Raw genomic sequence first — 71588 nt, 5'->3', positions numbered from 1 at the left:
CAGTGACACCTGCACACAGGCTGTGGTTGACCCCGGCATGGGGGTGAGGTTGGGCCAGACCTAAAGAAGCCTGCTTGTTGAAATGCACCCACTTAACACGACGCGAGCACACTAGCTAAGGCTACACTGTAACGAACTGTTTTGTGAATTTACAGCACTCCTACCGTAATCAATTTTCTAGTATTATACTGTAATAACCATCCAATGAATAAATAAGGAATGAATGATAATGAATAAATTCCTGTGATTTTTTTGATTTTACAGTACACTACTGGCAGCAGGAATGCCAGTTAATTACAGTTTTGTAGTTTGGCATAGGTCTATGCTTTGCAGAAAATTGCTAACATACTTTTGCCATTTACTATTACTTTAGCACCTTTACAATGACATTTGTCTTGTTTTTCTTCCCCTTTTCCTCCACCCACTATTGCAATTTCCCCGTTGCGGGACTAATAAAGGTTTTCTCAATTCTCAATTCAATCAATTTATATTAAATGATTTAGGTTACTACAACACAGACAGATAAGATACTTACAATTACCAACATTTATTTAAGATAAATAACATCATAATTTTTGTTTACAGTTGATTTTTGCTTACAGCCTACAATCTTTCTTACAGACACATTAAAAGGCACAATTGATCATAGAAGAACACGTTTCCTCAAAAATTGGAAACGTGTTCCTTTGTTGTTTACATAATATAGTTTTTATCTGCAGCATTCTACAAGAAAAAAATTGTAAATGGAATATAACAAGAGAACAACAATATGATGATAGGACAAAGTTTTAACAGAAAAATGATAAATGTGGCTGTACTGATGATCTCACTGACCTATGAAATGCCATTTAAAGTCGGTAAGTTTCCAAAAAAGAGGAGATATGGGAATTGACAGTCCAGGACTTCTTCTAAAAAAGTTTCCTTATATTTTTTTTGAGATAATCTTGCCCTGACCGGCCTTAGAACCTTTCTCTGGATTGATCCCCAAGAAGTGCATGAAAAGCACAACTTAGAGGACTGACATAAATTAAGTTTGTTACTTTGTGATGTGGTCATGATTGCTGATGACAACAACACAACCCATACCTTTGAATGAACCTCCTCTTGGTACTGTAGGTTAAAGATGCAGTACACTAAAACAGAGCAGTGTGTCACAAAGGTAGATGTGATTCCTTCACATATTACGGCCCTCTGTGTTGATCATCCAGTGACCAATGTCCACATTCTCTGTTCAATTTCAGAAATATATATTTTCTTGTGTATAGATCTCTTGTTGGAAGAGCTTGTCTCCAATACATATAACTTTAAAAGTTGGCCTGATATTCCAAATACAGTAAATAAATAAATAAATAAATAAAAAGATGATAATAGGAAGATATGTCACCAAAAAAGGTGTCAAAACTTATCATCTAATTGTCTCGTAAAGTGTAGGATCCTAATGGATGATCACTGATAAAGAGTTGGGTTGTGGTTTGACACGTTTTCTCATGAAATACGGTAGAATTCCGGGTTTGCAAGGCCTCTTTTGTGTTGATTCTGACTTCATTCCCACAATGCAATACAATTTACAGTATAATACAGTATTTTGTAGGAAACAGTTTTACAGTATCTTACTGTCGGAATTAGTTTTTTGTTTTTTTGTTGTGGTTTGTTACAGTGTACCAATCGAGGCATAAAGCTATTTGTTATCATTCAGCAAACACAATGGTTACTCTGTTCCCTAGTTGTATCTCTTCACGTACAATTAGTGCATTTAAACACAAGCCCTAGCGTAATTTGATTTAGTGGTCCAGCGCAACCTGTCCATGCGCCCGTGTGTCTGTGTACAACTACATGCGTGTGTGTACGTGTAGCCTGAGAGGGACAGCAGGAGTAGGGGATGACTGACGGAGATGAGAGATGGTGATTAATTACATGACCACCTTTAAGGTCTAATGAAATTAAAATGTTACATTTCACATTTTCATATTTTTCCATCCACTTACATTCTCAGCTGCTGTGCCAATGTGAGGACAGAGATAACTACTGCATAATAAAAAAAAAAGCAATAAAAACAAAACAAAACAAAAAAAACAGATTACAAGTGCTCAGAGCTGCTGAAGAACCGCTTTGTCAACGTGGGCCCAGTGCACTGCAGGTGAGATGCCATTCCTTTAAGGTGTAAACCACCAGTGCTGCACCTTAATTAGATGAAATTGAGAGACCATTCTTACTTAATATCTCCTTTGAAAATATGTCTTGCAGATGCATTGGAACTGTAAGCAGTGCCTCTTTTCCACAGAGAAAAGAGGACAGTTGTTAAAACACTGTCACCTACAACATGGCAACAACCAATGCCATGTCTTCACATGGATTGCTTGTGCGTTTTCAAATCTTTGATTGCACTCAAAGTTCATGTATCTGTTTGGCATTCTCAATCAGACATTGGGCAAGCAAGTAAACCCACAGTTGCGTTTCATTGCCAGTTATGTGAATTCATGGAGCCCTACACTGAAGATGAGTTTTTCAAACATTTACGCAGCCATTTAAAACTTAAACAAAGAGTTCATATGAAGGCTGCAATTTTCAGAGCAGTGTATATATGCATTTAATGCACATAACAGTAGTCAACAGTAATAATGTCAAACATTGGAGGTCAAAATCAGCTGACTGAGGTAGAGGAAGAAAACCCTTTTTTTGAAAATGCAAGCAATCTGGCACATATCTGTGCTGCACAAGAAGTAATTCAGCAGATCAACTAGATTAATTTTCTTTCACAGCCATTACTACAAAGCGCAGTCCAGAGGATTATCGGTCAACGTTTGAGTGATGTGGATAATTCCATAGTGAGCAGGATTTTTTTTAAGTGTAGTTTCACAAAGTAATGTCCTGCTGAAGTACACCAATAAAGGAGGATCCCTATCAAAAGCAGCCAGGAGAGCATCTCATATACTGTGAGAATTTCTAGTTGTAATGCCAGTTGAGTTTCTTCTTGACAGATGGTAGTCAGTCTGTTATATATGTCCCCATACTGAAAATGCTACAGGCTTTGTTAAACAATAAGGATGTTTTGGACAAGGTGCTGTGTGGAGAGATGAATCCATCAGAAGGATACCACTCATTCAGAGATGGCTCTCTTTTTGAAGAAAATGTTCTTTTGAATGTAGAATCATTTAGGATTGCTCTTGGGCTGTATATTGATGATTTTGAAGTGGTTAATCCACTGGGAACTTCCAAGAAAAAACACAAACTACGTGCCGTATACTGGGTACTTGCTAATCTTGACTCCAAGTATCAATCAGCTCTTCACTCCATTCAACTACAATACTTTGTGTAAGGTCAGCACTGTGACAGAACATGACTATGCAGAGGTTCTTCATCCACTCCTTCATGATCTTGCAACTCTTGAGGAACATGGTGTTTATATAGAACAACTAGCCAAAAGTGTCAGAGGCACTGTATTGTATGTAGCAGCAGACAACTCATTCTCTGGCAGGATTGCTGTTACATTATATTGTTGTTTATGAATCCTCACAATAAATATTAGTAATGATTTACAAGGTAGAAACCTAATTATTTAAACATGCAACATTTTTCATTATTTTTGTTCCTATAATTCAGTTTCAACATTTGAGCTATGTCTCTCCGACTTATCTATCTTTCTTGACTGCTCTGTATGAATGAGCACATTTGCAGCACTTCGTTTAAAGTCACCTGTTTTATTTTTGTTCAAATTAACACCTTTATGACATTTTTGAACAAATCATGAACTTTGTCCCATGTCTGTACAAACTACCAGTAATGTAATATTAAAAAAACACATTCTTTCACATATTTAAATGAATCATATCACATTTGTACAAATCTGTAGCATTTTAACAAAAAAATGACATCTGCTAGACTTTTAGAACAAATCATTTTTCACATTTTAGTTCAATATTTTAGTTTGGGACGTACCACAAAATGGTACATTTTCTTTCGCTTTTCTTCCATGTTTTTCTGTTGTTACGACCCTCAGCTAGCTCCTCAACATAGCCGCGGCCACTTCCATACATCGGTAAAAACAAAGATGGCAGTTTGTGATATTGAACTTTGACACCAGACGAGGTCAGAGTTCATATATATATATATACATAAAACATAACATATATATAATTTTATATTAAATGTTCAACTCTATGTATAAAATGTTCAACTCTACAGTAATGCAAGTGTTATTGATATAAAAAGAACAGCGACACAATTAAATACAATTTTTAGAGGCGCTCGATGGCGACAAGTGCTATTTATACAACACCCCCTGCAGGCGACTCACATGGTCTCTCTAACCGGCACCGTGTTGGCGACCCCTGCTTTAGACTCTAGTCTAGCAGTTTCCTTATACATTTTCTGATACAATTGACCAACCACAGATCCTTCCAAAGACCTTCATCTCCAAGGGAACTACTGGGGGAAATGGCGATGAAAATTGGCCCCTTCTGAGGCTGCTTCCATTGATGATAGGCCATGAAATTCCTGAGGGGGACCAAGCGTGGGAGATTCTGATGCTTCTTAAAGATATCCTGGAGTTGGTTATGTCATCACACTTTACAGATGTTTACAGATGAGTTAATCCACTTCCTGGATTGCAAAATCTCAGAACATAGAGGGTTGCTGCAGGAAACCTTTCCAAACTACAAACTTCATCCAAAACATAATTTCACTGAACACTGCCCTTAGCAAAAAGTAGCTTATAAAGTGTACCACGAGTATACTTATTTCATATTAAAAATGAGGCAGTACACTTGAAGTTTACTTTTCATATACTATATTTTCATATACTTAAAAATAGTATAGTTAAAGGTGCAGTAGGCAGGATTGCGAAGATCCAGGACTTAGCCAAAAAATTTGAACATCGACAACTTCTCAGTCCCTCCCCACTTTCCGCTAAAGGAATACTGTGCACGAGCAGAGAACCGAGCGAGAGCGAGTAAACAAACTAGCATGGAACACACCGACGTAACAACAACAAAATAGTTTTTATAATACCCTTCGTTATTGCTAAATAATTTTAGGTCAAAATATTTAGCAATAGTCAACTTTAGGACAAAACCAAGGTTAGGATGTTTCTGAAAGTAGCCTACATCGGTGATGTTTGCTATCAATAACAGTTAGAAGCATTCATTGTGGCGTTTTATTCCACAGTTTAGATTTATCAATTTGCTATGTGGTAGATATATGACCGCTACCTGTTGATGTGGTTAGACGTTTGAGAGTGAAGCTGAGGCACAGGCCTCAGACGAGGATTACGTCCCGGCTCCTTCTACACGCCCACGGACAAGTGGTGCGAGGTGGTGGAGGGAGGGGAGGGCGCTATGAAATGCGTGTCCATGAGCAGTGATTGACACTCTGTTAGATACACCCCTGGACTTGATTGGTGCATCTGAATGTGGAGCGGTGGATGTCTTGCAAATCGCGCTACAGGCTCTAGGTGGGGCCAGAGGAGCCGAATTTTTTTTTAAATGACCTGCTTTATGCAATTATACCTGAACATAGGGTCAGTTTCAGCAAATATGACAGAAAGTTAGTTTTATAAAAGTTACCTACTGCACCTTTAAGTATACTTGGTTTATACTGAAAAGTATAAAGAAAAGTCTAAGACTAAGTACATTAATACTAAGACTTACACTTATAGTGTTATAATTATAGTCCACAAATAAACCAGTTCACAACATAAATATGCAACTGGAAACGGCCATTAAGCTAGACACATGAAAATCTTGGAACGCTAGCTGTCTGTGGAAAGTAATGGAATGGAATATTCTGCCAACTGTACTGAATATAAAGCTCTGCTGCACTGTAAGCTGCAAGCTATCTGCTATGTTCTGATCTTAGACATCATGAAATCAGTCTTAGTTCATTATCTGTTACTTACTTTTACTTTCCGTCTGTACTTGGTAGTCCTTGGAGTCTCTGCTGTGTAATCCTCCTCTTGTACAAGGTCTACGACGTTTCGCGATGTTAACTCTAATGAGCTAATTCAGACGGCTTCTTCAGCTCTCGCTGTCACAGTGTCGCGCACATGGTATAGTCGTGCATTACACTTCCGGTCCATGTTCCTGCCTCCCTACCTGGCTGCCAATGGGAGCCTAATTTCAACGATCTTCTTCTCCAAAGAAAAACAAATGGTGCTGTCCTCAACAAGGAAAGAAGGAGAAAACGACATGGAGGTGAAGTGGGACATTAAAGGCAGAGAAAAGTCAGACGGTCCAGCCTTTTTCCCAGCAAAGGTTTTAATGTTTGGTGGTAAGTTCTGGCACTTTATTTCTTCCCAGTTACCCTGATAGCATTGATTTAAACTGTCACTTTGTCATAGCCCAGTTGTTTGCACTTGACGTCACCGTTGACCCATTGTTTTGCCATCAGTTAACACTGTCATATTCAGTCCAGCTGATTGGGGTGTGATGTATGTGCAGTCCTTCTATAGCAGTTTTTTTCTGATTGCATTTAATTTCAGAAATGTACAAATGTAATAAACCATCCTTCATGCCTCTTTGACAAGTGTATTAATTGTGGATGGTGAATAAAAATAACATTGAAGTAATGTTTTGTATGTGTGTTTTTTCACTCACAGTCCATGCCCAGGCCAAGTTCCCTGACACCACCATGCAAGATGTGAGACGAATCAGAAGAAAGAAATGCAACAATATAATCTATGCCAAGCAAGTAGCTGAAAAGAAGTTATAAAAGTATAACATTTTTGTTTCTGTCAAGGTATTTATTTTTGGTTCCAAAGATGTGCACTTCTCTTTTACCTAAGAACTTCAGTTCTCAATTGGAGACACTGTTTTGTTTACATGTTTGTTTACATATATATATATACGGGTAGATCATTTTGACTTGGTCATTGTAAAAGTAGCTTGCAAGCCAAAAAAGTGTGAGCACCCCTGGCGTAAGCTGTTGTTCCAGGAACTTCCAAACGTTAATTGGAAGTTCCTGGAGCTACTGCAGCAAGAACAGGCAGAGCAGTATGGCGGCGCTCAACTGTGGTAGGAAGCTATGGCCTCCACACTTTATATAATGCTTGCAAAGGCAGCATCATCATGTGGCAAATGGACAAAGTTCATTGCACACGGTCCCTGCACACACTCTTCCATTTCACAGTTCTTACCAAAACCGCACAATTTCCACTGCCATTCTGTGACCATCTGTGGCTTGAGAACTTACCAGCTGTGGAGAGAGCTTTAGAGGTATGGCCTTCAGTGACCATGTACGTGGATACAGTCAGGCCTAAGAGGCTACCAAATCCAGGAACCTCATCTTTTGACACCCTTGAAACGGCACAGAAATGGCAAAACTTTACTTCTACATGCCTGTCATCAGGACCTTCAGCCCCTTCCTGAGCACATATCAGACAGATGCACCAATGATGCCATTCCTTGTGAACAATTTCGCAGAACTGATGGAGGTAATTTTATTCTACGACTGAACTTTGTGTTTATTTCTGATTTTATACATATATATATACATATATATATATATATATATATGGAATGACAGTTATATCTTGTTGACAAAATGTGAATGAAGAAAGCAAATAAATAAAGCAGTGTTGACATATTGTCTAGTCAATATGGTTGTATTGGATGGGTTATATTTTTAGCTTTTCTGTTCACAGTGTATTTTGAGGTGTTTCATCAAGAGGGAGGTCCTTCAGGACATCAGTCCTCTCCAGTTAGCCAGACTGGATGTTGGTGACAAAAAGAATTGGATCCGTCCTAAGGAAGTGAACATCGGCTTGGGTGTAGAATCAGCCCTGAAGGAAGTGTATCAGGTTATTGTTTTAAAATATTACCAGGATCCAGAAAATGGACTTACTAGTTGTTATATAGGTCACCCTTATTATCCGCGTCAGGAACTCCAAAGACAGAAAAAGATAGGAGAATTCACCATCCTAGAGTTTAAGAGGGACTGCATCAAGGTTATTTTTTTTTAATTGAAGCTTTATTTGTCATTGCATAAAATACAGAGTATCAACACAACAAAATTCAAGTTGCCACTCTTGGTCAGTGCTTTTTTAAAAAGTGCAATAAATAATTCATAAATAAATAAGTAAACATACAGAAAAACATCCCCTAAAAGTTCCACACTCACTCTTCCTCTCACACCCCCTCTCATCCGCCCAGCCCCCAACGCAGCACAACATTTACACACAGAAATACCCTCCAAACCCTCCCAGACAAAACACCCTCCAGCACACATGAGTAACATAGCCGCAGCCTAGTAGCAGTGCCTAGTGCAAAGGCGCCGAGCAACCCGCATACCAAGCTGTGATGCCGAAGGTGAGTATGCTTTCAATGATGGACCGGTAGAAGGACACCAGCAGCTTCGGTTCAAGATGTTTTTTCCTGAGAATTCTCAGGAAGTGTAGTCGCTGTTGGGCCTTCTTAGTCATTGCTTTGGTGTTGATGGACCAGGTGAGATCTTCGGAGATGTGTACTCCTAGGAATTTAAATGAAGACACCCTTTCCACGCAGTCGCCGTTCAGGTGGAGTGGGGCTAGTGTATTGCGTATTGTATTGTCTATGATGATCTCCTTAGTTTTTGAAGTGTTGAGAAGTAGCTTGTTGGATGAGCACCAAGCTGAGAGTTTCTTGACCTCAGCTCTGTACGCAGACTCATCGCCGCCTGAAATGAGACCGACCACAGTGGTGTCGTCGGCAAATTTTATGATAAGGTTGGAGGGGTGGGAAGGAGAGCAGTCTGATGTGTATAGTGTATACAGGAGTGGGCTCAACACACAGCCTTGGGGGGAGCCAGTGCTGAGTGTGAGTGGGGGGGAAAGATGGTGGCCGAGTCTCACTTGTTGTGGTCTGTTGGAGAGGAAGTCTTTAGTGCAGGTGGAGGGAGGGAGGTGAAGGTCCAGGAGTATATTAATCAGAATTTCCGGGATTATTGTGTTGAAGGCTGAGCTGAAATCTATGAAGAGCAGTCTTGCATAGTTTCCAGGGCGATCGAGGTGGCTCAGCGTTGAGTGGAGGGTGATGGCAATGGCATCCTCAGTGGAGCGGTTAGCCCTATAGGCAAACTGGTGGGAGTCAAATGATGGAGGGAGGAAGGCCTTGATGTGCTGGGCAACCAGCCTTTCCAGGCACTTCATCGCCACAGATGTTAGTGCAATGGGCCTAAAGTTGTTCAGGCTTTTGCAGGCAGATGTTTTTGGAACTGGGATGATAGTGGCAAACTTCCAGCAGGATGGGACGATGGCTAGGGACAGGGAGATGTTGAAGATCTTAGTGAGAATCCCAGAGAGTTGGTCTGCACAGTCTATGTCAACTATCCTGCAGAAAGTGTAAGACAAGAGGCCCTTAAATACCCCACTGTGAGGCAGCTGGCCTGTTTGGACCCTAGAAAGATGTTCTCTGATCCAGAATGGTGCAGTTAAAGAGTGATGTAAATAGCATCTAAAGAAGTGTTAGGTAGCCAGAAAGCGTATATTATTACTATGAATTTGCCTTATTCTTATCTAGTACCTAGTGTGACTATAAAATAAAGTCTTTGCATTTTTTCATTGAATTTGCAGATGACTTGATTACACAGCAGTTCTGTGATTTCTTATCCGTTGCGGCTAGAAATTACACCTTCCCCTCCTACCAACCCACTGAGACAAGGGTGGATGTCTTCCTCCATCAAGCTTTCCAGAGCAAATGCTACTCTGAGCTATGAAAATTTTGTGAGAAGCTTCTTCTCCTCTCACATGGCCAGGCAACAGTCGAGAGAGGCTTCTCAATAAACAAAGAAATTGAAACTTGCATCATGCAAGAAGAAACAATGGTCACCCACCGAATGATCTGTGGAGCTGCTGTTCTTATTTGCATCTGCAAGGTCAAGGTACAGGATGTACCTAGATGAGGAAAAGCAAAAAAAAAAAAAAAAAAAGACTGAAATTGCAAGACAGAAGCAAAGGTGCGGAACACATCGAGGAACATAAGAAGAAGAAAAAAATCTCTGTCTGACATGGCAAAGGTTCTGCTGGATGATGCCGATCAGCTGGCCACACAAGCTGAGGGAAAGGCTGGCATCCTGATGGCACAGCTCATCACCAAATCAAACACGTTAAGGAAGTGGTACGAAGAAAAAATGGCAGAATTGCAACAGGTGGAGGAGGAACTGAAGAAAGCCTGCAGCTCCATGCCATAGATGGAAAGTGTTATGTTTTTCAAAATGGAACTTTTTTAACTGGACAAAAAAGTCATGTTTTTATGTTAAAACAAATTTTTCCATTTGTGTTGATTGTGTTGTTGGTCTTAAATTTCATTTCAAGTGGCATTAAAAAAGTCTTAAAAAGTCTTAAATTTAACTTGCATTAAGCTGTAGGAACCCTGGCGCTTGTGTGAACAAATGAGTGAATCACCTCAAAATGTGAAGACCTATGCTGGGCATACACAAACTGTTGGCACTCGCAAGTGTATTTAATCTGGTCTGCTTTGAATAACAAAAATGATTACTACCATACAAGCAATAGCAAATTAAAAAGTAAAATCTTGCATTCTCAAAAATATCAGTACTGAAGGTAACACATTTGGTCTTTAAAGGAATCGGTGGAATCAGTGATGAAGTTATAATTCTACGTGTGAAGGTGTTAGCATTTATTTGTTTTTTTTTATTTATTTATCTGACCTTGCATATAGTATACTTTTTTTTAAATTATCAGGTTTATGATGTTTAATGTTAATCCCTCTGTGAACCTGATTCTAATTCTGATTCTGATTCCGAACCGTTCCTTTCATTTGCTTCTCAGATACACTTGAATTTCTTCACTTTTTCTGAAGCTGCACTAGTATTTTTAATCAACTTTCCAACTTCAGGTTTAGAGTTACTGTTTTCATTTTTTTTTTATATATACCAAGGTGTCTTTCTGTTCTACCTCCTTTGCTCCACTACATTATCTTTCACTGTTTCTCAACCCGTTTTTAAACTTGCTCTAGTTGTTGCACTGTGTAGGGACAGCTAATTTGTCTTCATCTAAGTTTGCTTCTCATGAGATATGAATTGTTCCTGATAGGGTTAGATGTATGCAATGCTTGTTGAGGGTCTGTCTGCAATTGAAGTTGATCAGATGGCATCTGTAGTTCATGGTGGAACCAGATAATGCAGTTTAATGCTAAAACTCTCAAAATTCTGGGCGCAGCAAAACAAAATATTGTCATTTCAAGAGTCAGGCCATAATTCTCTTCGTGCTATGGTGGCCGAGAGAACCACCAGTGTGCCAGTGCATTGCATTGAGAAAACGTGCAAATACAGAAATGCTCTGCAAACACAAAAATGTGCTGCAAATACAAAAATATGCTGCAAACTCACACAACGGACATGTTTTCAGAGGACCCTAAAAAGCGATGGACCTTGTTTGTACAAAACCCTGATCCTCACCTGAGTAAATCAAGACTCAGACCCAGAACCTTATTGTTGTGAGGCATCAGTCCTAACCACCACACCACTGTGCTGCAATTTTGATCATTTTAAATGCAAATAATACCTAGCTGCTTTTTCTGCAACTCCTAACAGGACATCCCAGAAAAGTGGATTTCGAGGATTTCTTATATTCTGAGAGTCTTCCAGAAGAGAAGGTAGAACAGGTGAGTGAATGTGTGTGTGCTTGTGTGAGCGTATGGGGAGATGCGTCTGTGACTGTAAGGCTGTGAATACTTATGTACATGTGATTTCTATAGTTTTTTTATATTTAATAAATTTCCAAAAATCTACAAAAAAATAAGTTTTCACGTTATCATTGTATGTAGGGTGTTGTATGTAGAATTCTGAGGGAGAAAATTTTTAATCCATTTTGGAATAAGTCTGTAACATAACAAAATGTGGAAAAAGTGAAGCGCTGTGAATACTTTCTGAAGGTACTGTAAAAAGCAACCATCAAATGTAACATGTAACAATGCTTATTAAGAACCACTTAATAATCAAGTATAGTATAATCAAGTGGGCCAAATAAACTACTCAACTAAAGTAAAAATCAAAATTTAGTTTCACTATTTTGATTAACTAATGTATTTTTAGACATGTAATAAATGGTCTGCTGCTGTAGAGAACTCTAGCCAAAGCTCTGCAACGGCTAGCAAAATATACACTTTGAATTTAACAAAGTTATGACAATGCTGCTTTTTAATCAATGAATCAATTTATAGACCAAAATGTATTCTAAACTTTTGACTCATCAAAGTAGCCACCTTTGGCAGATATAACAGCTGAACACACTCGTGGCATTCTTTCTACAATAGAAATCAAATATTCTTCAGAAAGTTCTTCCCAAGTCTGTTGCGGAAGTTCCCATAAATGTGTGGCACTTGTAGGTTGCTTGGCTTTCACTCTTCTGTCCAGTTCATCCCAAACCAGCTCGATGGGGTTTAAGTCTGGAGACTGTGCTGGCCACTCCATGTTTTCAAACTTACCATCTTGTTCTTTTTTCCTGAGGTAGTTCTGGCATAGCTTGGACTTGTGTTTTGGGTCATTATCTTGCTGTAGGATGAACCTCTGACCAACTAGGTGCATACCAGAGGGTATTGCATGGCGCTGCAGAATGCTGTGGTAGTCGTTTTGGTTCAGGGTGCCTCTCACTCTGTACAAGTCACCGACCCTGGATCTAGCAAAACAGCCCCAGACCATGACACTTCCTCCTCCATGTTTGACAGTTGATGTCACACACTGTGGAACCATCCTCTCGCCTACCCGACGGCGTACAAAGATCCTGCGTGATGAACCAAAGATTTGAAATTTTGATTCATCAGTCCATAACACCTTCTTCCAGTCTTCAGTAGTCCAATGGCGGTGCTTCATGGCCCAGACGAGCTTCTTTGTTTTAGTCTGACATCTTAGCAATGGCTTTCTTGCTGCAACTCGTCCTGTCAAACCTGCAGCTCGAAGTCTTCTCTTCACAGTTCAAACTAAGACTTGCCTACTACAACCACTATTAAGCTGTGCTTGAAGCTGTTGTCCTGTGAGCCACCTATCATGCAAGCTGTTAACTCTCAGAAACTTGTCCTCTGATTCAGTTGTGGCTTTGGGTCTGCCAGACCTCTTCCTGTCAGAGTTTCCCCCAGTTTCTGAGTGCCTTTTGATGGTGAAGAAAACTGTACTCACTGACACCTTGACTTTCTTTACAATTTCCCTGTAGGAAAGACCTACATTTTAAGTGTTATGATGGTCTGTCTCTCTTCCTTTGTTAATTGCCTTTTTCTTTTTGTAGCAACACACTACTTTCTGCAGTACAATACTATTCACAGCTTTAAATTGCTAGCCCACTTCGTGTTCCCTGAAAGAGGCCTTTTTGTGTAATTCTGAAATGTATATTATTTTTCAATTTTGGGTAACCAAACCTTTTTTTTTTTAACCTCTGGCTGTTCAGTACTTACCTTTGTACCATTTCAAGCTATTCACTGGACTTGCATGACTTGAATTGCAATAAATAACTGGAAAAATTAGGGTGTTCTAAAACTTTTGACCAGTAGTGTACATTATATGTATCAGGGGTCACGTTAACCGAATATTTTCCGCCATTGACCATTTTTTAAAAACTTCTTTGGATTTCCAACTTCACAGACTTTCCATCAGCACACCGCAACACTAAATGGGTTCTCAAAAAGGCACCTCACCTTTTAGTCAACTTAGAATTCTCAATTCAATGGCGTGTCTTGCCATCCGGGTCATGGCACCATATTGTTGAAGAAAAAACAATCCAAGTCTTAGTTCCTTAGCACAGATATACCCTGTCCCCAGGTGTGGTTGCAAACAGTTCCTGAATAGATCGTATAGTGAATGTATATTGATCAGTCGAGGGCAACTTTACAACAAGGGTGAACTCAGTAGGGGGGCAGAGGTGCCTCCCAGACATGGTCAGAACAAAAGGACAAACGGACAAAGGTGTGACACTCAGGTAGTATGATCAATGCTCTGATCGGCAGGGGAGCAGTGACAGGAGAGATCAACATATGGCTGGAATTGCCCCAGACGTATCAATTCCAATGTCCCTTCAAAGTTTACTTCTTCACAAGTAAATGGTTCTTTTGTTTCTTTTATTTCAATTATCTTGATATGTAGCAATAAAGTATTGAATATTGAACTGACTTCCTCCTGTTATGGTGTAAAAATAATCTTAGAAAATTTGTAATGATTTAAGCCCTGTGATAGACTGGCAACCTGTCCAGAATGTACATTGCCTCTTGCCTAATGTCACTTGGGATAAACCCTGGCTCCCTGTGGTAAGACAAGTACTAATAGAATGTGATTTTGCAAGAGAAATGATTCCTTTGCTTATAGCTAGGGCTGTACTGAACCATGCCTTAGTTATGCTGCAACAGGCCTGGGCTGCTGGGGGATGATGCACTGAGCACATGTTCTCTACTCTTTCATTTCTTGCACCAAGCTCCTATCCTCTAATTTCTTATTTTTGGCATCAAGTTCCTGTTATCTAATTTCTGAAATTTTGGTACTACTGTATAGCGTGTTGGTTGAACACAGATTACGAGAAAGAGGGACCAAGCACTAAAAGATCCGCTGAACTACACACTATTCATTCATTTTCTGTAAATGAGCTTCCTCTGGAGGGTTGCGTGGGAGCAGACCAAGAGGAGATGTACACCCTGGACAGGTCGCCAGTCTGTCACAGGGCTAACACAGAGAGACAGACAACCATTCACATTTACACCTATGGCCAATTTAGAATCACTAATTAAATATTCATTCCTTCATTTTCTGTGACCACTTGTCCTGTGAAGGGTCGCAGGGGGCTGGAGGCTATCCCAGCTGTCATCGGGCGAGAGGCGGGGTACACCCTGGACAGGTCGCCAGTCTGTCACAGGGCTAACACAGAGGCACAGACAACTATTCACACTCACTGGGAGGAAGCCGGAGTACCCGCAGTAAACCCACGCAGACACAGGGAGAACATGTAAACTCCACATGTAAACTCCTGTCGGCCCATGGATTCGAACCCGGAACCTTCTTGCTGTGAGGCATCAGCCACCACGCCACTGTGCCTCCCATAATCCTACATTAAAATGTGAATTTTTAATACTATGTCCAGAATCGCGTGATGACTGCATGCTGTCTTGAACTTATGGACATCATCAAAAAATGGGCTTCCTCCTTTTGTCTTGCTTTGCCAAGCACTACAGCTGTCTTCAGTTGTTTGTTCATAAGACTCCTTAAGTTTTGTTTTCAGCAAGTGAAATACATGAACAGGGATCTGAACATGGCCATAGACGTCTAGGTTGCTCTAACAGTATGTTTTGGTCATTGCCCAGCTGTACCGTGAAACACCATCCAATCAAATTTGCTTCATTTGGCTGCAAGTAAACAGTATACTGTATTTTTATATACTTCAGAAAAACTCCTCCTCCTCCTCCTGAAGCCATGCATGCTCATTCATCACATGTTTTATATGATGCTGTTTGCTTCAGATGATAAGTTGTTCCAAACCTTTACCACACTTTCATTGCCATGCCATTCTGGGACAGGTTGAACTTAGTTTCATCTATCCAAAGAATGCTGTATATATCCAAATATATATGGACATTCTGTATGTACTTATTGAAAAATGTAATTATGAGTAATAAGGAGATTATACCTTTGCATACCATTAGCTAATGGTTCGTCATGGTTTGGCTGAAAGCAAAACCAGTTTGGTCTCTCTTGGTCATAATAACTGTATGGAATAGATTTTTAAATAACACGTCAGTTTAAATTGTATCAAGGCTTAAAGTTATACATAATTAAGGTTTTGAGGTTGCTTGCAACTTGGCCATTCATTATCCTCTATCTTTCATGGGAATGTTTGTAGACTACTTACATTCATTCATTCATTTTCTGTAACCCTTATCCTCTGGAGGGTCATGGGTATAATGAGGAACTGGTTAGAGGAGGACTCAAACGCACAACTCTGAACCCAGGTGGTAGAATGAAAGTCTTTACTTCCAAAAAGTAAGCAAATAAGAAGTCCAAAAAAGTAACAAGGAAAAAGTTATTAAGCGCACAAGGAAAATGCTTGACCTTGCAATGGAGGAAGGAAACACTGAGACTAAATACGGGAATAATAAGGGAATAATGAGACACAGGTTCAGAGGCAGCAACCACACAGGGGAAGTGAAGGCATCTGAAATAATGGAGAGTTAGTGACTATAAAAATAAAACAAGAAATGAACAAACCCAAAAACAGTGAAACATTTGATTCCACAGAGCAAGATGTGACAGTACCCCTCCCTCTAGGGCTAGCACCTGAAGGCCCAGGTAGGTGAGGATGATTGTGGTGGAAGTCAGAGATGAGATGAGGATCTAAGATGTCCCGGGCTGACACCCAAGACTTCTCTTCAGGACCGTACCCCTCCTAGTCAACACGACATTGACTGCCATGAACCCGGCGCAGGACTGCCAAAAGCCATCTGACAGTGAACACAGGGACACCATCAATGAAGCGGGGTGGTGGAGGAGGTTTTGAAGGGGGAACAGAGGACCCTCCTTAAAAGGGTTCAGGCAGCTCACATGGAAAGTTGAATTCTCATCAACCAGAGGAGTGTGAGTTGGATTAACCACCTTAGAGATGGGGAATGGACCAATAAAGCGGGGAGCCAATTTACGGGAGTCCGCGCATAGAGGAAGATCCTTGGTAGATAGCCAGAATCTCTGATCAATTTGATAGGTGGGAGCAGGTGGGAGCAGGTGGGAGCAGGAGTTCGCGGGCGGTCAGCAGTTGCCTTATGCTGCACTCTTGAGAAGCACTTGACGAGCCCGTCTCCAGATGCGGCAGCACTGGCAAACCAAAGCCAGGGCAGAGGGTACACCCACGTCTCTTTCCACGTCTGGGAATAGAGGAGGTTGGTAGCCATAGACACAGTGAAAGGTGGAAAAACCAATAGCAGAGCACGTCAGTGTATTGTGAGAATACTCTACCCATGTAAATTGTTTGCTCCAAGAAGTTGAGTTCTGAGATGCTAGGCAACGCAGACTGGTCTACAGCTCCTGATTCATACATTCCGTCTGACCATTGGACTGAGGATGATAACCTAAAGAGAGGCTGACAGATGCACCGAGAAGTGAGCAGAATGCCTTCCAACACTGGGAAATGAACTGGGGACCATGGTCTGACACCACTTTACTAGGAAAACCATGTAGACAAAAGACATGGGACAGGACAACCACTGCAGTTTCCTTTGCAGAATCCTGTTTTGGCAGAGGAACAAAGTGCACCATTTTAGAAAATCTGTCCACAACAGTGAGACTTTACTTTGGGCGCAAACTGGACAGGCTGCAACTTATTCTGCCACATAACTTTCCATGGAAGGCCACCAAAACCGTTGTCTGATTAAGAACAGAGTCCGATTCACTCCAGGGTGGCAGAAAATCTTGGAAGTATGTGGCCAATGAATTACCTGAAGACAGAGAGAGGGAGGAACAAACAACCGGTTTTGGGGACAACCATCAGGGACCAGAATATTAGCAGCAAACAAGTTGCTACCCCCACCATACAGGAAAGGGGAAGGGTATGCGAACAACACTCTGGTGCAGAATCAAGGGCAAACAGGCAGGAGAGGGCTTGATATTTATAGAACTGGGACGATAGGACAAAGTAAATTTGAAAAGGTTGAAAAAAGGGCCTACCGGGCTTGCCGCGGTCTTTGCTGACCTGAGGTATTCCAGATTTTACCAAGAAAGGATGTTCTGCACCCTCCAACCAGTAGCGCCATTCCTCCAGTGCCACCTCAATGGCCAACAATGCCCTATCACCCACATCATAGTTTCTTATCGAATATTTCCTTGAGATCAAAGTAACTTTAGCCAAGTCTGGGAAGTCTGAGTCAGTGGAACAGTTCTCTACAGAGAGAGGTGGTGAGAGATGCATTTGGAGATGCATGTTGATACCAGGTCTGAACACATATACCTAGTCACTTGCAATCGGACAGCCCAGATCAGATCTTAATGCAAAATCCAACTACGTTGTAGTGTCAACTCTGCCTAACAGACATGATTCTGAAATCTGAGGATTATGCCAAATGTTGAACTGTCTACAGTAACTGGATAATTTTGGTATCATTGTAAGAGCTAATCTGAAAAACACTTTCAGGGCTGATAGCATTTTTTAGAAATATTAGTAGTACTGTCAAATCTCATAAAGACATTACTGGCATTCATAATTCTTAAGTTTCTACTTAATTTAAACACAAACAGAACAAATGTAAATTTTAAATTACTCAACTTGTGTAGGTTTATTTTCAGGTTACTTTTGAATTTATAGCCTTTTTTGTCTTTAGACTTGACATGAGGCTGAGTCTGAGGCTTAAACCTATGTTTATATTAGTCTTTCAGGTTGTACAGCGGCTGGTTGCTTAGACTTGAGACTTGAGGACTTGAGTTGTTGAATAATATCTGATATGTTTTTTCTTTAACTGCTGTCATGAGCTTGTCTTTTACATTTCTTTCTTTCTTTCTTTCTTTCTTTCTTTCTTTCAGTGTTCATAGCTTTCCATAGTACTGTGGATTTAGACTTGGTCAGCTCATCTATCTGTTGCCCAACTTAAATGAAAAAAAATATGATGTATACCCCAAAACAAAAACAAAAAACAAACAAAACTTTTAGTATGATCCAAAAGTAAATTCAAATGAAGTCTCTCTGAATTTAGGGTTCAAGAATCAACACCTAAAATGCTCTTTATTTGGTTTTAGGTATGCTGGAATATGTTGAAGAGAAAGGGAAAAGGCAGAATACAGACAGTTGAGATAGAACAGTCAGCAGAGACCAGGTTATTTAGTAGAAATCAGAAATCTGAAAATGCTGCTTTCACTTTTAGCTCATCTAAATAAAATCCTCCAATTCTATCTGCATTCACTTTATTTTAAAAAGTAAAATTTGACCTACTAGTTTACTCTAAGGTTATGTTTGTTCAGACATTCACATGCAATGTGTTATCAGAATAACAACAAAAAAGGGTGAATAAATGCAATTCAGTGGGATTTTGCTCTTACAGTTTCTATGGCAAAGTGGCAGTGTTGTGCCTTCATAACACAACGACTTACAACATGGCTAAATAAATAAATAATATGAAAGGTTCAGTGAACAAAACAAATCCCCAAATGCACATTTTCCCCTTACCTTTGTGGTATTTAGACATTTTGGCAGTACAGACAAAGGTAGGAAGTATGTCTGAAACAACTGTTTCCAAAGTAGTTTTGAAAGCTTTAAAACAAGTCTTGACATATGTGACCACAAGTTGTACTTACATGATAAAATACAAAAATGTAGCATAACAAAAGTACAAGCACTTGTAAGTCTGTAAGTAAAACAGAAATATCTATTTGATGAATACCTACCATAAACTATTGGTCATACCAGGCCAAATAAGACTGTAGCTGTGAAGGATTTAATGACTCCCTAAATCATTTTCAATAATGATAATAAATCTCAAGATTAACACTGAAAAAAATATGGCAAACTATATGGCAAAAATCTGTCAGTTATAGCTTGGTCTCTGTTTCCAGCTGCATCTTATCTGCATTCAGTCTATTACTTACAAACCTTTTCCTTTTGGCCGAAGACCAGGATCTCACAGTAATTTAAAGCTTTAGGTTTGCAATTGGCTACAATACACCAGTGAGAAGTGAAGCACTTAGAATCATTAAAGCATTGTTTCTCATTGGTATTAGCGTCCGTTTTCTACTTTCCTACTTTTTTTCTTTTCCTTCTAGCAGCTGGGTCTTAGGGTCAGAATATGAGTTTGGCTTTAAAATCTTTTCAGCTTTAAAATGTAAAACTCACACTACTAGCTCAAAGACCATCAAAAGTAATCCTAATAAATATTTTTACATCATTCTTACCCAAACAAGGAAAACAGCTGAACATACCATGACCAATGTTGTCAAATCTAATAATAGTAATATTAATAATAATGCAAAAAGATGCATAAACATTCATTATGGCAACATTTTCTGTGCACAATATGAAGAACAAAGGACTGAACAGAGGCAGAGGAATGAAATGTTACAAACAGAATCAACAAATATTTTCCATTTCTAAAACTAGTTTAACCACTACACATTTAACACTACAAAAACAAAGACTTATGAGGTCTTCCATATCAAATTCACTTTTTGGTATTGCGTTGATGCTTAACAGAGGAATAAGTCAATGTTGTAATGCTGTTCTGCTTTGAGGAAGACTTTAACTCTCATAAGAAGTTAAGGAAAACGTTGAGGACTATACACTGATCAGGCATAACATTATAACCACGTTCCTAATATTGTGTAGATCTCCCTTGTGAATCCAAAACAGTGGTGTGGTGTCTGTGTCAGCCTGCATCATCCTGCTGGGGATGGCTGCTGCCATCAAGTATCAAGTAGTGTCATTGCTATGGGGTGGGCATGTCTGGTCTGGTCTAGGTGGGTGGTAAATGTCTAACAGCCACATGAATGCCAGGTCCAAAAGTTTTCCACCAGAACACTGTATTGTCACAAAATGGTCAATGTTATTTAACTCTCCTGCCAGTGGTTTTAATGTAGTGGCTGATCAGTGTTAAAGCTTGAGGCATACCAATACAATTTTTACTCTAGTATGTAATCAAAGTCATGCTGAAGTAGTTACATTTCCTAAGAGTAAATGCAAATTAATTTTAAGTAAACAACAAATGTAGTAAATCATTGTTAGTTGTATGGTTCAATATTCTTTGGTAAGTAAAAAAAAAACACACAAAAAACAACGACTAGTTTTGCAGTTCCCCAATTTTCCCTCAACGTTCACCAGCTGTTCATTATTAACACACATGTATTTTCAATTTGAGCAGAAAAATGCATGTTTATGTGCTATGGTTATGAGAAAGTGTAAATGTAAGGACTACGCGTGTGGGCTACGTGTGTTAAAAAATATTATTTGGTTACATTTTTTTTATGGTAGCTACATATTTGGCAAAATTCACCTAATTTAAAGAAAAATAAAGCAAGTATTATTTATAATATTGACATAAAACTTCTATCAAAATATCTGACATCTTTATTTGGTCACTCTTTAAAAGTTATTTTCAAGAGAGCTGTTGAATGAATGAAATAAAGAGTTTCATACTAATGGAATACACCTGGGATACACTCAGAATGTTTTCCAAATTAAAAGACATTAAAGATATTCATGAATACTCAAAAATTATTTTGGTTTGGGTTTAGTTAAAGCATTTTACACACAGGCAACCCCTTTCATCCAGGAACTGAACAAAACTGAATGTAAGTGTATTTCTCTAAATTTGAAAGGAACAAAACAAATGTTTACATCTTTGGGTATCATTCACCTTGGTTTTCTCAAAAGAATTTTCAGGCAGACACGGTGAAACATGAACCTTGTGCATGCATTTCTGGCAAGTATCACATTAAAACTTCTTTAGTCACCAATGCAATGCCACTGAGGTCCCAGGCTGACTATTTTGGCATCTGGAGAATAAACATGGCACCACGGCTTCAATCATTTTTGGCTTAGCTTCAGTATTCCATCAGGTTTGTGCAGCTCCAACAACCGTCCTGCTTTCTTTGATGGACTAGAAAATAGAGTGCTTGGCTTAAAAGTTTCACAATGAATTCTTCAAGAGGCCATATTTCCTATGACCAACATCCTCTGCACACATGTCTTTGGAGATGGACAAGTGGACATTTAAAAACCATGGATAACCATACGGTGGGGCAACAACAATCAGAGAAGCAACACTACATGGCATCCTTTGTAGTAATATCTTCTGATGGCACAGCGTTCCAATAAACCTGGCCATGTTGACGGAAACAAAAGGCGTCCTGGTTTGAACTGAAGCTTGTTAAGGCTAATGCCAATTTCTGGGACCGGAAGGTTTAGGCTTGCAACAGTAAAACTCAGACTCCACTGCTCCCCATAGTATTCTTCTTAGTATTCTTCTTGTTGAGCATTCTCTGGATGGGCCTAGTTGTCACCTGGCACGGAACACTGGGACTGGCACTCATCAAGTAAGTAGTTACTGAGGTGAAAGAGTTCTCTGGTTGAGGTAGGTTAGATAAAAAATCATCATCAGGCTAGCATTGGTCCCAGGTATGGCCCAGGCATTCTTGCCAGACAGAAGTAGCTTTTTTTTGAAGATGAGCAGCTTTTTGGTAAGAAGAAGAACATTAAATAATTCTATATTCTGTTTAGGTGGTTCCTCTAAATCTCACCTTCACAAGGTATTTGCAAAGGCCGCTATGTAACTGAGGCAAAATCAAGAGTTCAATCAAAACAGATCAAATGGAACGTTTCATGTAAGAATATTTGGCTTCAGTTGGTGTTTTAAAACCATAGTGCACATTCCCACATGCCAGTTTAGTAGATCTGATGGAGAGAACATTTTGGTTATGTAACACATATCTTTTGGAAAAATGGCTTGGCACACACTAGAAGAATAAGGATAGGACATAAACGGGTCACAATGTTTTTGAAGGTTTGTTCTGCATACATGTGCATTTGCACAGGCAGTAAAGGCTATAAGCTTTGGTTTGAGGTAGGGTTTAGGATGGGCCTAGGGTGGCAAAGGACCATCCTAGTCTAGAGTGTCTCCGTGCCAGGCAAATTTGATGAATGTTGCTCAATTATAACCTGGCATTGCGTTGGACGGATTACCTGCTGACAGAAGAAACACAAGAGAGAAGAAGGACAAGTCATACATCAGTAGAATGAAATTATTTATGTCCACTACATCACCAATAGTTTTACTTACTTGAGAAGTAGTATCATTCCAAACAACTATTGGAACTCTGAATTTCGTTTGACTATTCTCCTTTATTCAAAGTTTTTGTTGTTTTGGCCAGCCTTTTTAGTTTTTTCTCAAGATGTTTAGAAATCATATTTTTGAAGAATTATCTGATTAAAAGGTCAATACATTAAAAGTAGTTTAAATGTCATTAAATTTTAATATTATTATGACCATGGACCACACTGTAGATTGGTAATCAGGAGTCAGTAGCGCTGAGGGAAGCACACAGGGCATTTATAAACAGAGAGGTTCATAAAGTACAGACTTGTCCACTGAGTTGTTTTGACAAGATTTGACAAATTTGACTCTGAAGTCCAAACTCTGGAGGACAGGACAGCAGTACAGTCATTTGGTAATTTGAAACAGCAGTGCACTTGCTAACACCTGCAAAATGCATTTTGAGATATCTGGCTGTCTCAAGTGAAGGCTGTCAATGTGACTGAGTAACCAACAGATCAAGCAGACAGCTTTTACTTCCCATGTGATGCGTGCATTAAAAAATTAAAAAAGCTAAATTAACATTGGAAATCATATGATTAATTAATTAATTAATCAATGTTAAATATTTGAACAGCCATAGTTAAACACAGTCCATACCGACATTAAATCAGCATCTGAAACCTCCAGTAAAGAGATTTAGTTTTAAATATCACAGCCAATCAAGAGGCAATAAAAAGAAAAAAGGTACTCACCACTGGGATCTAAAGCTGCTGCCTTTTTGTGTATACCTGTTACTACCTCAAACATGCAATTTAGTTTCACTGATTTATCCAAATTCATTATTTATTATTTAATCCAGTATAAACTTAGTATTAATTAGCAAGCCTGGCGATTATGATGAATCAGTAATTTTAACTGATGTAAAGATTTCAGCGGAGTGACTCAACAGATCTGCGACTGTGTTGGATGATAACCATGAGACTGATTTCCATTGAAGGGATAAATGCTAACCTCTACTTGATCATTTGGGCTCTTCAACAGTTATCTGTTTAAAACACTTAGCTAAAGCACACTGAAGTTCAAGAGAACTTTTACTTTATCATTCATTAACTTATTGTACTTGGTTTTTAACAGAGTACTTTGTTTGACTAAGACACCTTTTCAAAAATGTTATGTAATTGTACTTAGAGAAAGAAATGGTACAATAATTTCAAACAAACTGTGACTACCTGAGAAGCTGACTCTACTCTGAGGTGGCTGCCTCCATCTTTAGGGTTGCCATCGTGTCTTGTGGTGATCCTTTGTACATACCAGCTGTCCTGTGTTCCTTTACTGCAAAACAGGCTGCGAAAATGTTCCGGAATTTAATACAAATATTGTTTAACTTTACCTCAACAATTCCTGAAGTAACATGGTCCATCTATACAGCAGTAAATATGATGGTGTTCATATTATAATGCATTGTTATAATTTATAGCTTTTTTTATTGCAAAGATAACAAAAAGAGAAAAGAATATAGCATGTGAACTGGCACATACCTGCGACGGTATCCACACAAGAAGAGAATGCAGAAGATGATGCAGGCAGTGCCAATATGAATGCCAATGATGATGCTGCCCAGTGACGCCTCTCCAGCTCTGCACTTGCAGAGACTGTCTTCTCCTGAGAAAAACACAAACATATAAACATACAGAAAAAAAAAAAAAAGCACTGATGAGAAACATTCTCATTATGGGGGAAAAACTCAGATATGATATACTATCATTATTGGTTCTAGTATTTTACATATTGTTGATAGAATTCAAGGCAAATATCAGACATGCCATATAAATAATGTCAATGGCAGTTACTGTCTGGTGGTCCTTTGTCTGGATATTTGCTGGCAGCTGTTTTAGTGTGAGAGCAAGCAAAACGACTGTAAAAATATATATATATTCATCCTGATTTGGTAGCTACCTTTACATGGACACTAGTATTCCACCAATGATTGGAATAATACTTCATGTAATAACCTCAATTGGACTGGCCCGATTCATGCTCCGACGTGATTCTTAATTTTCAATTTTCTATCATAATATTGATTTTTGTATTCCAATGATCTCTGATATCTGCTGTGAAAATATCTAAAATAAACTATTTTCCGAGGTATGCTTTTCCAAAACTACAGGTCATTTAACTTGAAGATAAAGTCTAATATGAAACATGTTTTCAATCATAATGATTAAAAGGTGTGTTAAAGAAGTAAATGAACATAACACATGTTTGGGTAATGTCAAATTATTCATTAAAATCTGAGCTTCCAAGTTATTGTGCGTACAGCTGTACTCAGAGTACAGGCTGAACAGGCTGTGCTCATACTCACCAGTGGCTTGGTCACTCATGCCTTCCCCAGCAAGTGACACCAGTCTCTTCGAGCAGTCACTCTCGCCATTTCCATTGTAGGCCACCAGTTTTATTTCGTACACTGCTCCTTGATCTGAAACAGAGGGATCCACACTGTCAGTAGGTGTATTTAGTGTGTTTGGTGTAATTCAATTCAATTCAATTCAATTCAGTTTTATTTATATAGCGTCAATAACAATACAAATCGTCTCAAGACGCTTTACAAAAACCCGGCCTGAAACCCCCAGAGCAAGCCTGAAGGCAACGGTGGCAAGGAAAAACTCCCTTTTAACAGGAAGAAACCTTGAGCAGAACCCAGCTCATATGGAGGGACCCATCTGCCTAAGGCCAGCCGGGTACAGACAGAAGAAAGAATTCACTGGTAATAACACCAGTGAATGTCCGCTAAGAAGGTTTGTTCTTTGCAAGACCTGTAGACTACTCTGACTTATTGTATTGGAGATGCTAAGACAAGGGAGAAAAGAAAACTAGATTTATGGAATTATTACAATAATCCACTCATTATTAACAGTTTATTTCCATATTACATGCACTTCTTAGGTATGTGGTCTAGGATAAGATAGGTTAAGACGTTTTCCTTTTCACTATCAAATTATATATTTTTTAATGTTCATTTATCATTTAGCACTCACTCGTATTGCTGTTTGTAAGTTGTATTTACATTGTTACACATTCAGCTGAGCTCCTGCTGTCTGATGACTGTTTGTGTGTGTTCATGTGTGTGTTTACATGTCTGTACCACCATCTCATTGATGTCACCTAGTGGGTCAACCTGATATTACAGTAAATCAACAATTTCTTTTCTGATGGTTACACAACATGTTAACTGATTAACAATCAGTCTTTAACATCCAGTGTTCATCCCGTTTAATGTACAAGGGAAAAGGAGGTTTCGGTTAAGTACTTATACACTGTATGCTGGTGCAACAAAGAGAGAGACTAACTAACAGACACAAAAATATACAGAAGCGCTATGGCTATCTTTGTGAGTACATTCACATGGTACATTCCTTTGCCCCTGAGGGTTATCACAACATGCTTGACCCCAACCCTTAACCTAATTATAGCCTTAACCCTAAAACCAAGAGAGCTGTAAGAAAGTTAGAGAATGTCCAAAATGTTCTCACTATGATGATGATGAAAACTTCTAATAATAAACAGGAGTGTGTACTTGTACAAAGAGCATGTAGAACAATACAAATACTTACCCAGGTTAGAGATGGTGTGGGCATTGATGTGACAGGACAACTGAACTGGCCCATGATAAACAGAATGGGGTACCCTTCTGTAGGAGAGCTTAAAGCCCTCAGCTTTTCCAGCTTTACTGGGAAGCTCCCAGAGGACCTGCACAGCGCTGGAGTTCAACACTTTTGTGAAGTATGTGGGTGGAGTCGGTACTAGATGGAGCAGAAACAACAAAAAAAAAAAAAAAATGAGAGTGATGACAAATAATGCTGATTAGAGAAAGAAAACAATAGCATAGTTCCTCAAGGAGTTAATGAAAAAAAAAAAAAGTTTTTCTGTGGTTATGTACCATAAAGATATTTCATGAATATGAAACTGAAGAAAAAACAACAATAACTAAATTATTTTAAAATACTGACTATTTATGCAACTGATGGATGACAAATTTTAATATTATTGCAAAGTAGTTTTAGATTTTATTAATGAACACCATCAATTAAATAAATACTTTCTGAGATGATGTAAACACTAATAAACACTATTTTCACTGTTGACTCTCTCTTCTTTGTTTGAACAATGATCAATACATTTCACATTCATATCAAATATGAATAAAAATGAACCTGGAGACAGGATCATGGTCCCCCCATAGGTTTCATGAGTGTCGTATGTTCTTACCACCCCCTAGTGTTGTGGCAACCACAGTGCGGGACTGCTGACTGGCTCCTAATGGGGAGTAGGCCTTCAGGTAGAGGGAGTAGGTTGTGGCTGGTTCCAGGTTGGTCACATCATGCTGAAAGGTGCCCTTACTTATGGCTTCCTGTAGCTCCAGGCTGTCAGGCTCTAAATCACAAACACATATTTAGTTGAATAAAACTAAAAAGCCTTTTTTCTGTTGTAGTCCAGATATTTTTGTAAGGACCAATTTGAGATTTAGCCCAGGTCTTCACAACTACTGTAAGACAATTAACTGTGTGTGCTGACACTCACCTCCTATTTTACGGATGTGCAGGACATATCCGATGATGCCGTCGGTGATGTTGGCGGTTGGCTCGCTCCATGTGATCTGCAAGGTGCTGGCGGACATCACTGTGGCTGTGAGCCCATGAGGGGCAGTAGGCAGGTCTTTAGCCTGGGCCACAGCCAGACGGGCACTTGCCTGGTTGGTGCCAGCGCTGTTCTCAGCAATGCACTGGTAGATAGCCTCATCGTCGAAGCCTATGCTGGTCAGAGCCAGAGTGCTGCATAGATAACACACACAGCGGCATTAGTTCACAGCTGCTCAAAGGCTAATCATTTCACTGCAGTGTTAAAAATATTTTTCACAAAGATAGACGGACACATACATACATTGTCATCCTGCCGTTAAGCAGGTACATCCAGCCCTACTGCTCCTACACTATACATCTTTCAATGCTAGTGTTACTACTACTACTACCGCAGTTATACTACTTCCATCTACAATGGCCAGTGATGGACTTATGGATGGATTTATTAACACAGAAAATACTGCAGTTAAACAATCCTGTACAGAGAAATTAGTTGGATACTGAGAAATCTTTCAACCACATCATATGCCCTATAGCTTAACTGCACAACACAACATTTACATTTAAAATGTTACAACAAGTGTAGATATCTGAAACAAGAAGTTGTGCAAGTAATGCAAGTTACACAGCAATATGTACAGTGTACTATGTATGTGAAATAAGGTAATGTAACTGTTTAAATATAAAGATGTCACCATTCATACTGCAGAGACACTACTGATATGACATTCCACGAGCTGGTTGAAATTGTATGACATCCTAATTCAGTGACAGATTACACGCCGGTCATCAAGACGTCCATACATCAACTATAACATGAACTATTCCTTTGTAAACATTTTACTAACATATCTTGAACATTTTTATTGTCTATGTTGGAGAGACTAAATTCATCACTAAATGATTAATGATTAAATGTTTAAACATTTGCATCACAGTACATCACTGCCATCATGTACCTGTTATTATTGGTTAACTTGATGTTTTGCCCAGGCATCAGGACTTTGCCATTCTTCAGCCAGATGAGGTGAGGCTCCGGGACACCCTGCGCCACACAGGTGAATACAGCACTGCCCCCTGCGGGTCTGGACACAGACTGCGGCCACTGCAGGAACTCAGGAGGAGCTGAGGGAGAACAGAAAGGGAAATGAGACGAAGTACCTAGAGCAAAATAATTTGCTATCTAAACCACGTGCATCACTGAGATGCGCATCATATACATTGGTCCATAGCATGCACGTAATGCACAGAATTGAATTACTGTGGTGTAAAGGCGTTAGGTGGTGTTTAACCATGTATGTGCAGAGACATGATCAGAAGTAATTTAATATATGACCAGTTAACACAGTTATTTTTCAGAGGGATCATAACAGCAACTCAAACCACAGATACTTAGCTGAACAAAAACTTAGCCACAGGCTGTGAGACTGCCTTAAAATGATTTTTATTTGCATCGTGTTTCTTATTTTTGTAGTTTTAACTATGTCAATACAATGACCATTATCAGTGACAATGACATCTGACTTATGTCTAATGTTAATCTACACTGAATCTGAAGGGCATGGAAAACAAGACTTATGAAGCTGCAAACCATCAAAGAAACCCAAAAGTCAGACTTTTATGCAAACTGCTACAGCAAAAAAGGAGGTCCGGCTGCTACAGATTCTTTTTGACTGGGCATCTAAAAATATACCAACACATTTACAGAACTGTTCATTTGAAAATAATCTACAATCATTAAAAATAATACAATATTACATTAATTAAGGGTCCATGCAAATGAAGTTGCAGGATCCCTATTGATTTTGTTGTGATTATTATTATTATTATTATTATCATTATTATTATTTCTCTTTTTCTGCATAGCTAAAGTGTCTGCCCAGGACAAACTGCAAGGGTGAAAGGCATCAAACCTGGTAACTTGGTAGAAGTCCTAGCATGTCACTTTGCCAAGGTGTCAATACACATGCCTGCAGCTAGGTGGCGCTATAATAATTTACATTTTGCCTCATATCTCGCGAACCGTGTGCCCCAGAAACAAAATTCTTTCTCCCTCTGATTCCTTAGATAGCACTGGTTCTAATGGACTAGGACACTTTGAAAAAAATGCAAAGTAAGCAAAATCCACTCCTCCTAGTACGTTCATCTAGTTCTCACCAAACTTGGCATGTATCATTTATGAACAAAGATAATGAAAAGTTCTCTAAAGAACTTTAGCAGAGTTATTAATTACAAAGTTAATGGCTAATTATTTATTACGGCGTGGCGCAGTATAACTTCAAAGCTCATATTTTGTGAAGTATATACCCAAACTTAATCAAACTTCATATCATTGATAATAATATGATTCTGTACAAGCACCCCAACTTTTGTGACCCTTGGTCTCAAGGGGGCGCTACAAAAGCAACATTTCAATATCTCAAAAACTGCAATAGCTAACTTCATTAAATTTGGCATACACGATCTGTAAAATATTGTGTAGACATATCCAAAAAAGGTTCAAAAAAGGCAAATGAAAAAAAAGGGTCGTTAGAGCACCATTCATAGGGAACACAGACTGAAACAAATCTTCACTCATCTGAGTCAAAACTCCCCTTGAAAGGAAAAAGAGAAAGTTATAACGGCAGCCTGCAGGTGCGTGGAGCTGTGGGGCTTGTTAGCCAGGCCTAGTGTTGATATATTTCTTTCACCCATTTGGCATAACCACATGGTCCAATCCTTCCCCACTATTTATGCTTCAAGAATGATTTTCATTTGCTTTGGTACTTAAATCAATTCTGATAAGTTTGCTTTACACCCAGACTCGACTTCATTCTGTGTTCGTCCCTAAATTATCCTTGTTGTTGCTGATACGCTTATACAGGAAAATGTATAAAGTGTATTTAATCCATCAGTCTGCAAAATGGCTGACCATGCTTTGTGTCTCGTTTGTGACACCCTGGTTGCCTTCACCCCTTTGCTGGGGAGGCCGTGCATCTTTCAGTCCTACTAAATTAACTCTGAGGCCACACCTTCTTTCCCCTCCCTGTCTGCCTGCTGTGACCATCTCCTCCCTCCCTCAGCCATTTTCAGACATATGCCTGTAATCCTCCTGTCAAGGTCAGAGGTCAGAGGTTGCAGGTCATTCTTCAACCCCCTTCCCTTTGACTGAGCTCCCCTCCACCTGCATCATGCATTGACCAGCCAGTTTCCCCTCCCCTTTTTGGCCCTCCATATGTTATCGTCTTTGTCCCTTCATTGTTACCACATCATTGCCATTGTGAGTGTGGACAGACTGTGTGAAATGTCAGACCCCAGCTCATCTCACAAGTAAAAGTCACAGTCAACATTAATCCTCTCTCAGCTTGTACTTGACTACAGGCGCATAATTAAAACATTCATCTTTACTAACAGTCATGTTGGGACCATGGGAAATCTGCAGATGAAGAATTTCATAATGTGATGTTGAAGGCAATTGTTACTGTAAAATGCCTTTACTTGCCATTGACAGTCATACTTATTTTACGGTCACTACAAAGGTACCGCATACCACCTAGTATACTGCCTGATCTGCCGGAAGAAACCCTAGCTCCTCTATTGTTCTCTCTTCTCCCTCTCATCGCACGCTCTTTACCCTCCAATGATCCACAAGAGTGGTTCTCTCCAGATGTCTTTGCAACTATTTGGCAGTAACACAAGAGCTGTGTTCTTGTGTTGCCAGGTTCTACTGTGAACATATAGTTAAATGTGGCAATTGCCATCAATAACTAAGAGTAAACAAGTTATTCAGACAGTAGCCACAATGTCACCAGTTACTATCAACAACACGTGTTGTATTCTTTTGAAGACCGATGGTTTGCAAGAGGAGTAAATGAAGTCATCTATGTAAAATTGGAAAGTCCTTCTCTGAATAGCATCTCTGCCCCATAGGTTACACCTTAAAGCTGGTTTGAATGGGGGCTACTCCAATGAAAGCATTTATACCTTTGCACCGATGTATCGTCACTGTTCTGTAATCATGCAATAAAATGCTAGGTGGTTTCTTTGTGCACTTCGTACAATAGTGAGTGGAATTGGATGGCTCATTATGAAGATGAAGTTAATAAATGTGGATCAGCTGTAACTATCACTGAGATCATTGCAGCACAGAAATCAGAGAATACATCGGTGTAGATGGTGTGTAAGGGGCTGAACAAAAGGCCAGGCATGTGAACGAGGAAACGCTTTTCGGACATTTCTGGAGAGGTGCACGTCTAGTTACACGACTATTAATCAAGCTTCATTCACATCTTGAGCCTGGAAAGTTTCTGGCTATTATCTGGTAACTCAAACATAAGCCCCACAGTCATGACACCATATTTATGCATTGGAACTTCAAGTTGTAGTAGTTTTATAATAGATGATCAGACTAAAAGAAAAGTTAAAGCAAAGACAGAGCAAAGATTGTTAAATCTAAAAACACATTAGGACTGAATGCAAATAAGTTGGATTTTTAAAATGCCTACTGCGGTATAAAGTAATACGTTCAACATTACACACCTTTAGCAGTAGAAATCATTTTGTGTTAGCAGACAGCCGAAACCTCAAGCTCTTTGTCTTTTCTCATGTCCCAAAAGAGAACAATTGGATCAATAAATCAATGAATATATTAAAATTCAGTCCCTTCCCCCTACTCTACACAAGAGGTAATGCCAATCACTGTCAAAGAGTAATTGATGTAAATATAGAGTAGTATAGATAGAATGTAAGTATTGATAGGCCAGATTAAAGAGTTAGCCACAAGACATGCTGGATGCATAAACGCAAAGCTTTATCCATCCAAGATGTTGTAACAATCTGATATACATAGATATGATAGCACAGGAATGTATTTCTAGAAAAACTGGTGTTGATGGAGCTCTATTGGACCAGTAGAGAACTAAATCATTTAAAAAAAAAAAAAAACACAAAACTAGTGTCTGTTTGGCCTCACCTTGAACCACCAGGCGCCCAAGTGCAGTACGCCTCATCCTGGTGCCGGGACGATTGGCAGCACACACGTACACACCAGAGTGCTGCAGGGAAACATCTGAGATCATCAGATTCCCTGTCCCTAGAACCTGGATACCCTCCACCCCAATGGAGCGTCCATCTGATAGACAAGAAAGAAAGAAAGAAAGAAAGAAAGAAAGAAAAGTTTAATCAGCCTTCACCTACATGAATTCTAATACACTTGGCATTTATGTCTTGCATCATCCAACCACATGTTGGCAAAGTACAGGTGAACACTCATTTTGCACAACAATTTCACATCTTGCTTTGAACACATGGGAGTACTTGAAATCACCAGAAAATAAAAAGGTCTCTTGTACTTTTGGTGATGAACAGCCAGAAAAGATAAAATCTATATTGTCTATTCATCAGAGTGAGTCTTTTAATGTCTATTGTCCTTATAGCTGTTATCTGACTAAACTAATAAATAAAGTATACAAGAATTAATTAATCAGTTAATAAATGAAATGACTGAATATGTGTAATATGGTAGTAATATGGTAGTTCCTCAATTGTGAGTGGGCCCTTATTCATATTTATAACCATAGTGGAGCTTTGCTGTGCAGTGACATCGCTATGTTAATGGTTGATACCGGGTTTTGTGCCTGTCCCTAAGATAACTAGCATTATGGGTGGTAATCCATTTATAAATCATTGTCTAACGAGTCTGTTAGTGAGAGAGATGTCACTGCTCATTACAAGTTCCAGCACTTAGAATGATCTGAAGTTACCTAGCCTGCTCCAGGAAACAATAGGCTTTGGGTTTCCTGTGGCGATGCACTCTAAGATGGCAGTCTCATGGACAGTGATGGTTAGATTTTGGGGTCCTGAAAGGATAACTGGCTCCTTGTAGGTTCGGGGAGTTCCATCTGGAAGGGTGAAAGAACATAAAAAGTAGGTGAAATGACAACATACACTGGCACAAAGACTATAGACTGACATAAAGACTAGACTAAAGACTATATCCACGTAAGAAAATGTGACAGTTTTCTTCTTTTTAATTAATGTATAATTAATATATATTTGCTTCACAAAACTGTCACCAAAGCAAAAGGTGGCTACTGCGATTAATTGGATTTTATTTTTCACATTTAAACAACCATGTTTTGTGGGACTGGTTGCAATAGCTAGATAAAATAAACCCATTTATAGTCTATGGTATTAACCAAGCTTAAGAAGACAGCAAGGCAGCAAGCCCTGATGGTGTCAGGCAGAGAGTACCCAAAGACTGTGGCCTCCAACAATATGAAACAAAAGGTCCTCATTCTATGAAAGACATCCTGCCTTTTTCCCATTCCAAATACACCATAGCCCTGTGTTTCGAGCAACAACAGACCCATTGTATATTTTTTACACATCCCATTTTGTTATTTTTATTTTACTTATACTCAATCAATCAATAAAATAACATGAGTCTAAATAACGTTTTTCTCAACAGTTTACTTCATAAAAGTATTCTGTGTGCTACACAACAGTCCACTTACCTGTGACATTAAGTGTGGCGTCTTGACTGTAGCGAGTGTTGGCAATGTTTGTGGCAACACAGCGGAAAACGCCTGCATCTGCCTGCCTTACCCCCGTCACTTGGAGGATTCCCATTGGTAAGAGAGTGTACCTGAACAGAAATTTAATGTCAAATGGCAGGTGAGGCACTGAAAGCTATTGCCATTATTATAAAACTATTAATATGTCCACAATAAGCCATTAACATTCTGTACTTTGTAGTTAAAAATACAAAAAGACTCAAGCACAAATTTTGAATAATTTTTCCTTTAATTGCATTTCATTTATCCATATCATTTACCACTAAATATGTATGACAACTAGATGTGAACTAAAGTTATCTATACAAAATGTATAGATAAGAGCTGAAGAGTGATAAAAACATGTATGGATGTCTTGGTGTTTTTGGCATTGACTTCCAAAATCTGTAAATTTAAATGGGCAAATCTGATAGCAATCTTGTGGGACAAATAAAGGTTTTCTTATTCTTATTCTTATTAATATTCAAAAAATACAATTCCTACAACTACATATTGTACATATGTAGTGTGTATAGTGTTACCTGCTGTCAGTGTTGTTGAGCAGTACTCTGTCTCTCTCCCAGGTGATTTTGGCCTCAGGCACGCCATTGATTTGACACTGGAAGCGAGCAACACCTCCCTCATACACAGACATGGACACTGGGTGGGTGTGGAACTTAGGAAGTGCTGGAGTAAACCACACAAAGACAACACTTTTAATGAGGGAAATTCTCATTAATATTAACGTTAGTTTTGAATGCTCAACATCTTGAATTAGCCATTACTTCCTTGCTTAAGCATAAGTGTTGAGCAAGAAACAGTTGCCATCCTTTCCCTGCTCTGTTGTATTCAGACATACTGCTCTGCTGTACTTACGCTCCTCAGTTTTGTCTAAGAACCATTTATAGTAAATGGGTTCCCAGGCAAGTATTGCAAGTTGGAAGAGGGTTGATTTGTTTGTCAATGAGAAACATTTTGTTAAATGTCTTTTAAACAGATACATGAATAAATATACCTGACTTAATTAGTCTTGGTTACATCTCTATTTCTATATATACGGTGCTGATTTCTGTTCAAGTGGAGTGTAGAAGTGCAATAGAATAGAACAGAATTATTAAAATTATTTATAGCCGTTGCGGCTGTAAGCTGAAATTTTTACATACATTTTGCTGACTGGACAACATATATTCTCACCACATTATGAATTACCACTGTATAAATGTGGTGTGGTGGAAAATGATATTAACAATTCTCCACATATATTAATTTACATGGAGACATACAAACTTGTGTCTGTACTACTTTTGAGTTGAACTTGGCCATAAAACATTAGTGATAAAAAGTAGCTTTATACCATGAGGATCTGCAGATGAGAGATCATCACCATGGTAACTCACTGGATTTAAGTAAAACCATGACACAAAGGCTATAATTCTCCTGGGTTACTCATAAACCCCCTACTCAGTAAGACATTGAACCTCATGAAACAGTTACATTGGAGGTGTGAAGAAACAGTAACTGTCATTTTTCAACATGTTGACTTCTTAAACAGAAATGTGATGTGAAAGCCCATAGCTATTACATAGAAACGTTATTCAGATTACAGCTTATGTAATTTGAAACAACAATATAAAGCTTAATGTGAAAGCTGGCAATCAAACCAAAATGACAAATGACTTACTCTGCCTTCTGTACCTCATTTTACCAGGCATAACTGCATCGCACCTCTTTCTCTGTAAGTGGTGCCATAACTATGAGAACCCCTTTGTCAAACGACAAATCTTCGGGGTGGGAACTCATGATCTCTGTATTTCCAATTTTCTGACAGTATATAATGACTTTCTGACAGTATATAATGTATGATAAGGCCTAAAAACCTGTCTGCACTGGCAAGTGAAAGAACATGACAATTTTGTTCTTGTAATAATTATTTAATATCTCCCATTCTTTATCACAATAAGAATTAAGGGGAAAAAGGGGGTGTCATAATGTTCCAAATCCAAAGTTAACAATAGAACGGGATCTTTGTCATTGAACTCATGGATCTCACTCAGCTCATTTGAACTGCAAGAATTCCTTCTTGTCTCTGTGTATCATTTGTACTGTTCCAATGCACATACTGTACATACTGTGGCACAAAAAAGTATAGAGATTGCAACACCCCTGAGTAATGTTGGTCCATCTATTACTTACATGCCAAATGGACTTTTGCCTTCCGACTGAGCAACATGCCATAGCGATTTTGAGCAGCACAGTCATACTCTCCCATATCTGCATCGCTCCCCTCCCTGCGCTTCTGGAAGCTCTGAATTAGCAGTGTGCCATTTTCCAGTACCCGGACACGTGATGTGGTGGATAAAGGCACTCCGTTTTTACGCCATGTTACTATGATCGGCTCCTCGCCCTGCACCCGGCAATCCAGCATGAGTGGACGCTCCCTCACCGCAATCACATCACTGGGTTCCAGCAAGAAAGACAATTCTGAGGCCAGACAGCCAACTGCAGACAAAAAGAAAAAAGAATGGTTATTGGAAAGAGATTGACTTCAGTGGTATTTCTAATTATCTGCTGTCTTAACATTATAATTTCTTATACAGTAAAAGGGTCAACTAAACTCAGATTTATACAGCATAATCCCATTATACAATTTATGACTTTTGGGTTTGTTGACATTTGCTACTCTCAATATGTTTTTGTTTCGTTATCATATGATTCCTTTTAGGCCTCTTGCTTGTTATTAACTTGTCAAATCAAATAATATGATTACATACGCAAGTCTACTGACATTGTGTGTATCTAAAAAGATAACAGAATTCAAACTGTAGCAGCACATTTGCGTTCCAGTTTAAAGCAAGCAGTTTAATGTTGTTCTTCAAAGTATGTACCTTTTCAGTCGAAAAATAAACGAGTCATGATAATCTAGTCAGGGAAGACCCATCCTTTGAGTCGTATAGGGAATAGAAACACTGAACTACAGAAGAATTATGATCGATTAAAGCAAATTCAACTTTTTATCTCAAACCTCCCACGGTTCCAGAGACAATACCATAAAATGGGTGTTTCTGTTGGACACAAAACCTAAGAAACCCTATGGAAATAACAAAATAAAATTCACTTGATGTATTTATTTTTGTAGCCTGGAACAATTTTACTGAAGTGCTTCACCCAGAGAGGCTAAATGACAGTTGGCCATGAAGCCAGAGAGGGCAATAACAATGCCTGAGCTTCTGGAGGAGAACACTGACAAGGGTTGCTGGGGTCAAGTTAGAAAGTCTCCAGTGAAACAGGGCCAATAGTGACAATAGTATATTGACTATGTTTATTTGCACCCAACCCCCCGTAACCTCTGTTAAAGCTCCCATCAGCCACAATACAAAGTGTACCATCTGCCCCTTCTTATGCATCTACCCCACCCTGCACCCTGTCTGCCGCTTCCCAGAGACCCAGAGGTGACTTTCCCATGCCACCAGAGCTCTCTTCCTCACCCTTGTCCCCTCTTTTCAGTGACCTTGGTGACACACCCAGTCTTTCCCATTTTCTCGCAATCTTTTGTGGTGTTAATGTCCTTGCATGCAAAGAACCTTGAACTCTTGCAGTAGGCGCTTTCCTTCCCAGCTGTGAAGAGTTAAATGCTCCCTGTTGCACTTGAACTAGCAAGATGCCTTATCAATGTCACTATCGAGGCTTGTTTCAATCCAGCTAAATATACACAAGCTTTTGTTGTTCGGCCACCACCAAGGCACCATTCCACACACAGCAGCTTGCTGTTGAACTTGACTCTGGACTGCTAGTGTTGCTAGTGTGTTTAACATTTCGGTCAGTATACAATATATACAGTACTCTTCATTCTCTCTCTTAATTTTGTTTTACTTAAAAACCACAAACGTAATTTCTCAATTACATCTGATTTAAATGGCTGACAGTTAGGAACATGCTGTATGTGTTTGGACATAGACACAATTTGTTATTTTAGCTATTTGTCAAGACATATTTGAAATTCAGGGCTTAAAATTAGTTGGGCAATTGACTCATATGGTGTTTTATGGATAGGTGTGGGATATTTCTTTATTTTTTAATCAGTTGAGTAGATAAAAGGTCTGGAGTAGTTTCTGCATGTGACAATGACTCGTTTACACAAACGTGCCAAGGACTGGAAGCAACTCAGGGTTCAGTGTCTTGCTCAAGGACACTTTGGTATGTGGTCCATCCACTGAGGATTGGACCGATGTGATATGTGGACAACCTACTCTACCTACTGAGCTACAGTCACCCCCAGCTTATAATAAGCCTATAATCAAGTACAACCTATTTCAACAATGTGTTCCTTTCAGTACAATGCAGTCTCATCCGACACCACCTCAGACCAAGCTCGGGAAACCACAGTCAACTGAGAAGCATTATTCTCATAAACATAGGATTAATTATTATTAACTGAAGGCCAAGTAAGCACTGTGTTAGATTGTACATGTCTCCCAAATAAACGGCAACCCACTTCAGTTTTGTGCTAACTTGACTGGAGCAGTTAATTGTACTCTAGGAAAGTTCCAGCAAGCTGAACCTGCATTAAGTGTGATTAAGTGCATAGAATTAGAGATTGGACAGGTCTATAATGAGTTTTTTTTAAACAGAGGGGGTTGTCCAGGAACCCCAACACTCGCACCCACTGATTTTGACCTCAAGCTCCTCAGAGGTCATGAGGGAGTCAGAGGTGTGCATGATGGATATGTAAATGAGGGTGGGGGTGGGTGAGTTGCTGTGAGGAGATGGGGGCACTTGAGTAGAGCCTCAACTATTCTCCCAGACACTGCCATTGTTTAGCGAAGCTACTGCCCCTGAACTTAACAGATCTCTGACCACCCACAATAAATAAGGGCCAGACAAAGAGCAAAGAGTCCTAATCACTATACAAAAATTCTTCATCATCTCTCCCCCTTTGGACACTTTGGTTTGAAATGCAATATTGGAGGGCTGCATCGATGTCTGTTAGGAATGAGAAACAGCGTGAGAACTGAGATCTATATCTAATGAATTCTTTGTAGACTTGTGTTTTTGAGTTAGTCAGACACTTCTTATTTTCCCTTACCACTGACCTTTCACTGTTAACATTGTCAGAAGAGGAAATAGTTTCAACAATAATTATCACTTTACTCAGGCAAAGATGTACATGTTCTATCCACCACAGTTCAAACTATCAAACCTGTCATAGGGTAGATAGAAGGGGGGCCCTAGGGGGATTGTGGAATAATGTTGATATACTGTAGGACCTTCATAGGTGTAAGGAGGTTTATGGTTTTCTTTGAAAAATATACCATAAGGTAGCCAGTATTCCAGAATTCTGCCCACCTAGTTACTAGTAAATAAACAATAATGAACAAAGTTAAAGAAAGTAACATCCAGTCTTTACAGGGTATAAACTCTGTTAACATTGTTAACACAACAAACAAAGAGACGTCAGCCTCTTTTCTGTTGCACTGTAAGAAACAGCAACAACAAACCTTGTACGCCTGCTGTGGATTAAACCAAGGGGGTTATCTGATGGCCTAATCTATTGCGGAACCTTTGTGAGTGAGACTGAGTGAGGTGGGCTAAAAGGGGGTGGTTCTGGAAGACACAGCCATTGGCAGCTGTAGGTGGAGTCTCTTCTAGACACATATCTATAATGAGGTCCAAAAATCAGCGCAGACTAGGGGCAGTGTTATGGAGATGTGGGTGTTAGGGTCAGGTCAATCGAAACAGAGGACTTTGGGGGAGGTGGAGGGCGGGGGATAGTTATTGTCCCCCCCCCCCCACAGACTGCTCTCCTGACCCAGACCCTTACACATACACACACACACACACCCATACACACTCACTCAGAGATCAGAGGTCAGTGACTCTAACCCCTTTCTGTAGTCTGAGTTAAAGACAGACCTCCACCATCTGCACTGCTCCCCATCTCTGAGGAACTTGCTCAGTTTTATTCACAAATAAAACATTTTCGTCTGCCCTTTTACAATTTTTTTTGTCATTTTGCACACACACACACACACACACACAAACACACAAAAAATATCTATTCAATGCCTTTCACTGCCATGGTGTTGATTGGAAGAAAGTGACACAAAGACAACTGAATATGCAAAGTATTCTCCGGCCTAAAAGTAACTGCATTGCATACATTCAATAGCAGTTTACTGAAGATTGCCTACTTTTCACAAACACTGCAAGATGTGGTTGAAAGCTAAGGAAAGAACAATATATAGCAATATTTCAAATGCATAGTTTTTTTTAGATAAACAATGTTTTTTCTCTCTCCAGTTACCATGCAATTTACAAGAACTTCATATGGGTTGAGCTGAATTGATCATTCACTGTTGGTTGGTAATGACAACAGAGCAAAAAGCATTTTTTTCCCCAATTCACAACAACTAAATAATATGTGTTAAACAACGCTTACAATGTACCAGTATCACTGGAAAACAAAGCTTAATGTACTTACATAAAAAGTATAAAGCTGTGAGACAGGTGTAATAGATTGCTCGTTTCATTTTTGGTCTTCTTCCCTCCAGGCTTCTCAACGTTCAGACTTTTTATCCTCAAAACCTCCAGAATCAAAAATGTTAAAAAGTAATCCAAATGGAACGGCAGCTTATTCTGTGTCCTATTTATATTTTCTTTGGCGTCAAAGCAATATACATGCTACATTGTTGTTTTAAAGCATTGGTATGGTCCTGTTGTCCAGTGTTTGGCCATGTCCAAGGCCATGTCCAGAATGACTCTGACAGTGGTGCGAGGAGGATACCTCAGCCTGGACAAATCTCATTAGTTAGTCAGCTTCATTGTTGTCAGTGAATAGGAGCTGAAATAGCGGTTTTCATCAGCCACTGACAGGTTGGTCCCCTATGAACCTATCGCAAACCCGGAGTGACAGAAGGGTGGAAACTCGGCCTGGGAGGCATGATTGATATTCATTTAAACCGAGAGCTTCTGGATGGCCACTCAGCCCCACCCCACTCCCTGATGTGGTCAGACTAAAGCTGTGACCATAAGCTGCTTTACAAGCAGCTGTTGTGAGACAGGAAAATATTATGCATATTAAATACTGGCTATCCATTGCTATAAGCTTGTTTGAGGAAGGTCACATCAATGCTATACCACTAGAAATAACATTTCAGATACGATATAGATATATAGATATACAGATGCAGCACACTTAGAATTTCCTGAAAATGATCAATTTGTTTTGTTTTATTTCCATTCATTCAGGTGGATGGACAGGATGCGAATAAGTGGCAGTGTGGATAAATTTGTGGATTTCATTGTAATAGAACAAGGCTGGGATGGGATTGAGTTTTGAAGGGCAAAACAACAGTTGGCCTGCAGTACGGCCTACATCTGCCCGGATGAGACATATTACAGGCCTAAGAAAGACAAGGAAGATCCTGAAAGAATTTTAGCTATTTTGAAGGACTTATATGGCTGTACTAGTCCCTATAATATACCGAAGGAGAGTTTATTTTCTAGGAAACAGCTGGAACCCATTTTCCAATCCTGATGGAAAAGATTTTAGAAAAACTAACATTATCAGTCTCCCAAAATGCATCATGCAAATGCTATTTTTACGTATTACCATTACGTATTTTTATATAGTTTCTCTTGTCTACCATCTCATCTCATCTCATCTCATCTCATCTACTACTATTTTGCATGATAATATTTAGGATCCCTCTCTTTTTGTTAAAAACAATACATCAATTTTTCATAATAAGTAATAAGTAATTCAACATCCAGCAGGCAATTCAGACATCCATTTCAATCCTTCCATCGTGGACTATGCTGGACATTGAAGGCTCTATGTTGGACCTTGAAAGCTCCAGGTTTTTCCACAACTGATGCCTTTTTGTGGTTTTGGCCATGAGGGTCTGAAAATGGACTGAAAAGGGGGCTTTTCTAAGTTAAAAAGCCTTCAACTGAACCAAAATGCTGCAGAGCACTGAAGAGAATTAGCACAAGAGGTCATATTTATCCAATTTCCTCTTCTCTTCTTTGCTCCCTGTAAAATTCTGAATAAAATTTAAATTTCTTGTCCATTACAAGTGCCACCGGTAACACTTACAAAACGCACACTATGACAAATTAGTAAAGCATTACTAAATATTCAGTCATTATTTATATAGCCAAACTAAGTAATAGTAAGCAGTTTATAAATGCAGTTATAAATTATTCCTAATTCATATGCATCTCTGTAACGTGTTTAATAATGGTATTTTCGCACACCTGACCCTAACCCTAAAGTGAGGATATTTATGCCTTGTGAAGCATTTATAAATGAGATTTAACAATGCAAGACGTTCTCAACAGAAAAACGAGACAAACACAACCCAGAGAGATACGACACAGAAACATTTATTGCAAATGTACACTTAATGTAAAATGAAGAAACATCAGCAATTTTCTGTAAACTCGATTGCTAAAACACAAAACCTGGTTCCTGTAGCACAAAAACCCAAACCCTTCGTCATTCCCAGGAGCACACACACATTTCACCTGTTTGCACACATCTCAATATTCAAAACTCTTTCTGCAAAACCTTACACAAAAGTGGCCAAATAAATCATTCATTGCACTATGTGTTCATTCAGCAAACACATATTACCGTATAGTGATTATTATCATAACCTAAACTCAGAGACCACACCCTTCTCCAGGTGAAAACACTCAGCCTAAAAACTGTTAACACACCAGTCAGGACTGGGGGTCAATAAGTAGAGCCTAGAGGCATGTTCATGTCCTTTGGAACAATGGATCCCAACCACGCAGAGGTTGAGAGACAACAGAGAGGACGGGGACGAGGAAGAGGAAGAGGAAGAGGAAGAGGAAGAGGAAGAGGAAGAGGAAGACGAAGAGGAAGAGGAAGAAGACAAGCATTGGAGGCAGGCAGCGATTGCTCACTGCTGAGCAGGAGACTGCCTTGGTAAATATGGTGATTGCCAATAATGCCATCACTTTGAGGGAGATTCAAACCCGCATTTTTGAAGACCAGGGAATATTTCAAGAGACTAACAGCATATGCCTTTCCACCATTGACCGGGTAATACAGCAGAACCACATAAGGACGAAGCAACTTTACTGTGTGCATTTTGAGCGGAATTCCGACAGGGTTAAGGAGCAACGATTCCAATTGCTATACTGTACAGAAATGCTATATTATGTAAAGACCCCTCTTTCATTCCAATACACACAGTACTGTGTTTGAAGTTAAATGTGTGTTTTTTGACTCCTGTAGACAGTCTTTGAGATGGATGCAATGGCTTACCCTTATGAATACATCTTTATCGATGAGGCTGGGTTCAATCGCACAAAAAGGAGCAAAAGGGGCCGCAACATCATTGGACAGCGTGCAATCACACAAGTTCCGGGCCAGAGGGGAGGCAACATCACCATGCGTGCCGCCATTAGCAATCGTGGCATTCTCCACCGCCATGCCATTCTGGGTCCATGCAACACTGCACTACTCCTTCAGTTTCTAGATCAGCTGCACAATAACATTCTCCAACAGGAAGGGGAGCCAGGGCAACTAGAGCAAGCCCAATATGTTGTCACTTGGAATAACATGAGCTTCCATCGGGCTGCTCTGGTTCGCACCTGGTTCAATGACGACCCCAGGTTCAGGGTCCTTTTTCTGCCAACTCCCCTTTTCTGAATCCAATAGAGGAATATTTCTCAGCATGGTGGTGGAGAATCTATGACCACAACCCATACACACAGCACAATCTCCTGGAGGCAATGGTGAATGCCTGTGAGGATATTTCTCTGGAATCTATCCAGGGTTGGATCCGACACACAAGGGGATATTTCCCACACTGCCTGGTGGGAGAAGACATAATGTGTGAGTTTTTAAAATTGTGTGTGAAGATTTGAGAAAATGGTGAGTTGTTCCAGGAATTGTCTAAGCAATTGAGAAAAACTGTAAATGGCACTAAACCTCAAGAAATAATTACTTTAGAGGTGGTTTTACAGAGCTAGTTTGAGATCTGACTGCCACTTTTAGTGCTCCCTCTTTCATACGTCATCAATAGACCCTTATACAGCCTTATGTCACGACTGCGTCATGGCAGAATAGGACATATGAATTAATTATGAATTATGAACTAAGTATAAATCATTTATAACGACATGTATAAACAGCTTACTTGTGTCTATTAATGTAGGAGTGATGCTTTATAAATGATGAATGAATATTTACTAATGCTTCAAATCGTGTAGTGATTATAAAGTGTTACTGCTACATCTACTATATTAGCCCAATAGAACTCTTCGTCTTAGAATGTGGATCCTAGAGTTTCCAAAAGTATATTGGGAGACAGAGCCTATAAGGTTCCTCTCCAGTGGAACCAACTCACAGCTCTTGTTCAGGAGTCGGGTACCCTCTTTACTTTTATGGTTAGGCTTAACCTTCCAACTCAGTGAAGTTTACAGTTAGTGCTAACTTAGGTAACAGTTAACTTGTGCATAGGGATTTATCATGATGCGCACCATAGCCTCTAATCTCCTGGTTTTCAGGCTATGGGTACTCTCTTCTCTGGCTTTATTCATCATTTTTAACCATTTTCAGTCTCCCATGTATCATGTACTCTTGCTTGTACCTTGTATATATTTTGAATGTATGCTTTATCCACTTATTACTTAACTCACTTGTTTTTGATTCTCTCTTCTCCTCATCTTCTCTCCTTCATTCCCTACTATCCCACCTTCCCAAATGCTGATTGTCACTAGCACTATATAAATAAAATAGAAATTGAGTAAAGTTATTAAAAATCAATTTTCATCATTAAAATATTAATCCAAAATGTACAATTCAAGTTCAGGGAGTTTTACTAGACTTACACATTTGTTGCAACTAATGTAAAAAGTTAATATCTTCACTGCTCAGGTTTTGAAATTCAGTTTTCAATATCTAGGTTTATGACTCAGGCATTGCATATAATTTAGTGAGATTCCAGATAAAAATATATAATTTTCTTTATATTATAAATTAGATTTTATTTTTAAATATAGTAAATTAAATATAAATACATTAAATGGGTTAGTCAATTTCTTTTTTGTTATATTAAAAACACTGAAGATTAAAAAAAATAAAATTTTGTGGCCCTAACTGTCTTTGTCAAAATTGCAGAGATTTGGGAACCAAAAATTGAACCAGCTCATTGTTTAAGTTCAGCCCCCTTAAAAACTGTTTTTGGATAAAAAGCTTTTTTGTCATTTGGACATGCACAGATAAGTCCACTTCTACTCTTCACCTTTTTACTTGTTTCATTTAAGCTTTGAGGAGAAATGACAAGTGTATGAAGTCAGTGGCGATTATCCAAGCTTTTTTTTTTTATGTATTTAGTGCATTTTAAATACACATTCTTAGACTCTTGAGTAGAAAATTAAAGAATGCATATAAGGCAAAGACCATTCAGATCAAGATGCAGAAAAGTCTATTTAGATTTGAATGGGTATAAATCAAATATAGAGTGAATCAAGAAGAGGTCTCTGTGCTTTGGTGCTCTTCAGGATCTTGTCCAGAGAGCATCTGTCCTTCTCAGGGACAATTTTTGTCCACAGGTTCAGAAAGTCCTTGAGTAAAGGCAGTTCCTTGAAGACCATCTGCCCATGGTGTCTGTGGAGCATTACGTTTTTCATTCAGACAGATGTTAAGAGGAAATAATTAATTAATGCAGCTCTAAACCATGACAAGCCAGTTTCTAGAACTCAGTGGCCCACCTCACTTTTGGTGCAGCGTCCACAGACATTTCGGAGAGAGCAACACTCGGGCTTTCTGAACCTGTGGACAAAGATTATCCCTGAGAAGGACAGATGCTCTCTGGACAAGATCCTGAAGAACACCAACGTACAGAGGCCCCTTGTGTCTTCACAGCCTTGGTTGAGGCCGACTAAGAACATGTAATGTTACTATTGATTCACTCTAAATTTGTAATTATACCCATTCAAATAATTTAAATAGACTTTTCTGCATCTTGATTTGAATGGTCTTTGTCTTACGTGCACCCTTTAATTTTCTACTCAAGAGTCTAAAAATGTGTATGGAGCAGTTTTTATTTAAAATGCACTAAATACATAAAAAAAGCAAGCAAAAAGGTGGCACTTAGAAGTGGACTAATTTCCTAATTTGCACATGTCCAAATGTTGAAAAAAAGCTCTTTATCCAAAAACGTACTGTTTCTAAGGGGATGGAACTTAAAAACAGTGAGTTGGTCCAACCTTTCGATCCCAAATTTAAGCATTTTTAGTAAGTGTAGATAACAAGTTGACAAAGACTAAGTTGTGTTTGATTAAATACCATGTTAGAATTTACAACGTGGACAACCATATTGTGCATGACAGACTGGATGCACTGCTCTCCAAGAGGAATATTTCTGCCCATCTGCATATCCAAAAAGCTTTTAAAAAAGACAACTGGACTTCTAGAGTTTTCATTAATGGAGACTAGTTGTGCCAGTTTCTGGTCGCTAACAGAAACGAGTCAAGCAAGTTTCTGATGGGTTAATGCAACACTGGATGGAAATTCAGTTCAATTCAATTTTATTTATATAGCGTCAATAACAATACAAATTGTCTCAAGACGCTTTACAAAACCCGGCCTAAGATCCCCAGAGCAAGCCTGAAGGTGACGGTGGCAAGGAAGAACTCCCTTTTCACAGGAAGAAACCTTGAGCAGAACCCAGCTCATATGGAGGGACCCATCTGCCTAAGGCCAGCCGGGTAGAGACAGAAAAGACAGAGAAGAGAGCAGCAGGAGGAACGAGATAAACATACAGTTTGAGAATGTAAATAAATAAATCTTGTGACATTGCAGAATCTTATCGAATGCCATAGTGAATGTGTGCTGCTATCAAAGCTAAAGACAGTCCAATGAAATATTAGTGTGTGACTTTTTTTTGGCCAGACAGTGTATGTACAAATGATTCATTTTTTGGATAAACAAGCACAAAAGCATAATATTTCTCTTTCATTTGTTTGACTGGGTTCTCTTTGTCTCCTTTGTTGTTGTCTGCAGAAATGTAGAAAATACTGAGGGTTGACAATATTTTTAAGCGGCATTGTAGAATTCTCCTAAAGCAGTGTTAGGCTTCAGCCTGGCTTCATATGCGCTTACTTTCTCTCTCTTAGTGTGTGATTGCCTGAGTGTGAATGTGTCTGAGTAATTTGGGGCAACACCGCCCTCCCCAGAGACTGGTGGCCGCCACACCTGTGTTTCACCAGCTCATCACCTCACAGCTTAAGAACTCTGGTTTTTCTTCCACTCATAATCAGATTGTACAGTCACCTTTTGGGTAGTAGATGTCAAGCAAGTCTCTTGTTTTCTTGTGGTTGCTTCCCTGTTAGTAATTCTCTTTTCACTATTGTACAGATTACCCTCATGCCATCCAGCAACTCTACGTCTGAAGAATCGATCCACTGACCTTAAAATTCATCTACCTGCTAGTCTCCTGCACATCATTCACTCTGATCTGATTCCAGATTTCCACTTTGCACATTCCGAAGCCCCCGTGAACTCTGGAATTGTGGTTTGTGTTCTGCGTTCTTGGATCCTAAAATTACAAAAACGATGGATTATATTTGTACAAACTCACTATGAAGTGATGTGTTGAAAGAGAGTAAAGTTAAACATGCCTTGTATTGTTAACCATAATATTACCATTCTGCTGCTACCATTCAACTGTAAACAGAATGAAATTTCATTGCATCAACTCAGCACAACCAATTCAGCAATGCAAGAGTGATCTGTAGTATTAGCAGTAGTGCAAATAAAGTACTCAGTAGTATTAGCAGTAGTGTAAATAGTCTGTAAAAGTGGCAGAACAATAGTTTAACCACTGTGCAGAATACAAAATTACACACAGCTTAGATAGTAGTGTCAGGTAAAAATACTGTAGTGCAATGAGAGTCCAAAGTGACTGTATCCCTAGTGCATAGAGTACACCAGTCAGGCATAACATTATGACCGCTGATGAAGTGAAGTAAATAACACTGACCATCTTGTGACAATGCAATGTTCTGCTGGAAAATGTCTGGACCTGGCATTCATGTGAAAAACAGCACAAGGTGTTGACCTGGCCTCCAAATTCACTAGATGCCATATTGATCAAATATCTGTGGGATGATCCACAGAGGCCCCTCCCCTCAACCAATAGGACCCAACGACCCCCACTAACTACATTCTGTTGCCAGACACCACAGGACACCCTCAGAAGGCCCATGTCCATTCTCTGATGAGTCACAACTGTTTTGGAGGCACAAGGGAGACCTACACAGTATTAGGAAGGTGATTATAATTTTATGCCTGATCGGTGAAAAGTGTTTCAGTGCTGCATGCTGAGGTAATAAAGAGTTAAGTATAATGTACATTAAGAGTTCAGCAGTCTGATGACCTGGAGGAAAACCTGTTACAGAACCTGGTGGTCATGCCCCGAATGCTGCAGAACCTCTTTCCACAGGCCACCAGGGAGAACAGTCTGTGGTGGGGGTGTGAGGAGTCTGATAATGTTTGTGGACATCAGCACTTTGCTGCGATGTCCTTAATGGAGGGAAGAGAAGTCCCAATGATCTTCTCTGCTGTCCTCACCAGTCTCCTCACATTCGTCAGAGACACTGCAGCGTCCACACCACACAGAGGTACGGGATGGGCGGGAGCAGGTGGTCTCTCCTTATCTTGCACAGGAAGAATTTATTAAAAAAATACTAATCTATGACTAAAAAACTGACTATGTTCACTTTCCAAATATTTGGCCCACACTGTAGCCCACTTACAAACTAAGAACAAACTAGTACACAAAATGCGATACAAAATAAGCAATACAATAATTGAATGCCACTGATCCCAGCGCAAAATCCTGCTTGGGTGAGGAGCTTTACCACAAAATATAATTTGGAACACACTTCTGGGTTCCCTTGCCTGGAAAATAAATGTGAACTTGATCAGTAGTTGCGGTCTGGCAACAAAAATTTTATTTGAAGTGGAGGGGCAGTTTTTTTTTTTGCATTTGTATTTAACATAAAGACAATGAAAAAATACCAATTATTAGAATATTGGTGATAAAAAGCCAGCATTTTTATTTTATTTTTTTTCGAAGATTTTGTTAATCTTTATTTTGGTTGACAGTAACAGGGTTGAGGGTAATAGGGTTGACGGAAACAGGGTTGATGTAAAATGCTGAAGGCACCCATTGCTAGCGATATGGAAAAGGTCATGACACCATGATGTGCATTCATAAGTGGGTTAAATGTTGTTTTACATATACATTAAAACATTTTTAGAATTATTTTGTAATGTATGTAACAGGGTTGACGCATTGAGCTTGTCCACTCTCTGTCTAACATTACATTTCCCTAGGAAAATCCATCAAAGAAGAGGACACTAACTTGTCTTGTCACCATCAGCTTCATGAAAGGCAGATGAAACTTCTTGCTGGGAATTCAACAGATTTCGGAAAACTCCATTATCTCTGTTTTCTGTTTTCATTAAAAGTAACAGGGTTAAACTTGGGGATACAACTAAATTTTTTTTTTTGACACGTTAAACATATTAGAATGAAATCATTATCACCCCACCCCCCACCAGGAATTAGTGACACTAAACATAAATGATAAACCTTCTGCAACACACTTGAATAAGAGTTTAGTTATAAATTTGCATGTTATGAATATAGCTGACCATAGCAGAGATAGCTTATTTCACTGTATTCTTTGAAATACCAGTGATCCTGATAGAGCCGTGTTGTAGTTTTTTCAATTCAGACTTAATCTGAAAGTTGGCTCCATCTAGCGGCGCCAACTCTACAATAAAACCTACCACGATTTGGTGATGGTTAAACGATATTGCCAACACTGACAGCAGTATTGTTGTTGATTTCAAAGACAGACGTTGTTTAAATACAGACAGTACAGACATTACTCATAATAGTTTAGCTCATAGACTTCTTGATAAGGCCTGTGGTTTCCCAGAACAATGGTCGAAGACCACTCGTAACCAGTGCGCATGTGCACTTTCCTGAACCTACTGATAAAACATCATTTCCGTTGGTGATGTCAACGGAAAACGTCACGGAACGGGAAGAGCAGTAGCTTGACAGCAGGACGGAAAACATTAACTATACGCCTAAGTGTATATGATAAACAACCAAATAAGCAAGTATTGCATTAAACGGTTTACTATAATCAACAGTATGTTGCCTATAAGGTTTACTTACCCGCTTAACTGTTTGAAAATATCTAGATTATCGTAAACATTTGGAACGCGACAAGTTAGCGTCATTTAGCTTAAACGCTAAAATGTGAGCATTCTTTGTACAGCCTGTAGTTACATTAAGTAGTTAATAAACAATAGGACAGTTAGCTAGCTGACATAACTGGCTTATTATGATGACACAAATGTGATGACACACCAGTTTCAATACGTTCGTTTGCAAACGAACATATTGTAAAATAACAGGTGCTACTGGGACCAAGATAAGTTTAGGTTGATCTCTCCCGTCGATAAAGCAATAAAACCTGTATTAGTCCGGAACTCTAAATTGACTTCGTGTAAAACAGCAAAAGTGGATAAAACTGGAAAAAACACTCCTGATTTAACTTCTGTTCAATTCTGCTGTTTTGATCCTCTTCGTTGATCCTCACCATTGTTGTTAATATTAATGATTAAGTGGTTTCTCATTTTTAATTTTTTCCTCTGTTTGTCAGCAGCCAAATTTCAACAGGCACAACCAACCTCCGGCAGACATGTCGTACGGCAGAGCAGAGAGAAGCCTTGTCCCACAGGATTTCAGCAGTCTTTTACAGACATGCAGCTCCAACATCCAAAAGATCACACAAAATAGTAAGTGCATCACTGCTTATTTTGCTACTGTGCGACACAGACACACAAAGTCATCTTACTCACTCACTCGTTCAGTAAGTAATAAAGGGACAAAGCTGGATGACACAATATCAGCCAGTTCTCTGCCTCATTAACCTATTTGTTTTAGGCAGAGAGGACTTTTCAGCATGAATACAAGATTTTATGTGTGATGAGTGTTCATTTTAGAAGATTGTGTTTAGTTGTTTTGCATTGATCCACTATGCTGCACTTCCCTGTTCTCAAGTGGGTTTGTTCAAGTGATAAGACAGGTGTCACAGTATAAGACAATGCTTAAACTACAGATATAAAACTGAAATTGCTTAAGTTAAGAAGAAAACAATACAAAAGTCTAACACATTAAATGTACGGAAATACTTAGTTATGATTTCTCACTACGGCATTATATTCTGTTATCTATATTTTGTTGTCATATAAGTATGTGTGTGTGTGTGTGTGTGTATATATATATAAGGACATATATATTGTTGTACTGAATTTTGAAGTTAGAGTGAGCGTCTGTTGACTTCCTGAGACATTTTATAGGGCTTTAGTTTTGAATGTCCTGATATAGTCTCATAGTCTCAGTTTAATGTTGTGTGTAATGTGATGTCATGATGTCTGAAAGTAAATAGTTTTGTTGAAGGTAGTTTTCTTAACACACTCGAAATTTATGATTAATGGGGTTCAAATTTTTAAATTCTAAACTACACTACTTCATTGTATATAATCCTGGTTCTGATGAAAAGGTGCTTTATAGGTGTTGCTCATTTAGTGTGGTTTGTTGTTGCTGTTGAATTTGCGGACTAGTTCTTTCAAGATTTCAGCCTGACACTGTGTTCTTATGACAGCTGCTCAGATCAAGACCGTGGTGAACAAGCTGGGGACCAGACAGGACACCAGTGAACTTCAGGATCATCTGTAATGTCACTTCCTTGTTTCCTTATTTTTTACTTCTGCTGAACAATCAAGCACCTACTTTTACTTTTGACTAGTTATTGTAATCTGTTATGGACACTTTAACTGGCTAAGGGCTGAAGTGAATTGAATGAAAAGTGTGTAGTATCTGTGTTACTGTATAACATCGTGAAAAGTATCCTCAAAGCCCACGACTATGTAATTCTGAAGGCAAGTCAAAACAGTTTTCGGGTATTGATTAAATTGCCTATATAGTAAAACACTGTACTGCTGAACTGTGTTGAAGGTAAATTTTATTGTGCAGAATGATGAGCAATCTTGGGTGGACTAAAGCTCTGTAGTGCAGCGCTTTCATCAGACTGACTGGCAGTCTTTTTTGATATTTTTGATGTTTCCGTAGGCAGCAGATACAGCACTACACCAACCAACTGGCAAAAGAAACCAACAAGCACCTAAAGGAGTTGGGGTCAATCCCTTTGCCCTCATCACCCTCAGAGCAAGTAAGTATCAGTATTCATATATTTGTTAATATATCACTGTTGGTTAAAAATATGTACATTAAAAATTTGAGCATGTAGAGTGATGTTCAGAAATACTGTAGCTCCAAAGTTTGTATGTGTAAATCAATCCTCGTAAGCTTGTAAAATCACTATTGCTAAGCCTGTCTTTATACCTGGATATGACTGAAATCTGTGTCTACAATGGTTCCAGTTGCCTTCATTTCTGCAGGCAAATCCTCAAATGTGAAGTAGATTGTCAAGATGGACAATGGAACAGACTCTTTTGTGACCCAGAGAGGCTGACTTAGAAATTTAATTGGTCATGCTCTTGTTATACATTTCATTTCCAATGAATTGAATAGAAGCTGCCACTAACTGTGATGGCATTCTGCGGTAACACATTTGAGTAAATGTATATTGGAATATATTTATTTAAAATTTTTATTTCAAGAATATGTCAAATCATGAAATATTTTATTATATTTATTTAGCATTTTGGTTCAAGGGACTCAAAATGGCAAGTTCACCATCTCCTACCAAGGAACTTTTCAGGATGGAGGCAAATCAATCATGTGGCTGAATCCAAATTTCTTGTGGTTAAGGTGTTCATTTTCAGCAGATTTGAAACAATGTAACGGTAAACATTCATGTATGACTATATAACATAAATTTTACAATAAATCTTCACATTAAGTAGAATTATTTGGTCAGTTCAGTTTAATTTTATTTGTATAGCTTCATTATCAATCCATATTACCTCAAGATGCTTTACAGAACCCATCGTGTGAACACCATCCATCCAACAGAGCTAGCACACATTATTCAAATCATTTTTGACTCTGGCTTGTATTTGTTTGAAATGAAAAGCTTTTCAGTGGACAGACATCCTTTATTTCTTAACAAAGTAACAGGGTTTCTTAACAAAGAATGGTTTATTACCCTGGTTTAATTTCCAAATCCCATACATTTTAGATATCAATGGTCTCGTATTAACTTTTTATGTGAGGGGAGCTGAGGCTCAGTAGGTAAAGTGGATTGTACACGGACCAGAGGGTTAGCGGTTTGATCCCCAGAATGTGCCACACGGTGAAGTGTCCTTGAGCAAGAACCCCCAGTTGCTCCTAGTGCATAGCACTGGTGTGTGTGCGCCAATGGGTAGATGTAACTGTGATGCACTTACCAATAGTTAGAAAGGCGCTATATAAAAAAAAAAAAACAACAAGGCGATTTACCACTGCTGGAGTCATAATGTAAGCATTACAGTGGATCACTCTGAATCCAGACTTTGAATCGGGTGGGCAGCACAGTGGCGTGGTTAGTGGTTAGCACTGATGCCTCACACAAGAAGGTTCCGGGTTCAAATCCAGGCCAACTGAGGCCTTTCTGTGTGAAGTTTGGGTTCTTTCTGGTACTCGTTAATTGGTGAATGGTGGTCTGTCTCTCTGTGTTAGCCCTGCGATAGACTGGCGACCTGTCTAGGCCTCTCACCCAGTGACAGCTGGGACAGGTTGGATAGGTGGGATAGGCTTGTCTTGCAAAGAGCCTTTGCAAGACAAGCGGTTACAGAAGATGAATGAATGAATAATGAATCGGATATGATGTCTGCCCAGGTCAAGTAAGAAACGGTACTTTGTTTTTGCTCCTAAGAACAGTTACGCTATAATCTTGCAAGTCATTTTCATAATTTCTGTTTTCTGGATTTTAGGCTCTGGTTTCTGTTGGGAGTCACACAATTGGTATTTTTATGGAATTCTACAGTCCATGTGGTCTTAAAAAATAAAATCCTTAGTTTCAGCTGCTTGTTTAAGTTGCAATAATTTCATGGTCAAGGTTTTATCTGACTGTCAGAAAGATAAGGTGGCCCTATAGTTTATTCCCCATCTTTTTAAGTGGACTCTTAATATCTGTGTCCTTCTGCTCTGTGATGTCCAGAGGCAGCAAAAGATCCAGAGGGACCGGCTGATGAACGATTTCTCAGCAGCTTTGAACAACTTCCAAGCAGTCCAGCGTCGTGCAGCAGAGAAGGAGAAAGAGTCAGTAGCCAGAGCAAGGGCTGGATCCCGCTTATCAGTAAGTGGGACTCACCTACAAGAAACAACACTAAATAAGCACCATTAACTTTAAACTACCATGAACCATGAAACCATGAAAAATTAGCCACTACATAAAGTAACCAACCATAAAACTAGAAAGAAAGCTTCAGACTAAGTCTGTGGATCTTCATAAAAGAGACCAGAAATTTAAGTTGGATGTTTGATTAAAACCTCATATCATTTTTTTTGTAATTACTGGATTTTGGTTTAACACTTAGTAGAGATTTTAAGTGTTGCTTAGAGTTTTGCTTAATCTTCTTTTTCATTTAGACATTTATTGATTGGGGTTTCCCTTGTCTTTCAGACTGAAGACAGTTCTCGAGATGAAAAGCTTGTATCTTTTGATAAGTAAGTGACTGTATGAATGAATGTATTATGGAACTTTACAAGGTACAAGGACAAGTGAAAGATAAATTTACTACATAGAGAGATGCCTCAAAAAGTGAATGCCAAGCCCTTACCAGTTCTGCATGTAAACTAAGAGTAACACAGTGGGTTTCTAACAGAGTGAAACAAGTTCCAACACATTTGTTTTTATTTCATTTTTTTATATAGTTAATTGCATAATAAAGGATAATTCCACTGTTTGATCATTTTGGAGCCTATAGTCGGTGCAACTCAATACAGTTTAATAGTACTACAAACTGCAGCCTCCAAAATGAATCAGTGTCTCTCAATTATTTTAAATAAATGCTGAATACCATAACTTTTAGCTAAGAGATTTTTATGTAAGAATGTTTTCATTACAGACCTCAGTCCAATTTAGATTTTGTGGCTGGACTCAAACCTGATTCCCTTGCAGCCTGACAGTTTTGTTAAGAATAATGTGGTAAAATTGCAGTGTTCATATGCAAAAGTCAGATTGAGACCTATCCACACAGACCGTGTGCTATGATCTACTGAGTACTGAGTAAACAGGATGACTACTTATGCAATCACTTTACGTTATATATTTTTAATTAATTGGTTTACGTAGAAAATCTGCCAGTAAACATCAAATTATATTGACCATGATTCCATATATGAAAGCAGGCATTATTTGACAAGCAGATGAGTTCATGCAGCAACACGGTGGGATGGTCCAAAAAGCTGCCGTCAAGTAGGACAGTTCGCAGTAGTTTAATCAAAATCTGTGCAGGAAGTTAGGGAAACACTTACTTCCAGGTGGAAGTGAACAGATAAATAATTCATATAAGTGACTGTGTTAAATAAGTGCTGTAACGGTTAAAGATAAATGTGTTCATACACTTCATTCCAACTCTTTAGATGTTTTATCATATTTTGTCTCTTTTGTGTAAAGCCAAGAGGACTGGGGTCAGATGGTCACCCAGACAGAGGAAGTAGCCTTCACAGAGGAAGACCTGGAGCTCATCAAGGAGAGAGAGACCAACATCAGACAGCTGGAGGTGAGCTTTTTCTTACTGTTTTTAATATCAGTACATACAGAACTCAGTGAGAGACCATCAGCATGAGCCATGGTAACTGGCCTCTGTGAAAATCGACTGTCTTGTCTTAAGACTGCACACAAATTTCACTTTGTTTGTTTTTACTCCAGTCTGACATCTTGGATGTAAATCAGATCTTCAAGGACCTGGCAGTCATGATTCACGACCAAGGAGAAATGATTGGTAAGTATTACTGGGTCCAAAGTCTAAAGTGCACTGGTCAGAACACATCTTAACGGCTAGTTCTGTTATTTTCTCTCCAAAACCCACACACCATTTGCTTTGAGATCATATCCTCTAGTACAGCGTGTATATTTATCTTCATGTGTACTGTGATATGATATGATATGCATTTGATTTACAGTAGGTTTGCAAGAATATATGATGGAATATGGTGTTTGATCCTTTCAGCCAACACTACCATTTAGAATTTTTTAGAGGGTATCAATTGTAGCAATGTATGTTGATTTGGTGAGAAGCAATAGAACATGACTGACTGACTTTATTCTTCACTGCAAATGCTGTGGAAATGTACATTACCCTGTATTTTCCATGACCCCAATTAAAATGGTGGAAATATTGCAGTTGAAGGCTACAGTGTTATTAAACTTTTATTTATGTTTAGGCACTGGCCGCACTTGGTTATGGTTAGGGAATGATGGAATTTGTTTTAAAAAATTGATTACTTAACACAATATGTTAATTAATATTTGACTTGAACCACAATCTTTATCTTACCTTCCGCAGAGTGCATTTTACATAAATCTAACTGCACATGGGTATCTGAGAGCTGTGAACTTTGTCCACCTACCATCTGCCAAACCAGCATTAAGATGTATTAATTTGTTATAAAAAATAAATAAATAAATTGGATCTGTTTGGTCAGTGCACCCAGTTTACCTGGAAGAAGCGCTTTAGTTGTATAGACAGGCTGTGACATTATTTAAATCTGTAATCAGATAATTTCAACATTGGCAGTAATACACTGCCTGGCCAAAAAATAAAGTCACCACCTGGATTTAACTAACCAAAGAGGTACGAGCCTCCTTTTGGATATTTACTGCATGAGTGATTATCTTTCAGCTGTTAACAAGTTATTTAACCCCAACTGATGCAATGAGTAGCTTCTCATTTCTTAAACAACCATGTCTAAAGACACATCCTGTGGTCGTGGAAAAGATGTTAGTCTGTTTGAGAAGGGTCAAATCATTGGCATGCATCAAGCAGAGAAAACATCTAAGGAGATTGAAGAAACTACTAAAATTGGGTTAAGAACTGTCCAACACATTATTAAAAACTGGAAGGATAGTGGAGAACCATCGTCTTCAAGGTAGAAATGTGGTCGGAAAAAAATCCGGATTGATCATAATCTGTGATCAAGGATTCAAGGATTCTTTATTGTCATTACAACACATGTTGGTACATAGGAAGGAACGAAATTGGTTTCTCTGGTCCCGATTCAAGCCATAAGTAAAAAAAAGTATAAATATAGAAAAGTATAAATATAGAGAATAAAATAACGTTTGGTGAAATCAAATCAAAGAAAAACAACAGCAGAACTGAGGACTATGTTTAATAGTGAAAGTAAGAGCATGAGTCCAGATTTACCCTGTTCCAGAGTGATGGGGGCATCAGGGTAAGAAGAGAGTCAGATGAAGTGATGCACCTATCATGCCTAGTGTCTACTGTACAAGCCTGTGGGGGCAGTGCTATGATCTGGGGTTGCTGCAGTTGGTCAGGTCCAGGTTCAGCAACATTATATGTCCAAAGAATGAGGTCAGCTGACTACCTGAACATACTGAATGACCAGGTTATTCCATCAATGGATGTTTTCTTCCCTGATTGCACGGGCATATTCCAAGATGACAATGCCAGGATTCAGTGTGGATGGAAATAAATCTTGTGACATTGCAGAAGCTTATCACAACAATGCCACAGCGAATGAGTGCTGTAATCAAAGTTGAAGGTGGTCCAACAACCTTTTTTTTGGTGGCGACTTTATTTTTTGGTGAGGCAGTGTATATACAGTATACATACTCAAGAGCTTGCATTAGTTTCCAGCTGACTTTGATTTATGTTCTGCTTTGCAGATAGCATTGAGGCAAATGTGGAGAATGCTGAAGTTCATGTAGAACGAGGAACAGAGCAACTCCAAAGAGCTGCTTACTACCAGGTGAGTCTGCAGGAATCACACTTTGTGCTGATGTTCAGTTCAGGCCCTGCAAATAACCCTATCCTGTGTTGTCCCTGCTCTCTTTATCACAGCAAAAGTCCCGAAAGAAGATGTGTATCTTTGCTGTGGTTTGTTCCATCATAGTCATTATACTTGCCATCATTATCTGGCAAGCTACTAAATAATCTGATTTCACACAACCAACACTTCAGTACTCTATTTAATTCTGGCCCCACATACTTTCAAGTATGAATCACAAAGACTGAGAAAAGACTGATGACTGGACAGTGGAATAAATCTAAACGGGCTCATCATTGTGGAAAACATCCTAACTGATCAAGTCCATTGTTTTGTTAAATAACTGTAAAACATCCTATGACTGAGGAGACAGCAGAAGACTGAGGTGGTCTAGGGGAACAATTAAAGATCAAAGATTTCTGAATTTGTTTCCCTCATTCATTCGTCTTAATGACTGCACTAACAATAGTTGTCACTGTATTTCAAATGTAAACTTAAATTTATTACACATCACTCATTATACATTAATAGTGACTTGTTTAAGTTTTTCGTTTATTTGATTTTGTTTTGTTTTTATATGTATGACTATGACTTCTTGTTTTCACAATAATACGGCATTCTGGTGATGACAGCCATCGTTGTGATATACATTTTGTAAAATAAAAAGCAAACCAGATACAAATATAAATCAATGTCAATATGTAAATACTCTGTTAAAAACATCAAGGATTATAAATAATGACAGTATCTCCAAAATGAAATGTACTTCAAAAAAGTGTTTTAGGTGATTTCTATATGACTCCTGACAGTATGGATAATAAAAGTGTTAAACTCTTGTGCTCTTTTGAACGTTTGATCATTCATCAGTGTATATGTGCGATTGATTGTGTTATAGGTATAGTAAGATTTTTCAATTTTAGTTTTTCTGATTTTGACCAAGATTTCTATCTGTTAAAACATTTAAAACACAAAAGTCACAGTGGATCCAATAGAATCTGTCATTAGTCGTATAAATAAATAAATAAATAAAATCCTATGTGGGATTCATGAAACCTGCACTGAAAGCCAACGCTTTCCTACGTTAGTATGTTCATGAATTGTGTTTGATATTGAATCAGAAGAAAAAGTTGTGTTTAATGAAAGCCAGACCCAAAACAAGTTAGGGAGTCAATCAGCTAGACTGAGTAACTCAGCCTTCCTGGGGTTCACTCATTTGTTGTTTTGCCTTTTTTATTTTTGTAGTAATCTTGGGTGGTGACATATTTCTCTAGTGGAGTAAGCTTATCCAGGCCTCAGCCATGTGGTTGGGTGTACCGGCGTTCATCTTATAAACCTGCCCTGAGCCTGGCATTCTCCAGAAGAGATTCAGGATTTTGTTGTGTTATGTGACCATTTAGTGTGGTGGAGAAGTCAGCCCACTGTTGTAGATGTTACTAGCTGAAGACGGTAATTTTGTTGATGTGGTGGTAGACTAGTTGTAATTGTGGATGTGGCTTTCCTTTCATGGTTGTCACTTTGTGGTTAACTGCACTGAATTTGTGGGTTTAGTTTGGATTTGAGGTCACTTTGGTATTGATTGTCTATTGCAACTTCTATTACGAAGCATTACAGCCACGGGAGAAGGTCAGAACTTGGATGAATGCCTCATTCTTTGGTAGGTATTTGGCTGTGGCTGCTTTCCTTGGGGCCTCTCCATGGTTTCGATTTGTTTGTTGGATTCCAACGTATTTGTAGTTATCAACATCTGCTTTATTGCCTCTAGTAGGTCCCTGAGTCCTGAAAACCTTCCTTCTCCTTACTGTCCGTCCACACTTATCGTGTCTGATTGGGATTCCAATGTCATTACACTGAGACATTGTAGTGGTGGACAAAAAGCAGAAGAGGGCCGTACTGATGGATGTTGCAGAAGTGATGGCAACATCAGAAAGGAGGGAAAATCAAGAAATACCAAGGGCTGAAATAGCAACTAGAAGAGATGTGGAAGGTGAAGACAACAGTGTTTCTCCTGGTAATCGCAACCCAAACTGGAAGAGTGGCTCCAGCAGATTCCTTTGCATCAGAGATGAGAAGAGTGCAGTAAGAAAAGCTAAGATACTGCACAGGACTCTCTAAGACCTCCCAATGGGTAGTAGTAAGTAGAAAATATAGGAATGAAAAAATTACAGTTATGATGAATGACAAGACTAGATAGGGTGAAATAAGAATGGCTTGCAAGAGGTCAGAAAATGGAACGTGTTGAACAAATATTGTTGGAAAAAATGAACTACTACTGATGGTGTGGCTTAATTAGTTTTTTCTTTTTTTCTTTTTTTTTTCTTTCTGCTATACATATCCATCTAATCCTTATCCAATTTAATATGCGTGAAATATTACCTAGTTTTGGAACTCGGAGCACTTTTGTTGTTTAGAGTCGTTTTTGCTCCACCAAGTCAAGTATCTAATAGTTCCACAAAGAGCAACTACTGTCAGTGTCCAGCAGAGTGCAGAAGAGAGTGCAGATACAGAAATTAATGAACAGGTGGTCTCGGACTCTGGATGGATTATTTTCATCAGATATCTGATCCAGTGAAAAGAGAAGAGCAGAATGTTTATTGGCAGCTGTACTATCAGGCATAATCAAACACCTTATTAACACTGTAAACATCGATTCTGCTTAGGGGAGGATGATTGTGTTATAGTCTCATGATAGCAATACAGACTATATACTGTATATATATATATAAATAGCAATAACTAAACACATTTTCCTTGCTTTCCAAATAGTAGTATGCAAAATTGCATTGCATTTTATTCTTCTGGTTTCACTATTAAACTGGATTTTTATTTCTCAAATAGCAGTAAAAGGAATGGCTGGATTAAGAATTAAAAGAATTCACATAGGATGCTAAAAGGATGTCATTGGTTACCTTATGGAGATCAGTTCCCAAAGCTTCAAAATGTAAGTTAAATTCCCCACAGATGTTATTTGTTACATAAAGCCTAATAGTTGGGCTGAAATTCCACAACTTAACATTAAATTGTACACTAACAGTAGAAATTGATCTAAAATTATTAAGAAAAGAATGATCAAGGTATGGTTTCATCAAAAGAGGGTGCACCAACACTAACCCTTTTAAATACTAATACTACTAATAATAGAATAAATAAGATGGAAGAATTTTAATTTCTAAGGACCTGTTTATATTATAAATACAATATTGGGCTGAAATACTGTATGTCAACACATTCTTTGAGATGTTTTGTTGAATAACACTAAGACTTGTATTTAAGACTTTAAGACAAATGAGTCTGTCACCTTATATAAGATTCTTTGGTTGGAATGTTTTTGCTAAAATTAAATTACAGAAAAAAATGCCCCTCCTGCAATACTGTGTCGCAAGAGGCAAGATTTGATTTGATTTAATTCTGTTCGATCTCACTTATATAGGGTCAACAACAGTCAAAATTCTCTATCGACTCTGGACAAAACAAAATAAATCTCATTGCCTTTTTAGTAATAAGTTACTCTAATGTCACACAATTGGTTTAATATCTTTTAATAAAATATGGCATTTGTGCTGTTTAAGTTAGAGATCTCTGGGAATTAAATGTCTTTCATTTGGGTCTCTGATTTGAAGCGAACCACTCAGCCTCTGTGGGGATTTTAATTACTTGGAAAAAAAAAAAAGAAAAAGAAAAAGAAAACACCAGCCAGCTTTTTTGCTCTGTGGTAACCAGGCTGATGGCTATTGGCAATTGAGTGGATGTGTAGGGAAGTGATTGAAGAGCACATGCTAAGCAGGAGGACAAAAAGCGCAGATGTTAATAGATAGCAATGAGAGAGCAGAAGCTTCTTTAACACTGCTTTGTTCACACATGAGGAAATGTGATTTATATCACAGACTGGGTGTCTCACCTCCAGCGCAGCACAGGTCCTCGACTCGTAGGCAGGATAAGGCATCTCTGGACTGGAAGAAATGGGAAAAGGGACCCTCTCAAATGTCCCCACCGAATTTCTGTTCAGGCCAAATTTCCATTCAGCTACAGAGAGACAAAATTATTTTGTGGGTATTAGTTTACATTAATGACCATGATTTTGAATGTGCCATGCTGCCATTTTAAAGAATACAAGCTATAAGTAAAAAGCTGGTAATTAAAAAGTGGAACTTTGATTCAGTGTCGATTTTTTACATGAATGAAACGTATCCATACACTATTGTTTAATGGTTTAATTTCTGATTAATTTTCGTGCTAAAGTTCTCTGAATATTGTCTTCCACAGTAGAGAAGAAAGTGGTTGATCAAAATATATACACACTGATCCACTTCAATTATCACCCAGTGATGCTCTGAAGCTTAGCACTGAGCTTTACAAGCAGCAGGAGGTGAGAAGAATCATTAAATTAATGAATTATTATTTTAAATTATTCAAATTAAATTAAATTAAATACATTTTTCAATAAATATAGTAAATGGTAAAATTAAGTACAATGTTACATAGTGTTCAACATGCTGGATAATGGGCAAATTGGTGCATACTATAGACAAATGAAATGAAACAGCATTTTGATCTGTATCCATACAGCATCCTAGAATTCAGTTTGTTTTTCTGGGGAAAATGTTTTTTTGTCAGGTATGCCCTTGCAGAACATTGTGCTTTGTGATATTTAGCTGTATAAATAAAAGCAACTTCACACTTGTCATTCTGATCACAGTTTTATCTATAAATTATATCTAAAGTGTTCTGTCTTCAAAGTGGTGGTACATGGTGGGTAGTGATAGGATACGTTTTTGAAAGATGTTGCAGCTAATTGGTAATGTTCTACAGTATGTCCTCTTCTATGGGAAGGTGCTGTGCTCCAAAAGAATGAAGCACATCACCTCCCCATTCTGTTGGAGCAGACAATCTGGTTTAGCACCTGCTCCTCACATTAAAGAAGGGGGGGTTACAGGATGCCAGTGAAGGGGGATGGGGCATAAAGGCTGGCCCTTTGTGAAGTGATGGTGGAGTGAGTGCCTGCGTGAACAGACTCCCCTGACAAAAGCAATCCAACTGGCTCAGATATGCCAATTATAAACAAACTCTGTCTATGGAGCCCTACTGCCTACCCCTATATACTGCTTGTACTTGATGGCTAGTTCGCATTTCTTTTTCGCTGACTTGTTCATTTTAGAAGGACATGTCAGAAATATCAGTCATTCAAAACATGCAAGTAATGTTAAAGTCTACATTTAACAATGTAATAACTTTTAAGTGCCTCTGCACACAGGATCTGTGCTACAAAATCATTTATTACAAAACTGGAACGATAAAAGTTTTACCACATACAAAAAACATAATTAACCTGCAATTTGTTTTCTTATAGATTAAATTTGATGAAATTCGACTTTATTGTCATTTCATATATTACAAGTACATACACAACAAAATGCAGTTTGGCATTCAGCCACAGGTGCAAATAGCAAAAAGTGAAAAATTCAGTTAGTAGGGAACAAGCCACAACTATTGTACGGACTATGACTATTGTATTAATTTATTTCACAGAAATGGTATGTATAAAAAACAAGTGTAATAGTTATATTAATATATAGATCAGTAAATACATACACATGCACATGAATACATATAAAGTGTTATAAACCACATCATTTCTCAATTCAATACACTGATGAGTTTTTCTGCTACAGCCTTACTTTGTCTGGGTTTACCAGTGGTGGTTAAAGTTAGGGAAACTTTTAACAGCCATTTGTAACCATAGTCACTGCTTAGCAAATATTGAAGGGATTTGCCTTTCACTTCATTCCCTGATAATAATCATAATTTGTCTTTTATTCTACCCTGGGAAATTCTCTCTACGCAGTGAACCCATCCATTCATTCACACAGCGGTGGCTGCTCAGGGAGCAGTTTGGAGGTTAAGAGCTTTGGACACGGTGGGTATACAAACCCATGACCCTACAGTATCAGAGCGACTCTATCCACTATTCCACACGCTCCTTTTAGAGCTGAGATGTCTGCAGGGGAGAAAGTCTCTCTAGCTCCTTGATGTTTTTTGCCCTATTCGTAAGAAGGCACTTTTGCAGCTAGTCGTGCATAGCCTATTTGAGTCATGCACATGATTAAAAAACATTGCTTCATGGGCAATTGTGCGGAATCGGATATCGACCTACTACAGCTTATTACGTAACAAATAGTATACAAAAACATGTGGGATTTTACACAAGACTATCAGTGGGGTATATCACAATAAAAGACAAAACAAAGCTGTTTTATTTTCCAAATGATTTCATTTCTCCTCTTCCACTGAGGGGGTTTTAGAATGAACGAGTGAAAATGGATGCATCGATTTTTATGGTACCAGTAGCCTTGGTTACTGATGGTGGAGCCCGGCCAAGAACAGCAGCTTCCAGAGCTGTGATTGGAGCTGGTGGCTCCCCTCACCTCTCACATTGGCTGTTTTTAACAAATACACTCATCTTTTTTGCATAGAAAACTCCGCCCTCTTTGTACAGCGAAGGGGGAGCCGAAGGATGCGACGCAGTGTATTTTAGCCCTGTGTATTGTCTTACAGGCATCTGGTCAGCGTGGCTATGCATGATGAGTGAGGTATTGTTGTCTATGGCTCTTGCTCGCCAATAAAATATGGAAATGATGTGCATTGTTTGGCTGCCTGCTCTTCTGTACTCTTTTTGCATCATCAGCTGTTTTAAGACGAAAACCTTTACAAACCTAATGCACACAGAGACAGTGAATAATGCACTTTTGTCAAGTGCTTAGAAACATGCTTCATACTACAGTACTGCAGGATGGATAAATAAGCATTTCCAAACAAACCACATATTAACTTAAACAGGTTAAACAGTTGCTATATTGTCTGGTCAGTTTTAGGGTAATTGTTAAAAGTGTATTTGGGCATTTGAAATATCCAAGAGAATCAAATTATTCATTCAGTCATTCATTCATCTTCATTCATTCATTCATTCATTCACGCAGAGGGAGAACTTGCAAACTCCTCACAGAAAGGCACAGTTGGCCCATGGATTCGAACCCGGAACCTTCTTGCTTTGAGGTATCATTGCTAACCAGAATCAAATTATTATTTGGCAAATTTACTTTTTAAAATATTGTATTTATGCATTATTGATAGGTAGCATAACTATAAATTAATAAAATGATTTTACACTTTTCAAACACACTTTTTATATCGATTGTAGGTCAAAGCCATGCAACTTCATCCTGAAAGTTAATTTACTAAAGGACAAAGAAGAAGAAAACTTAAGGTCTAGCTTCCTGGCCATGCACCCTCACCTCCTCAACATAGCTGGAACATATCCTGCGCCTCCTCAATGTCTGTCTGTCTGTCTGTCTGTCTGCCTGTCAGGCAACAATAAGGGCACAGGCACGCTGATGCATAGTCCTGGTACCTAAACACATTGTTAAAAGCCGCTTGATAGCGGTAAAGGAACACTGATGCTGGTTAAGAATAGCGAGCGTTGAGCATTTGCTTCTACACAGTAGCGTTTATTCTGCTGGATGATCTGAACAAAGCGGGTGAGTGATTCTGTTCGCCGAGCGAGCTCCGGAGAGAGAATTTGTTGACATTTTTCACATTCAGCGCCATTTGCAGACAGGTACACCTACCGCTCCCTTCATTGTCCCTACTATCCATCTTTTTTTTTTTGTTGTTGTTGTTGTTTTTTAAAATGTATTTTATTTTCTTCTTGTTCTTCTTCCGTTTGTTTTTAATAGAGATGAAATGATGAGCGAAGCATTTCGCATGTAGTAATGAATCGTATAATTTAGAACGTAATGCCTGCTACTTTGTTCTTTCTAAATACTCAGGCCTGATTTTCATCATTTTGTTACACAACGTGTTGAGACGACAAACAGCTGGTATAGTGGATAACCCTCTCGCTCCCATATTGCTTAATGCCTCTAGCGCTGAAAACAGACTGAATATTATCCAGTCAAGCAATGATGTGGCAGCAGGCGCTAGTCGGTATCATCAGCTTTTCCAGCAAATTGCACGATCAACATCAACACGGGGACTTCTGATTCCTACAGCCGGTAGGAGCATCGGATGTTCAAATTGTTCTCTTGGAAGTAGACAGTTGGATCAGTTCCGTCCAGGGGCTGCAGATATTACTTTAATTCTCTCTGTTGTTTTTTAGCTCTTGCCTACTGTCTGAAACGTAGTGTTATGCCATTTTAACCATCACATTTTGGGTGAGTTATTTTTGAGTGAATTATTAATGCAATATCTTCATGTGCAAATATTTCAGCTTCATAAGAATACTATAACCTACCCAATATAGCCTACCTATTCACTGACTTCATTTTGGTTGGCTTGGTAGAGTTCACATTCTGTTCGCATTCTGTGTTTTAGTTCAGTGGATTCATATGCCGATGTGAAGATCTGATAACAGAGCATCCACATTTAGGCCTTATACAATTTAGAAGCTGTGATATTATTCAACTGAAAAGGCAACGTAAATGTCTTAAAATGCTGACAGTTGCTTGAGTCTACTTTAATGTTAGAAAAATATCGCTGGTATTTGATATGTCAAGCTTCATTTCCAACAAATCTCTTCATCTAACCTCTAACTCACATTTTCTTTTAGTTAGATAGTCTCCTTTACGACTATTTGACACTGCATGCATCAGCCAAGGAATAATTACACTGCCATGTACAAACAATGTGATAACTGACCCTTTGCTGGCCCTGTTGTTGTTTTGCTGAGCACCAATCAGAGGGCTCTTACCCAGTGTGAAGAATCACAATTACAAGTTTCAGTAGTTATCAAGTCTGACTTTTCATTATGGGTTTGAACCTCCACATCGCTTTTGTTTGTCTAACAACAACAATAACGTATGAAGTCGGGACTTCACAGATGGAAGGAGCAAAGATGGCGGATTGCCATACAGTTATTGAACCAACTGCCAAATGCCTTATTTGTGTTATGCAGTATGGTGGCAGATATTATGGCCAAGGAGTGTCTACACTCTTATTTGTCTAACCGTTCTTAGCCTGCCCATGTTAATGCCCTTTTTTGGGACACATTAAAATTTTAGTGTTTACCCTGTAGCACTTGATATCTATATATAGAGATAGCACTTCACATAGTAGGTTTTAGACCATGCAATATTATTGAAAGAACCCCAACTCTTTCGTCTGAGAAAGCAGAAGACATTTTTTATTCTAACAGGAAGACCTCAGACAGAATCAGACTCGGAATAGTTGGTCCTCTGACTCAACCCACTGGGAAAATTTTGTTTTAAGAAACACCAATATAAACTTTGGGAAGATTGGTGGGGCCAGGAAGCCCAAATCAGAAACATGCATGCTCTGGAACCAGAGATAGATGTTTGCAGGAAGGTACAAGGAGAGAGAGGACAGACAGGAAAAAACAACATGCTATAAATGAACAGATGCATCTGGGCGTGTTGTTGCAACACATGCCGAATTATACCAGGCTACATCAGTTGTACATCCCACTTCGCTACAATGTTTTGGTCAAAATACAGAAGGATCGCGTATCTTCTGTTCATTTAGACCAAACTGACTTAAATACACCTGTTGTAGTAGTAGTAGTAGTAGTAGTAGTAGTAGTAGTAGCTGACTTATTAGTCCCTGTATAAGGAGGCCCGACAATTAGGTTTATCATTGTGTTATATAATCCTAGTCATATTTGTCTGAAACATACAAATATTATCCATATATCAACATGAAATTCGATGTTGGGTGACTGGTGACATTTTTGTTATGACTCTCATTGCTTCACGACTAGTGAACAAAGAAATGCAAACTTGCATCTCCTCATTTTCAGTGTTGTTTTTCTTCCACATTTAGAGATGTGTGGAAGGAAGGAGGAAAGAATAACAAAGAAAGGAAAAAGAAAAATACCTTTTTTTATTATGTGGTATCAATAGTAATAGGGACACATTACCTATGATTCCTCTTATATTCTCAAATTGTCATGTAACATCATCAGCTGTATGTTGTGTTTGTATCATAATCAGATTCTACATGTACGCTTTAGTCAGATGTATGTATCTACGTTTATCTCTTTTTCCTGCTGCTCTCTGCTCTCTTTTCTGTCTCTACATGGCTGGCCTTAGACAGATGGGTCCCTCCATATGAGCTGGGTTCTGCTCAAGGTTTCTTCCTGTTAAAAGGGAGTTTTTCCTTGCCACCATTGCCTTCAGGCTTGCTCTGGGGGTTTCAGGCCGGGTTTCAGACCAGATGTTGTAAAGCGTCTTGAGACAATTTGTATTGTTTTTGACGGAGGAAATTTGCGGGAGTCAAAAATGGAGCATTTGCAGCTAGTTTGGGCACTCCCATTTATGTACATGTACATGTTCAGTTTGATCGAGCATCTAGCATAAGAGTAGACAACAACATTTTAATGTATATGCTAAGAAGGTGCACTGCTGCTGCTACACCTCAGATGGAGAAAACCTGTCAGTGCTACAACACTTCATCTTTTTCCACATAAGTTCTGATGTGCCTGGAATGGCAGCATTTCATTCATAGATGGCACTACACCAGGATGATGAATTTGTATGGGAACAGGACAAAACATTTGGTATTCTACATAGAGCATGGTTGCAGTACACTAGGCAGTATATTTTCCGCGCCCCCTTAATGATATTCTTATGATTATCTAATTTTTTAACTGCTCAGAGTCTATGTATAGCGTGTGTCGTCTTGAAATTGATGAACTCCATCACTGTTGCTAATGGCTCACGCTGATGCCTAGCTAGCAGTATGATAGCATACTTCTTTGGGTCAGATTCCCAGTTTCAAGTTTGTTTGTAGATCTTTTTCCAGCACACTGGCCCTGTGTGGATCATAAGGCTTGTGAGGAGGGAGGGACATCCAACAGTGACTGATAGACATCCAGCTTCCAACGCGCAATAGCCTTTAATCCCACACAGGGACAGATTAATTTTAAAGCTGCTTTTAGTGCGTAAGCCCTCTTTCAGCACTCTGTTCTACCACAAAGTCAGAAAAATAGAAATGCTTAAGAATGTTCTTACTTTTCACAAATGCATTTCAGTTTTAAAATTTTAACCAAGCCTTACTCTGAGTTTAAATCTAAGAACCAATTTGGGGTGCTTACTGTTTAATCCAAGATCACTTCAGATTCAGAAAAGTGTCTGAATGTTAATGTTTTCAATATCATTTGTTCTTACAGCAGCTAGGGAGAAGTTATGAGCTCCAGCAACTCACTGTGAGAATATTTCAGACATTCAGAATGTTCCATTGACACGTTTGTGCCCTGTTGTCTACGACCCTGCTGACTGGCTGGGAGCCTTTCTGTGCAGAATTTGCATGTCCTCCCTGTGCCTCCAAGAGTTTTCTCCAGGTGCTCCTATGGTCAATTTAGAATCACCAGTTAACCTGACATGAATGACTTTTGAACTGTGGATGGAAGCCAGAGTACCTGAAAAAACCCTTTCTGGCACAGAGAGGGAATAAAAAATTCAGCAGCATCCGGTTGCCCTTTCTAGCTTTTCTAAAAATGTGCGTGTTCCTCTGTGCATGGGTTAAGGTCCAGAATCCAGCATCATACCAAAAATATCACAAGAACAACTCTGATCATTCAGTTTGTTTTTATTGGCAAGTGCATCAACTACATTGCAGACTGTAGTTTTTGTTAACAGTGACAAGCAGTAAAAGTTCTGTAAGCTCTGTGGAGTGAATGTACATGACTACATCAACATATACAGTGCCGCTTAAAAATGTTGGCACCACAAATGAAACAGAAATTTTATGCTTTTATGTTGGTTTATTCAAGAAAATGACTCATTTGTACAGATCTGTTAGATGCAAAAGTAAGTGAACCCTTGTTTTCAGTATCTGGTGTGACCCTTTTGTGCAGCAATACCTAAAACTTCGGATCTGTCGGCTTGGAGGAGTTATAGCTCATTCCTCAGTACAGAACCACTTCAGGTGGGTTTCCTCACGTGGACTGCTTGCACTATTGTATATAGTCACTGTACAAAACCCTGGATTGTTGTATATATCTGCCCTTATCATACATTTTATGTGTACAGATTGAGATTTATTTTTCTTCACTTATTTAAGTTCCGTGTGTTTCTGTACAAGAGAGCAAAGTTACTGGAGTCAAATTCCCTGTATGTGCACACATACTTGGCCAATAAAGCTGATTCTGATTCTGATAAAGCTGATTCTTAAGGTCCTTCGACAAGGTATCTTCTGTATTAAGGTCACGACTTTGACTTGGCCTTTTTGTTCTTCTTTTATTTTGTAGAACAGCGTTCTCTGGAACCGTGCTCTTTTTTGCATGACCCAGTTTCTCTTAGGATTCAGCTCACAGACATATGTCCTGACATTTTCTCTTAAAATTCACCGGTATACTGTAATTCAGAATTCATTGGTCCATCAATGATGGCAAGCCGTCCTGGCACGGATGCAGCAAAACCGGTCCAAACAAGGACTTTTCCACCCCCATGCTTCAAAGACGGGATGGAAGTTCTTGTATTTCTCTGAAAATGTTGTCTCATAATGGCGAATTTTATGGCTTAAATGAATGTGTTGAATGTGTTTAGACTGCATTCCAGAATCAGAACTCACTAATGCAGAGCTGACTGATTTCTCGCGAAAAACAGTAAACTATTCTGTAACGGGGAGTGTTTGCTTAAATGATGTATGTTTGCTTGCCCTAAAATGCCCCAAAAGAAGTGCCCCTCTCCAGGTGAACCGTAGCAAAGAATTGAAGACACTGCAGCATTGGCAGCAATGCAATTGCATGAAAGTTGTGTTTGTGTGTTGCAACATTGTATTTCCCAGATATGACTGTTAAGATGATTGCCATCTGGCATTTCGTGGAAATAGCACAGGAATCCCGTGAGGCACGCAGATCAGTCTGTAAGACCTCATTTAGACCTTGAATTAACATCCATCCTGGGCAATCCAATCGTAAATGGAGTGCAAAATGTGATGTGCAAAAATTATTTAACTTCATGTGCAGTTAGTGTGCATTTACTTTTTTTGTGTAATTTGGGTTGCAGCAGAATATTGTAACAGCTGCATCTCCAATGGATCGCTTACTGCTGTAGCAGCATCACAAGCAACTGTTCATAAAATGTTAGGGAAATTATACCTACCTACCTATACCTTCAGAAAAAGCTGTGACATCTCTCTCACTAACTGAGAGCACACACATTATGTATTTATTCATCTTGGCCCTGATGGTGGTATTTACTACTTGCTCAAAGGTCAGATTATAACTGAACCCTGGAAGCTTCATTGTGCTGTTTGAAGCAGTGATAGAATAACCTCTAGAGACCATATGTAGCTAAACTCCATTTATGGAGTCTGAGATTGGATCACTGTGTATTCCGGATGTGTTCACACCTGTACTTTAAATTGGTCACTTACAGCTCACCCAGGATGGATGTGAATGCAAGGTCTGAATGGGACCTAAAATGTTGCTGATGGAACTCTCATTGTCAAAAATATATATATATATATATGAATATATAATACATTTTTCACATTTCATTTTCTATCACAGTGTGTGATAGTGTGCTATATATGAGGTTAATGAGAGGAATTATGCATGCATTTAAGTAGGAACAGATAAGTGTAGAGAGAGAGAGTCTCACTATTCTAAGTCTCTCAGGTTCTTGGACGACTCACTCTACCTACATTTCCACAGCCACAGTCCAGTAGTTACACTCCAAACTGTAACCACACAGCAAC

General features: G+C 38.8%; 2 protein-coding genes across 3 annotated transcripts; one reads left to right on the top strand and one right to left on the bottom strand.

Moving 5' to 3' along the window:
• Window positions 1–21849: 21849 nt before the first annotated feature.
• Window positions 21850–40379, bottom strand: LOC311501780 (immunoglobulin superfamily DCC subclass member 3-like; the record flags this gene model as incomplete). The annotated part of the gene is made up of 14 exons (XM_084563782.1): window positions 21850–22612; window positions 23912–24026; window positions 24221–24344; window positions 25045–25158; window positions 26294–26482; window positions 26949–27113; window positions 27261–27511; window positions 28279–28444; window positions 32271–32429; window positions 33061–33198; window positions 33814–33944; window positions 34395–34539; window positions 36046–36351; window positions 40331–40379. 14 exons carry the CDS (start codon window positions 40377–40379, stop codon window positions 22535–22537), a joined length of 2130 nt encoding a protein of 709 aa, XP_084419908.1. The 3' UTR covers window positions 21850–22534.
• Window positions 40380–49912: 9533 nt separating this feature from the next.
• On the top strand, window positions 49913–58715 carry stx12 (syntaxin 12). 2 transcript variants are annotated; one of them, XM_084563481.1, is made up of 10 exons: window positions 49913–50025; window positions 50578–50713; window positions 51583–51652; window positions 52050–52149; window positions 54082–54219; window positions 54547–54590; window positions 55543–55648; window positions 55798–55870; window positions 57778–57860; window positions 57953–58715. In XM_084563481.1, exons 2-10 carry the CDS (start codon window positions 50617–50619, stop codon window positions 58043–58045), a joined length of 804 nt encoding a protein of 267 aa, XP_084419607.1. In that variant the 5' UTR covers window positions 49913–50025; window positions 50578–50616; the 3' UTR covers window positions 58046–58715. The 2 variants fall into 2 exon arrangements, with proteins under 2 accessions (XP_084419607.1, XP_084419608.1); XM_084563482.1 differs by having other exon boundaries at window positions 49914–50025; window positions 50581–50713.
• The last annotated feature ends 12873 nt before the right edge of the window (window positions 58716–71588 follow it).

This window comes from Chelon labrosus, assembly GCF_963514085.1.
Source record: "Chelon labrosus genome assembly, chromosome: 16".
Classification (NCBI taxonomy): domain Eukaryota; kingdom Metazoa; phylum Chordata; class Actinopteri; order Mugiliformes; family Mugilidae; genus Chelon; species Chelon labrosus.
The sequence above is the reverse complement of the archived record's forward strand: the minus strand, read 5'-3'. Positions and strand labels throughout refer to the sequence as shown.

Coding starts and splice junctions, on each gene's coding strand:
- stx12 (XM_084563481.1), top strand. CDS start 50,617: ATGTCGTACGGCAGAGCAGAGAGAAGCCTTGTCCCACAGGATTTCAGC. Junction 51,653..52,049: donor AGTGAACTTCAGGATCATCT/GTAATGTCACTT, acceptor ATGTTTCCGTAG/GCAGCAGATACAGCACTACA. Junction 55,649..55,797: donor CCAACATCAGACAGCTGGAG/GTGAGCTTTTTC, acceptor TTTTTACTCCAG/TCTGACATCTTGGATGTAAA.